Genomic DNA, 72,089 nt, shown 5'->3' on the forward strand with positions numbered 1-72,089 from the left:
TCAGAGAAAATGGCTTGATTCTGAGATTGCTTTTCACAACATCAACCTCTTCAGTTCTGTCAAAATCTTCGAAGGTTTTGATAAGCTACCAGCCTACATTCTGATTCAACTCATGTACGTTGTAGAGTTACTTATTCTACTCATTTGGTGTAAGCCTTAAGGTATGAATCATGATCCGACAGACCTGCTACTTAGAGGCAGAGCATAGCATCATATGAGTAAATTATTCTCAAATTTTAGGCATTATGGGCATAAATAGTTATAGAGGTTGATTCTCTGAAGTTTATTTAACAAAATGGAGGGCGATGGCATATTGGATCATATTCACCAAGCAAGTTATAATCCAGTAGTCCTGCTGTTTTAAACATAATATCATTTGTGTAATTTATTCTCAAAGATGTTACTAAATGGTATAGCAGCTGTACAAGTTGATTGTCTGAAGTTCATTAAACAAAATGGAGGGCAACGGAAACCATTTAGGGCAGGAGATTATTGGAAATTCTGAAACCAGTTAGAACCTGGCACTGGGCAGTTGGATTTCATAAAGTTTGACTGAATATCAAGTAATTCGCATATTGTCCAGACAGATTGATTGACTTGAGTCAGATTAAGCTTCATACTCTGGTCAGGACTCAGAATGAAAGTATTTGATCCTAAACCAAGCCAACCATGGACATGTCACATGACAGTTTTAGGAATTTTTTGTCCAAGGTAAGCGGCTTAATGCTGTAAAGCATACACAGATTTATCATTTAGCTGACATCTATTTAGTATTGCTATCCTAGATTCCTACGTAAGCGTCGCTTATAAAAAAATGCACACGTTATTTTTGTATGTCGTCTTGACCCTGAACCAGAAAATGAAATCGCTGATGAACTACAAAGACTCCCATCCCAAGCTCTGGAAAAAAATTCTGGACAGCCAAACACAGCTAAACCTACCATTGCAAATTTGCAACAATGGAAATTGATGAGACCACTGGCACAAGGAACAATGCACAGATAGAAGACATGAGGGCTCCAACAGAGAATTTTGACATAGCTCAAAAAAATATAGAGGCAGAAGTTCTAGCTATGGATAGAATAACAGAGGAAGTAACTGCTGGAATGATCAGAAGCACAACGGTTGAAACTCCAGAGGAAAACAACACAGATGTTTACCAACAGTCTGTCTCATACCACAATCTGGAAGAACATCTTGCAGCATCAGCAGCAGTTTCAGAGCATTGTGAAATAAAAGAAATTGCAGATGCCCTTCTCACAAGCGAGAATACCTGGACTATGTATGAAACAGTACCGATAGAACAAAAGCATGAAAAAATAGATAAGTCTAGCATCCAATGAAACAACAGAGCCATAAGTTCTATGCATGGATGCAAGAAAAAAGAGCATAGAAATTGGGGAACTCAACAGCTGTAATGCCCAACCCTTAGAAAAGTCAGAAAACATAGAAGCTGATAACAGACAACCAGATCCATTTCAGGAATCAAGCAGCTTTGAGTATAGGAACAACAATGGCAAACATTTTTCTAAGAAGGAACAATGAAGGGGCACCAGCCCAGAGCAACGAATCTGATGCAAGCAATATTGTGGCTCACTACCTCAGAAAAGATGATTGAGGGAATCTCTTAAATCTCGTGACTTTGTTTTTCAACGCAAGAGAAAAATTTAGATGCATTTGTCAGGCACAAACTGAATTAGTTTTCAAGGAAGAGTATGCAGTTTCAGACTGAGGACTCAGGAGCATACCAAATCTGATGATACTTCGGCCCTCGGGTGCTGCGTGCAAACTGGTGCCGCGGTGCGTGCAGCGTCGATGGTCTGGACTCTGCGTGCAGCACTGCAGCGTCGTGCCACTGCTCAAGACTCAAAGCCGCAACTTCAAACGTCTGCAAACTCACAACTGCAAACTCACGACTAACGACTCAGTCTCACTACAAACAAACGCTCAGCAATCAAGTTTCTGTTGGGATCACGATTGCCGTTACACCAAAACACGCAGGTGTTAGTAAACGGACGCATCGTCAGAGTTAACGGATCCTCGAGAGGCGGTTAATCCATGTCACGAAACACACGGGGAGTGCTGCATTATCCAATGCCCAACAATCTCCCCCCCAGCGCGAGCCAGGTGTGATTCGAACTCGAGATCTTTGGCTCTAATACCACTTGTTGGGATCACGATTGTCGTTACACCAAAACCCGCAGGTGTTAGTAAACGGACGCATCGCCAGAGTTAACGGATCCTCAAGAGGCGGTTAGTCCATGTCACGAAACACACGGGGAGTGCTGCATTATCCAATGCCCAACAGTTTCAACCCGACAGTGTGTGCCAAAACCATAGCCCGCGATTGTTTATAAAGAATTATTTGGCGGGAACTTGGAAGAACTGCTACAAAGCGGTATGCGGCCCACTGCTTTTCTTCGAAAACCGTCCAGGAAAACCGTCCAGAAAACCATCGAACCTCAAAAATTCTTTCAAGTACGCGATTCGGTTCGTTCAGGTTCAATCCGGTTCGATCAGGTTCGACAGGTTCGATGAGGTTCGAATTCGGCTTGAAGTTCGGCTTTCAGATTCGCCGAACCTGAACGAACCTCAATTTTTTTTACAGGTTTGGCGAATTTCGAACCTGAAGCTTCAGGTTCGCCGAACCCTGTGACTTAGGCTACTTGTGACCAACGTGGCCCCACATTAAACCCCATCCTCATCAAAGAACAGCTATGTGTTGATGTATCTGTCCTAGATTCTATGAATGATTTGCATGAAAACAAGGAGCATGATAATAATTTTCACCATTGTGAGGATGCCAGTCATGATTTCCTACATGACAAAGTGATAAACAGAGGAAATGAAGAATTTTTTAATATTTCCACCGATGATACAACCCAAATGCAGTTCTAGACAGGTAGAAACCATGTTTCTACCCCAAAAGATCAACCATATGAAAAGGATGATGAAGATCACGCTTCCCTTGCTGATAATTTAAATCCTGAAAACACTTTTGAGGTCACAGAAATATAGTTCAATCACACTAATCCTATTTTCATAGATACTAAAATTAAGGGAGCTGTAGACTTTCATGGTAATATACTTGGCACCTCAACATTTCATTGTGAGTTTGAGGAGTAATGTAACCCCCACGTTGCACTTTGATGTTAATCATGATCGTGTAAGAAATAAATGGAAGTAATCATGATTTGCTACAGTTTGAGGTCAATAAACTCAAAAGGTTTTTCAAAGCCAACAAAGTAATAATGTGACCATTATTATTATCTGAGTGAAGAAACAATTAATATTATAGTTCAATCCTCAAAGATCATATATCATGGAATCCAACAGTCCTGCTATTTTTTATGCCTACAATCTGAATTTGTTCCTCAAGCCTGATGGGATAGGGAAGTCTCTTCCTTTTACTGTCAATACTCATCTGGAAGAAAATGTTATTGACATATGTGATGGATATTCCTTGGTAGACGAACAAAGGGTATGTTATAAACACACAATTATTGAAGCTTTCAGTCATACAGATCCATTTCCACCTCTAGATGGCTCTATTGTTGACAATAATAAAGTTGGACAGCCCAAAATATTGATGAAACCTGTAATGAAACCCTCGATGACATATACAACTACAGTGCCGAGAATGAAAACAATGTCAAGAAAATAATTGATGAAGAATACAGGCTTGACCAAATAAAAAATTTCTCTCTGGACCACATCAAATGCAAAGATGTTCTCTTCTTCATGAACATGTGGACAATCATTCATGCACTAGATTTTTAAAAGGAAATGTAGACAACGAACCTCTAACAAATCCACATGAAGTCAACGCTGAGGGACAATTTTGGGGCCTGGAAAAGGTGCACCCTGGAATGATCGATGATATAGGTCAAAATGATCTTGAAACCAGCAAGAGGACATTTTCTCAACCTAGTCATAAACAAGATCTGGCTGCTCTGACCACTCAGCTTATGGGGTTTAGGGTTTTATGGTGATACAAGCACCATTATGAAGTGTTGTGTCTTTGTATCAATTTCTGGGCATTATATTTCATAAACAGACTCTAAGACGTTACTTATAGTGGATCACTATAAAACAATCAGTTTCCATCTTTCTAATTCCCCTCACTGTGTGTTCAATTTTTGAATGAGAAAGGACCATTTGTGGGTATTATTGGTCTTGTGGATCAAATGTGCATGACCTTGAAGGCTCTAATTTTTCAATGGCAATAGGATGAAGTTAAATTGACAAAAATGGACCTTAAACAAAAGTTTTGTACTATTACTTGGGTCAAACTTATCGGTCCATTCATCACTGCAATTACACAATATTAGAAACATCCAAACACCTCAAGTCTCTAGACAAAGAATCTGGTGTAAACTCATTGACTCCAGACAACAACAATACTAGAGGCGGGCATCAGAAATACTATTAACATCCAATGGGAAAATACGTTTTATACACGAAATCAAATGCAGTCAAAGTATTTTCTAATGTTAGAACCCTGGAAAATTATGGAAGACATACTCGTTCATTTTGATTAGAGGTCAAAATACTGATTATAATATAGTGCAAAGCAATTCCAAAAATCTCTTAATTGGAGACAGAATACACTTTCTATTAATATGTATCCAAAGGTAAACAACTACATTCATACATGAAAGAAGGAATTCTCTTAAATATTCAATACTTCCTAACAACTATAACCCATTCCAAAAATTAAAAAATGCCATTTCATCTAAGGATACTAAAAAGAAAATGGAAGAAATAAGTGAGTGAACTGACAAAAAAAAATAAAACAGGTTCCCAATAAGATATTCTCAAAGGGAATCTATGCAAGTTCATTCATATTCTCAAAGTAGACAATGACATGAAAACTTTCTAGTTTGTAACTGAGGAATACCAGAGCACAATGAAGATGCCAAAGAAATATATTTTTAGCTTGCAAGTTATCCAGTTTAAAGTGCATGATGCTAATCAATACCAAATACAGAAGTGCAGGCTGTGGTAATCGTGTCAAGATTCCTGCAGCAAGAGCAGCAATCAAACCAGTCGTATATCTTGAAAGTGCATGCCAAAAATACCTGCAGCCCCTCATAACAGGCAATTTTGTATCATTGCCAAGATCCCTGTTCTTTCGGTAATCAGAACAGAGCACTAAAGCGAGGAGCATCCCTGGAATTTCCTGCATTGTGATTCAATATAAAGTTTAAAGAATGAGTAGGTGGATGTGAATAAGCTGCTCACTATTTATGAGTCCTCACTTTTAACAAACCATGACATCCATAGAAATATTGTTCATAAGAACATTTGTGTAAAAAATAAACTAAATAAAGCGTTCAAACAAAATGGTATCTTCCCACTAAAAATGCACCAACTACAACAACAATCTGTTGATGGTTCAAACAAATTAAAGAACATGTTAAATAGTTAATACTGACAGAGTTAATGACAGGTTAAGAGAAAAGACTTCATTCTGGAGCAACAATGAGGTAAAGTAACTCTCTTTATTGGAGATCTTATTCACTGTAATACTAAAATAGTAAACAGTTATATCAATTGATCAATTCACTGTAATACTAAAATAGTAAACAGTTATATCATGGCCAAATATGACATGTAAGGTTCCTGAACAAAAACTGTCTGATAAACAAAGCTGGAATACAGTATTATACTGGAATATACTTGATGAAACATCTAAAATCTAAAACCACCTGACTGTTACATCTTTATAAATTATTCCAAAAAAAATTATAGACAAGAACATAAACAAATAATTGTTTTGAAAATGGCGGAAAACGAAGAGGAAAAGAAACCCTAGCGGAGCTCTGATGGTCATCAATAATGGAATTACTATGGCACTGCTGCCAGGCACCTGACGGTAAGGGTTAACCTCCACGGCTCGCCAGAATCCGTTCAACCTTACCTCCTTCCCACGGGCTCTCTAGCGTTTTCTGTTCCTATAGTCCTCCCACCTTCCTCGTAGTCCATAACCACCATTGACCGTTTTCCTATCGGTTGCAATGGACCTGGACGAGGTGGACTATACGAAGGACCCCAATCCCCATGAGGTCATTTGGTCTCGCCATCACACTATGTCGGGCTCTGGTCCTTTTGCTGCATCTCTACGACCTCTGTCAGCTCCTAGCTCTGCACTGGACAAACTTGGGTCATCTGTGCCCCATCCTCTGCCCTCTATAAACATCGAAGACGCCTCCGGCTTGGACTACCCACCGCTTTCCTCGGCTACCTTGAATCTCCTCGGTACCTGCCTGCAACCATCACCCACTTTCAATGCGCCACTGCCCCGTCTACCCTACATCTCCACCCCGCCCTACAACCCTTCCTCCTCTGGCATCCCCCCTCCTAGGACTGCTACCTACCTTGTCCCTGCATTATCCGGTAGCACCCTTAATCTTGGTGGCCCATCTCCCAGCACCCCTATCTGTTTTGGATGCTTCAGCTCCCCGGTCCCAAACCCTAAATCAACCCCATCCACCCCACAAACGGTTAACCAAGGCATACGGGGACATCTTTGGGACTATCCGACGGCTCGAAGATCTGACAAGCTAAAGAAAGGAAGGTGCCTAAAAGCTGTCGACAGGGACATCAACCTATCCTTGGGCGAAGACCTCTCGATGGGGGAAGTTGTTGATACAGCGAAGAAGGTCTTGGTGGGCCGAGTTTGGGGGCGAAACTATACTGTGGAGAGACTTCATCTCTAGACCTCAGATATTTTGGGTTCTTTACTCAAAGAATTACCCACCATTCGGGTGCTTGTGCGAGGATGGTTTGCCCTTCATTTCCACAGGGAAGAGTACATGGACCGGATACTCTCTAGATTCTGGCATATCGAATTAGCCCATGTTCTGCTGAAAAGATGGGATCCCTTATTGGATCCTGAGAGGGAACGAATGGGAGCTAGGCCAATTTGGGTTCAATTACTAGGCCTTCCAATGCAATATTGGACTCCAGTCGTTTTTAAGCGCATAGGCAACGCACTAAGTACCTATTTGGAACATGATCAGTCCTATGAAACGTCAGGGAATATGACTATGGCTCGCATCCTGGTTCATTTGGATACCATAGAAGGCCTGGAGGAAAAGATTACCCTACATTGGAGGCATTTCTCTCGCTGACAAAATCTTGATTACGAAGGCGTTCCATTCAAGTGTAGACGATGCCATAAGGTTGGACATCTTTTCAAAGAATTCCCACTGCTCATGCCTACTACTCTGGCTGCTACAAAGGGAACCAAACATCACCAGACAGAAGACCCAATTGTGGATGAGCAGCCCACAGGTCCGGATAGTCCAAAGGATGTGGCTAGGGTCACTGCTCATCCATCCAGTGCTTCCTAGATGCCGCCAATCTCCCCTCCTATGACTAGATCCTGATCTGCTGGGGAGGCTGCTCCTACATCGGGTACAGTTTCTTCTCCCTTATCCTCTGCACTGAATTTTAATCAATATTTTTTCTCATTGGCATCATCTGCATCTTCACCTTGTTTGGTTACCTCTCCCATTACCTATGCACGTGATCACCCATTGCCTATCTTTTCCACCACCCCCCCCGGCTGTCCTTGGACAGGAGCTCCAACAAAATCCTATTTCCCCTTCTGCTTCGGGTTCACATTCCTACAACCTCTGTTCCCGCCATCGGGAAATCCCTGGCTCGCTTGGATTGGGTATCACACCCTCTAATGTTGAGCATAAACCCACCCGGCGATTGACTCACTGGTGAGGTAAACAAGTGTTTTGTTGTCCACCAGGGTTCCATTCTCACTTTGATCTGAAGGGATTAGATTGGGTGTATGTCCTGAGCAATTTTGGCAGAATAAATACCCGTCAAGTTCACACCTTACGCCAATGAAACTCTGCTCCATGGTGCATGTACTGAGCAATTTTGGCAGAATAAATACCCCTCAGAGTTCACAGAATAAATACCCCTCAGATTTCACACCTTACGCCAATAAATACCCCTCAAAATTCACACCTTACGCCAATGGAAGTTTGCTCCATGGTGCAGCCACTCGAGGCACATTTTTTGAAGCATTACCCCAAAATGCTTTCCTAGATAGGTTTAGATGTGAATCCATGCTTGTCCAAGAGGAATGTGGACACTGCACTTGACCTAGGAATCTGTTTCTCACATATTACCCACATGAAAACATTCCCAAATATGCTTTTGTATCAGGGTTAAGAGCTCGTCTAAAGCCTTCAGGCAGGCTCACTTATCTCTTGCATTTGGGATAACCAATTTTACACAATAAACTTTATTTTGTTAAAATTTCAAATTAATACCACTAATTTTTGCTACCCTAAAGTTGCCATTCAGCCTTAAATTTCTTTTTAAACCTAGTTGGCTCTTGTAACTCCAAACTGATTTTTCTTAAATCCATGAAGCCTATAAACATGTGGCATGAATAGTTCAACAACGTGTGAGAAGTTGTCAGTAGCACCCTAGAAATAACAAAGATGGAGATTTTCCCTCCAGCCTGAGGCAAACTTCTAAAGACAATGTTAATGGATTCTCACCTTTTATTCAGAATGGGCAAGGCATACTTTAGTCCTGGACTTCTCACAGTCTCTGTTTTATTCCTCTAATAAGTCTCAAATGAAGCAACAAATATTTTTCACCTCTTATTAGAGTCCATTCTAAAAGAAATTACTCTTGTTGTTATATGTCTTAAAGAAGCCAGTGTGACCAGCAGCATGTGAGAAATGCCATTCTACTAAGACCTTTGCTTTGATTTGGAACTAGGTACAAGGTATACAGGGTATGTCGATAAGTGTAACTCATGTAGGAACTTCTTACACATGTAAGGTGTGAATGTGTGAGAAGTGGTTCAAGACAACTTTTGGTGACCACCTAGTAAAACTGTGAAATAATACCATCTTGTAATTTCACTTAGTAAATAAAAGTGAAAGATCAATTTCACTAGATCTCCTAACTCTTCAAAATCTAAATGAAATATTCTAGATATTTTTTTAGTATTAGTGATTTGTATTTGATCTAATCTTAGCTGTACACATAATTGTTGAGAAAAGGTGGTTGCTCAGATTAAAGAGATTAGTTGCTAAGATAGGGGAGATTAATTTTCTCAATTAGAGTCTGAAAGCATAAATAGAACAAGATGAGAGAAGTTGTATGCAAACATTTTTGGACATCAAAAAGACAAGAGATCAGAGAAAGATCAGCTGAGCAGATTCAAAGCACAGGAGAGTAGCCAAGGTCAGATCAGAATCCATATTGAACAGTGTTGTACAACAATTCAGTAAAGTGTGGGTTTGAGTATCCAGCAAGGAGATAGAGCAGATCTGAGTGTCCAGGAAGCTAAAAACCTCAGTTTTGACGTGTCCTTGTAGGTTTTGATCATTAATGATAAGCTGATTTGAAGGACAGAATTATGTGTGTACTTGAAAGGCTATTGAGTCCACTGTTTAGGTTTTCCAGTTATATGTGTGACTGTTGTATGTTTAGAATTTTATTCAGTTATTAAAGTAATTCAAGACCTGAGTTATTTGAGAAAGAAACACAGGACAGTTGTCCTCTTGAATAATAAAAATTTTACATGGTATAAGAGGATCATCTCTAATTGAGATCCTCAAGGGTTTACAACAATAGATCAACTACCAGAATCAAAGACTAACAGTTAGAGGGTTTCATTATTGTTGCTTGAAGGACTAACCACTCTTGCGGGTATGTTTTTGTTGTTTTATTTTCATATTTGAAAAGTTTGTAAAATAGATCTCAGAGATGGCAGCATCAAGTCTCAGATTTGAGGAAAAATTAGATGGTGCCTCCAGATAGGTGTCATCAAAAGCCAAGGTAACATTGTTTTTGAAAGAAAACGATCTCTAAGATATTGTCAAGGATGTTATAATTCAGTCTACAGATCTGCATGAATTGGCATCACATAAAAATAAGGAAGTGAAGGCCCAAATTACTTCAGGAAAGGGTCCAAATCCTGCCTCAGGAAAAAATGATGAACTCTGCCTCAGGAAGGTCAAACTGCATATACGATTGAAGATGTTTTCATGACCGATTGTTGCAAATGCTGGTGTGGAAGGTGCAGTGGTTGTTGGGAAATTACTAAGCAATATAATCTTGACTTTAGCTACGATGCTGACTAAGGTGAAGACATTGATAAGGTGAAGGCAGGGATTATTGATCCCCTGAAAGTGATCAGAGCTGTTTTAGTTGACGCTGCAAGTGTGCCTTCATTGTTAACCACAACAGAGTGCATCATTGTTGTGATTCTGAAGGATAAGAGGGAATCCCAGGTATGAGAGACGGTATGGGTGGCATGGACTACTAAAGAGCATATCTAGACCGGTGTGCCTTCTGCGTGGTGTCCTGTTCCGAAAGTAGGGTTAAAGTTCAGGTTGTCTGGTGTCCTAGTTTTGAAGGTTAAACTTCGGGTCAATTAGTTTGACCCTTGTTATTGTCTCGAGCATTACATTTCCCATTACTGGGAGCAATTGCTTGTTTATTCAATCTAACTTAAAGGAAAATTTGTCGACTGCAATGCCCTGCAGTTCTACCACCTATCTTTTCTGCAGGGAAAAAGCGTAACCCTTCTCAAGGAGAGACCGGAGAAATGTTTTCCGTTTTCACATACTGGAGATGATAATTTATTCAAAGAGCTAATTTTTGAGATGAAGAAAAAAATACCTGTTGTAGGCAAAAACCATGGAAGATCGGGGCTTGCAAAATCCATGGAAGATCGGGCCTCGCAGAAGCAATTGCTGTAACTGCATAGCTTGTAAACATGTTTTATGGTGTGGAAGGGTTATTGCCAGAAGCACCACACCTGGGTTATTGCCAGAAGCACCACACCTGTTAATGCTCCACGACACTCCCCGAACGGTTTATCTGTGTGCTGAAAAGTGTCCCAAAATGCTTCTAACACCAAATTGTTCGAAGCGCTTGAAATTTGAAAATTTTGAAAATTTCCCACCAAATTGTTTGAAAAGTTCCCCATCGATTTTTTATTTATGTAATAATTACAAAATTTTAATGTGTTAATTAGGATATAGTGATTTAATATTTATTAATTATTTTATTTTGTTTAATTTAATGTGTTAATCAAAATTTATTGATTCGATATATATTAATTATATATATTTAAAAAAAATTATCTTAATAATATAAATATATTTTTAGTAAAATATATAAATTAAAAAATTGCGAAGTATTTTTAAAATTGTTAAATTTTTTGAGGGAATGAAAGCACTAGCCCAACATTAAGAGCTTTTATGGGACTTTGTTGGAGGGAATCATTTATGCTAATAATTATCATTGGATTCAGCATAAGTTGGAAGATGAATCAAGCGGTTTGAGAATAGAAATGCACCAATCTAGACCTGTTTTAAACCCTTAAACATCCACCATAATTGAGGCAATGTTGAAAGGATTAACAGCTGGTTGAATTTAGAAAAAGCATTTTCAAGGCTTGAGGTGTAAGTTGGATGGATTAACGACATATGATTACTTGATTGAGTTACTATGCAGCCCTCAAATTGATGCCAACCTCTATTAGTTCCAGGCTAGGAGTGGCTAGAGAGTGCTCAACCACAAAGACCAAGCCTGAATAATCCTTAAAATTTAAAGAGTTGGGACCAGGCTTGTGGCCTTTCTGACTTGGTGGTAGAAGGAGCCTCCTCTCCCTTAGTTCCCTCTTTCATCTCTGCAACGAGGGAGATTAAAGCCTCATTTGAATGCCATAGTCGCTTAGACGGAATCCCTCTTGTAGCATCCTGCCTTTCTACATAAGCCTCGAAAGCACAACTGGAATTCTTGTACGTTCATGGAGTTTGGTAGCAAGCGTGACTATCAAGTTAGCTACTAACATCGTGATACAGGAAGTCCCTTGCGAGAGAGGTTTTACAAATATTATGAAAAGGGGTGGTTATGAATTTGAAGATCCATGCTTTACTAGTTTTTTCCACGGGAAGTGAGGGACAGATTCATGCCTACCCTCTTCATCATGGCGAAACATTTTGACAAACATACCCCAAATGCCCCAAGCGTTGCCCCACTTAGCTCATTCAGGTGTTTCTTCAAACACTTTGCGAGCAACCAAAGAACTTGCAGGTTTGGGAAGTAACTGGGCAGATTGGACAACTACATTGTAGTAGCTCCCATACCCCAAGCGACCAACTCAATCCAAGAAACAATTTTTTTACAATTAGTACATAGGGTTTTAACTCCCTAAAGATTCACTCAAGTAACATACTCTACACTACAATGTCATCAATTGTTCTAATATCAAAGTAAGGCTAATACTTTTGTAATTATAAGGTATTTGGCTTACAACACCACCTTCATCTGGGCTAAACCAGTTCTGAGAGCTTGGCGAGACCTTTGGAACCTCTACCGATGGCCAGCAAAGGATTCGATCCCTCGTCGTTCACTCGCATCCGCAAGGGAGCGCCGGAAAAAAAGCAGAGACAACAATCGACGTTTTGTTCTCAGGCCGCGGAGGTTCTCGATTGGCATGCAAACATCACCGTGCCGCATGATTTCTCCTGCAATAACAGCCATCTTCTCGTTGATCCTCAAGGCCTCCCTGACGAAGCCTCTGTTGAAATATACGATCTCTGGCAGGGAAAAGAAAATGGAAAGAACCAGAACACGCGGAGCAATGGCACAAAGGGAAGAAGAGAAGAAACCTGGGACGCGGCAGGTTTGGGATCTGTAGTTTTTCATATTGTTTTGGTCGTTGCATCCAGAGAAGGGGGACTGCATGATGCAGATCTGCCCCCTCACAGAATGGATTGGGCCAAACATTGCAAATCTGGGCCGGATCTATCTAATCTGAACAATATTCGAGAACAGACAGAACCCAGGCAGCAGATCGGAGTCAAGGTGCATAGATCGAGCAGAAGGTATGTAGCCCTCGACATGCAAATGGAAGAACGACCCATCAAGAGGTCAGATCTGGACGATTATTTACAGCCAGAGCACACGAAAATCAGCAACGACACCAGATTAGGCAGATCAGGAACGCTGCCAAAACTCAGGCCTCAGGTAAAAACAACTCGTTTTCATATTTTTATTAAAACCCCTGAGGGGGAATCCTGTTTAATGTGGGTACATGCAAAAAAGCACCATCATGCAGCTGAAACAACAAATTTGGGTATTGAATCCTGTTTAATGTGGGTACATGCAAAAAATCCCTTCTTCTCTTTTTCTCCTTTTCTTCTTCTTATGCAAGTTAGTTTTGTAACGTTGCATGGGGTGCGAAAGCACTTGAGCCCAATGGGCATCTTACGGAAATGCTTCAATGCATCTGCTAGTGTAACTTTTCATTCTTTAAATAAAAAGTTATCGATTTTTTCCTTGGAAAAAAAAAAACACCACCTTCATCTCAAAATAAAATGCCAAGCTTAGTACCCCACTATGACTAAGTACACCATATCTTCCTCTATCCACTTAGACAATACTTGAGAGGTCTTTAACTACTCCAATTACCATCATGGCTTAGTGAAAAAATCATCTTTTCCGAGGTAAAAATTGTACACTAACATAGCCAAAAAAATTCCTAGAAGTAATATTTCTTTTCCATTTTTTCCCAAAGCCATCAAAATAGATTTTTTTCTTGAAGCACCTCTTCCTAATGTCACCTTCTACCTTTCCCAACCCATTTCCAAGTAATTTAGCATCCCTAAATAAGAATAGGGGGAATTTAGGGCCATGGTTAAAATCATTTAAATCACTTGAAGCCATTTTGTAGGTTAATCCTACCCCCTCGATCACTAAACCCTAATTTAACTTATTTACCATAGTTCAAAGGTTTTAGACAATTATTTCCCATTATTTTATGTTGGCTCTATGATACACTCAAGGTTAATGGAATGTTTCCAAACATGGCCTATTATAGTCTAATCTTGAGGCACATATAATAATTCCCATTAAGTAATGCACAAAATGTCAAATATTTTAGCGGGGATCACATTCATATGATATTATTGGTGCCAATTTAAACCATTAGAACTAACATCATTCAAATGAATAAAAACATGCATATATCACCCAAATATAGTACAAATACAAACACATCAGTAGAATAGTATTTCATTATACTAATAACATGCATGGTATTACATAACTCTAATGTAGAGTGAACACCAAAAATTGATAAAAAATGTAACCCCTCTTACAAATTATCCCTAATATTGAATCTATTTAAGTACCTTACAAACCTTGTATATATAGGAAACTAGAGTAGTTGCAAAAGATTCAAAGTTATAATAGAGAATCAACCAACCATAAGCCACTTAACAAAAAAAGAGAGTACAAAAGAGTTTATTTCTTTAGAGAGATACACAAATTATCCATAAAAGTAGGTGCAAAGAATATATGAGATGACTCATTAGCCTTGTGTACTTAGCCTTATATAAATCCACATATTCAACCTTCTACATGTTTACTTCTACAAATTCATATTTTTTCAAGTTTTGTTGAGCTTCTCTCTGTGCCAAAACTTAGTAAAAGATGATACACAAAAATGCCTCGGTCATGCCTTCCAACTCATCCTTGAGTTGGGTTCTATGCTTCATATATGTCCTCCTCTTATGACCAATATTTGAATCGCGCGGCACATATCAAACTTTCACCTAGTAAGTATGGCTTGTACCTATGATAACTCCCCTTATCTAAATATTGGATTATGATGATCACAAGTAGGTAACTTTCTTTATGAAGCCTTTACATGTGTAACTTTATTATGGTAGGACTAGCATACATAGGTAGATCTCTAATATCCCTGTGGTTTTTTATTACAATTGCACATGATGATAACTAGAATAACCATGGGGAAATATATACACGTGCAACATAGCTACTTTAGGCAATCATAACCCTCATCTTAGCCGCATTACTAGATACTCTTCCCAAAATATGTTTGATATCTCCTCCCAATTGTAGTTTTCAACTAAAAGGATCTATCAAAGCTTATCTCAGTTTCACGTTGGCCTTCTCAATTCTAAATGTACAACTACCTTAAAAATGGTGATGTTGAAAAATTGGACCAAAATTATAGGAAAGACTAGTGGCCAAATCCTTCACTTACTTTACCTTCATTGTCCATACCTAACTAATGAGAGCACAAGAACACATACTTCTCTAGAAGCACCTATAATAATTTTGTGGGTTTAGCTAAATACCCTTTGGTTAGCGTTTACACATCAATCTAGATACTAAAATGATGTGCCTACAATCATAATCCACTAGGTGTATTTTCTCTTAAAAAACTATGCAAATATAGATGTCCCCTTTATGGCCAAGTTCCACCAAAATGGTTCCTCCTTGGTCTGGTTGCGTGAAGATGAGTGCAAACCAACTTCTTGTCATGGTAATAATCACCAGCAACTGGTCCAATAAATGTCCACAAATTTCCACAGTCCAATGCTTCAATCGCCCAAGGGTATAATTTCGAGCACGAACCCTTCCAACAAGCACAATACTCTCAGTAAATGCATCTTGGGCCATACTGATACCTTCTTCGAATACCAACAAACACCCCTTCTCATGCACCTTGGTGCATTTTGTTTTTTTCTTCCCCCCGTTCTCTATGCGTGGTCTATCGGGTGTTGTTCGTCCTCTGCTGACTCATACTCATCCAAATCTGATGCTCTAATATCCTCAATACCAGGTTCCTGACGAGTGATGCCATCAAAACGTCCTAAAGTGCGAGCCGCAGGAGCAGGTTGCTAGCCTTGGAGGTCTGCTCTTGATGAGCATGGTACATTATTCCCAGTATTTAGGACGCCATATGTATCAGTCCCATGAACGCTCGTGCCCCCAACTGCCACATAAGACGCCCCTTGTACATTTGTTGCGAGACCCTGTTGTTCGAGTTCCCAGTACTGTAACTCCGATGGTGATGGGATATTCAAGATCGGTTGAGCCTCGTCCTCCTGTAGTTGAAGAAAGTTTGGATTTATCGTTGAGCCCGGGTGGGAAAACCCTAGGGCATTTAGGGAAACCTTCACATCATCCATCTCTGAGGTAAATGTGTTGACCTGGACTTCTGGTTCATGGTGTATCATCGGTGAAACCCCAGTTTGGTGTTGATGTGGCCCCTCAACCCAAATTTGGGAAGCCTCCATATAATGAGAAGAATAATCCACAAGTTCCTTGTCGATACAAAATGATGTTCACATGTACCCTGTTATACTATCCCTATGTGATGTTGTGCATGACACCCTCTAAGAGACATTGGCCCAACTGAACAAAAGGTTCACCTCCACCGTTCGATCCCCTTACTAGTTGACCGAGAAAACCCACAAGACCATAAGCTGCCAAACCGCTGCAGATAAATATAAACCAGGTGCACTGACTCTTGTTGGCTAGTGTTGTGACCATTCCCTCACGCTGTTATCGCTCCCAAGTGCAGGTGAAAACCCATCTTCACACCAGAAAAAACCCTAGGATTAGACTGCCATGGAAATTCCTCTTGGATTCTTCCATATGATCTTCTCTAGACAAATCCTTATTTCCATTTGATTTCTGTTCTATCTGCAATTTCTTATATAATATTGGAGCATCTCCATAGATTAATTAACCTTACTAAACCAAACATTTTATTAAAAATAATCATTAATCTTATAACGTTACAACTTCACTACACTTTTTAACCACACACAACTTATTTTTATGTCACCATAATTCACCTTTAATGTAACAGGATTACATTAAAAAATCAACCAAAATCCCTTCCAAAAAATTTTCCTGCACAGAAACAAACAAGCGTCATATGATTAATAATTCTTTACCATGAGCAATACCTCCTTATTAAGCCCAAGAAAACACTTTCACATTTCATTTAATGGGATTTAATTCCAATTGAAAAACACAAAATCATTTCATTTAAGTTCCATTCAAGGTTTCACGGCATTTCTGCGTTTCAAATATCAAAATTCGTTCATTTCCCTCCCGTTTTTTCAAATATCAAACTTTGTTCATTTCCCTCGCGTTCCAGGGTTTTTCAAATATCGAAATTCGTTCATTTCCCTCGCGTTCCAGGGTTTTTCAAATATCAAAATTTGTTCATTTCTCTCGCCTTCCAGGGAGGAAGGTCGCTTGCTTGCTTGACCTAATAATATTTTTCTTAACAGTGCTTTTGCCTCTGTTGATCTCGGCGTTTTCGTCCTGGATGGCAAGCGGTTGCCTTCTGACCGCCATTTCTGTTGGTTGGTGAATGATAATCAGTATGTGCGAGCGCTAAAGACTGCAGTAGTAAGAATTGAAAGATTTTGCTGCGAAATACTCGGCTGTTGACCTCTTCTTCTGCGATCTTTGCCTTCAACACCTCCATGTCTTTACCACTAAACTGAACCCTCTCGATTCCTTCTCGAGCCCAAGCGTTGGCCTTCTGCTTTTCCTCCTCCGTTAGTTCACATCTCGGATTAGAACCTATTTTCGCATTCTTCCCCCGCGCCTTCTTCTGTTTAACCGCAGAGGATGGAGCCTTACATGATTCGACCCCATTCGTAATATCACCGAGAGCAGTTCGAGGTGCAACCCCTGCGCGCCCATTCTTATAATTATAAAACCGTAATCTTTGTTTTTTACAAAAAAAGGCTATACCTTACTTCCAGTTTCGTGGATCTGTGAATATCTGAATCCACAATATTTTTGAATTATTGAGAGGCACACTGTTCCTCAAATTCCCAATTTTATAAGGATTGTTTGCTCTTGGATATGGATGTGGATTTGTATAGAGATTTCTGAAATGTGGGCTCTTTATGATTGATAACAGGAAAACAATGGATGCTCTGAGAAAGCAGGCAAACAAGTTGATAGAACAGGTTGCGAAACAGCAGCAGGTATTGCATTGTAGTCATTTTAATTTTATGTTTACTATTTTACATATATGCAAAAACCTCAGCCCTGCCAAGTAAGTTCATGCAGGTTCTCTACTTTACAATCTATTTTTGCTTGCTTGACCTAATAATATTTTTCTTATAACTATAAAACCTTAATCTTTGTTTTTTACAAAAAAGGCTATACCTTATTTCCAGTTTCGTGGATCTGTGAATATCTGAATCCACAATATTTTTGAATTATTGAGAGGCACACTGTTCCTCAAATTCCCAATTTTATAAGGATTGTTTGCTCTTGGATATGGATGTGGATTTGTATAGAGATTTCTGAAATGTGGGCTCTTTATGATTGATAACAGGAAAACAATGATGCTCTGAGAAAGCAGGCAAACAAGTTGATGGAACAGGTTGCGAAACAGCACCAGGTATTGCATTGTAGTCATTTTAATTTTATGTTTACTATTTTACATATATGCAAAAACCTCAGCCCTGCCGAGTAAGTTCATGCAGGTTCTCTACTTTACAATCTATTTTTGCTTGCTTGACCTAATAATATTTTTTTTATAATTATAAAACCTTAATCTTTGTTTTTTACAAAAAAAGGCTATACCTTACTTCCAGTTTCGTGGATCTGTGAATATCTGAATCCGCAATATTTTTGAATTATTGAGAGGCACACTGTTCCTCAAATTCCCAATTTTATAAGGATTGTTTGCTCTTGGATATGGATGTGGATTTGTATAGAGATTTCTGAAATGTGGGCTCTTTATGATTGATAACAGGAAAACAATGGATGCTCTGAGAAAGCAGGCAAACAAGTTGATAGAACAGGTTGCGAAACAGCAGCAGGTATTGCATTGTAGTCATTTTAATTTTATGTTTTTCAAATTTGAACTAGGAAGGAAGCAGCAATGGATGCATATGACACTGTTCCTTCATACTAGCGGGAATTTAATCCTTTTGTAATTATAAGGCTCGTAGGTAATGGAGCTGGGGCTCCCAGATAATCACATTGTGATTGTGTGAGGGATTTAGATTAGTTTTGGGTTCTTGCCAATACATCAACGTGTTGCATTTGCCTTTAAACCATACCCACTTCACTTTGTATGTTAAAACTTGAGATTGAGTTATGACCATAGAGTTCCTTCCTGGTCTGCCTATTATGGATATGGATCATGATCATTTGGTAGTTGGCAGCTGCTCTATGATCAGTGCAAAGTACATCGTGTTGTGGGGTAATGTGGCCTCTAGATTGGCAGCCTGCTAAGACTTGCAGGGAAGACCACCAATTATGTGTAACTAGCACTAGTAGTTGTGACACATCCATTGATTGCTGATGTAGACAGCTCTTTTTACAGTGAGCCTTGATCAGAGGTGATGCCAGCGTAACTTCCATACAATGGGATGATAGCAATGTTCAATGTCTCTCCTCAAAGAAATGTGGGATTTGAGGATAATAATTGAAGCAAAGGAACTTTATGTATCCTCTTTAGTTTACTATAAAAACTACACTAAATAACCAAGAAAGGCACTGTGGCTAGCTCAAGTGCATGGAGAGCTATTCGTATTAGAGTCTATGCCATCCAGGGGATGTATGATTCAGTGTAATTTGCACCAATGATCTCTATTTAGTATTTGCCAGTCATTTTATTGACTACTGGACTGACAGGTCTCTTTACCTGATGAAATTGAAGTTATATTGAGTTTTGGAGCCATCGAGTTAAAAATGGGCATTCTGCCCCTTGTCTTTCACCAAGACTTTCCCTTGTATTATGAACATCACTGACTAAGAACCTGCCAGTTTCAATATTTCTTTGCCCGTTAGCTATATTCAAATTCCAGAGGACATCTATCTTGAATAGGCAGAGTCTACCTCGTTGATGACTGTCGGGTGACTATGCTTATCTTCCTTTACATCGTGTCTACTGGGTGACATGAGAATGGCCTCCTTTCGAATATTGCAATTAATTTTTTCGTTAATATTTTCTTTTTTCTTTAAATATTTTGAGTATAACTTGCAAGATGCTAGAGCAAGATTGTTTAGGTTACTCCAATAAAAAAAATTCTGATACTATAAATCCTCAGCTATGGTCTGTAAGTTGATTTGTCAGTGGCCATATGATTGTTTCTCTCTCTCTAATACCCAGCTATGTAGTGCACACTGCACTCTCAGTGGGAAGTTGCCATACATAATTTATTGTTTTCATTAGTTAAACTTTTCGACATGAAACTTTTCTTTTTCCATGGAAAAAATCTTAATTTCTATTCAGTACAAAGAATGGAAATACATTCTTTATATGCTCTTGGCACGAGTACATAATGAGATGAAATATAAGGCCTTTCAGTTTTAATATTTGAAAAACAAAAGCCTTAACTAAACACAACATATGAGTCAATTGGGTAGTTATTGGGTAGTTATGGTAAATTTGACTTGGTCAAGTCATTTTTTGAGCTTTGAGTTTATGAGAACCCATGGTATTGTCTATGGTGGTTACGCCGTAAGGCGTTCCCTCTGATTACGCCGTAAGGCGTTCCCTCTGAGAGAGACATCCCTGAAATGTGACGTGTGCGATTGTGAGCCATTGATTTTGTGTGTTAGATGATTGGAGTGTTTTGGACCGTTCGTTTAATCTGTTTTATTTATAAAAAAAATAGTATTTTCCCAATAATAAGCCATGAAAAGCCAGACCTCGCCTGCTCGCGATGAGACTCTTCTGCTGCCTTCGCATGCTGGCAAAGAGACTATGCGATGAGACTCTTCTGCTGCCTTCGCATGCTGGCAAAGACACTCTGCGATGAGACTCTTCTGCTGCCTTCGCATGCTGGCAGAGATTCGGCTTTCTTTCTTTTTTCAAAAGAGGGGTTAACTTTTAAAAAATCGAACAGTGATAATCTGGGTTCCAATGCCAATAGGAGACTGTATACCTGGTATAAACTGGGGAACTGAACTTTAATTGCTTCTTGAGTATGCCTTAGGATTGCTCCCATTTTTCGTGATTTCCGTAAAATAAAAACCAAGAAGGAAGGTCTGCAATTGAAATCTTGAGATTGGTTTGTGGGTGACATGGCAGCTTCCGTTACACTGCAATGGTTCCCCTTTTTAATATTGATGTTATTTATCAAAACTTGCAATTTCTTTAATGCATCTGTTATAAAATGACTCCTACATGATTCGTTTTCTGTAGAAGTTTAGTTGCATAGCTTTGGAGGACTATTGGAAGAACTGGTTAAAAGTACATTACATAATGTAAATAAAGTTGTCACGCGCAGTGATTGAGAGATTCTGAACTCGGAGGAAAGTTTGTGGCAGTTGCACTGTTGGATTATGCAACACATTTTGTTATGGGCTGTGTTGGATCCAAGACTAAGACTGTTAAGCAATCACCTGCAAACGAAGACCCTCTTGTTCTTGCTGCAGAAACAGCATGTGAGTATAATTATTTTAGGTCTTGTGTTTCTGATTTTATTTTTCTGGTTGTAAAATGTACGGGATATTTTTACCTATTTTTCCAAACGTTGCTGATTTTTAAGATCATTTATCTTTTGGAAATTGGACTATGTAGACACACATTCATGCACACAAACATACACATGTATGTATGCCCATACAGTCAATAATGTCCTGATTGTGTAAATCTTCCCTGCTCTAGATGCGTATGTGATTTTGGTACAATTTTTTACTCTAAATAGCGTAGATTTTATTCAAACTTCTGACTGTGGCAAAAAATGGAATGTATAACACAGTCGAACCCATCATTGGTTCCAAGGGACTTCGAAAACAAGTCAGTGCCCACTTCGTCTCCCTTGCCATCGGCCATCAGACTCAGGAGCCTTTCATATTATTAGCTCCATTGCTAGATCTTCCTATCTCACTCATTCTTTCGTGAAAGACAATTATTTTGTATTGTGCCATGGCCTTTTATATATGTGTCACGACAGCATTACAACTTATTTATTTATTTCTTTATGTTATTTTTAGCATTTTCTGGATCTGCACTTGCACTCCCACATTGGATTCATACTGATTGTACTCTTCGGTTGGAAATATTGAGAAGGGTGTGAATCAGTATTTCTTATTCTTTTCACAATTGATTAGTTTATTACTTAATCATTAAGAGCATTAACAGAAAAACAAAATCACATCAATGATCAGTGCACTAAATATGTCGTCCAAACAAGCTTTGCATTATGTATGTTTACATGCACAATTTACCAGTCAAGCTGGAAGGAAGTAAAATACTCCCCAAAGAAGATAATGCTTCCCAATTTTTGAAGGTATTTGCAGACCTAGATCGAAGGAGTCTTTAGTCCCCCTTACAATCAACAAGTCAACCAATCACTGCTGCTCCACAACTGTTGCCCATTACCGCAGTCACTGCTGCTACCGCTGCCCACTGTTGCAACCACTGCTGCTCAACGCGTCCCTCTAATGCTACTGCTGCACACTGCTCTGCTGGTGTCATTCACTGCTGCCTCGTCCCTCTAATGCTACTGCTGCAAACTGCTCTGCTGGGGTCATTCACTGCTGCCTCTGTTGCTGCTGTCCAAGTCAAACACATCACAAGAATAATACTGTTGGAACAAGAATAGTACTGTTGTCACAAGAATAATACTGGTGTAACAGGAACTCTGTATGAACTGTCAAATGGTCTGCCACACATCCCTGTTTATATACTGCCACTATCACTGTCACCATCACGTCTAGAATACTGCTGTCAATGCCAAGGTTACCATCATCAAGCAAGGTCACTATCTGCATTGAAGGCTCTGTCATCATTATGTATCAGGCATAGAATTTCATGAAAGATCATTGTCTCATGATCTACAAACTAATATAAGTGTCAATATTGTAAATTCAAGTGCAAGCCTCAAATTCACTGATATCACTGTTATCAACAGTTCTGTATAGTCACTAACAAGCTTACTGCTCCCTCATCAAGTGCTGGGCTTTCTTTGTCAACAAAGAACTGTTATAAAAACAGTCATCAAGCCATTGTCACAAGGTCACTATATCAAGTCCCCTTACATCAGCGCTTAGAAGTTATTGCCACAAGGTTACTGCTACAGGAAGTAGTTCAGACTTCAGTCCTCATACTTCAGAATTCTCTCTTCAAGGATCTGTCTCTTTTCAGATGTTTGATGAGCAGACATACACGTTGCATTACACAAAAGGCACTACACACTGTGGAACTTTGCTTCTATAGTATTAAGGTCACAGGGTTACTTTATGATATATGACAAAAGCCAAATCAAAGATGATTGCTATGATTACTAACAACCTAAATAATGTGAACCCTAGGCCATACTCATAAATGTAGTGAATAAACAAGGGTACGAGCTGTTCTTAACAGGAACCCTGTACAACTGTTGTGGCTGCTTCAGTGGATATGTGTCTTCCGTAAACCAGAGTAGGACCAATTCAAAGCATACCAAAAATTGATGCCAAGATATAAAGACAGAGAAATTCATAACATCAAAAATACTTTAGCTACCTTCAGCAGTTTGGATCTCTGCCTTATCTCTGTGTAGATCTAGGTCTGGACTCTGGACTAATGACACCTTTAGAACATACGCTACAAATTTAAGGCACACAAGTATACCAACAAACTCAGAGTTTCAGATATTGTTCCAGAGAATTACCAACTTGAACTAATTTGAACTTCACCTTGTATCAATCTCCAGATTTTCAAATATTCCACAGATGAATCGAATTTTCCATAGGGATTTATCATTAGCCACAGGTGATCAATATACAATCCTTGATGAATAATGTCAAGGCTGAACTTATTTGATGTCCAATGTTATGTAAACTTCACTGAGTTTGCTTAAATCTTTTGCTGAGGATGCAGGCTCACATATAATTGAGTATTTTATTTTTGGATCACTGCAACAAATCTTCAGATTGTGCTATTTCAGGGTATTTTCACCGAACTACAGAGTTAAATGTGCTCAAATAGAAATCAAGGCTGTTAGCAAATCCACAGCAGTGACACACACTTCCAAAATTAAATGTCACCAATCATTGTATAACTACAAGGAAGAAACACGTTGTAGTTATACATGCGCTCTAAATAAGTTGCAATCGGTGAAATCATACATGCCCACTGTTCCTGGAAACCCCATACATAGGAGCCCTCTCTATAGGATGTGCTCAGGCTGAGAGTAGAGAGCCAAAAAGATTATATTTTAGAGCGAATATCTTGATCTCAATACGCTGCACCAGATTGCAGAAGAATTCTAGCAAAACGTGGCATAAATTAGAAATTGGTGATTTAACTGAGGCCAAATTTTTAGTAGGATAGGGCCGAGTAGTTTCATTGTAGACAAAACTCATGGTGTAAATATTCTCCAACGCTACCTGCAGATATCAAACTGTACCCCAACAAAACCATGTAGAAATCATTCACAACCCAACGAACCCCTTACCAAAAACAAAAACATAAAATCCTTCTCGAATTACTTCAAGGCTGCAGGACTATTACAGTCCTCCTCCACGGGTCTGAGAGGATCAAATGACTTGATTCACTGGGTAGAGATGCTATCCTTTTATAGGGACCGAGTGCGTTCTTGAATACTTGACGGGCTACTTCACAAAATGTAGCCGACATGACTCGAGGAGGGAAAGTATTTTTGAGTTGAATTAATTGGAGAGAATTACCAACAAACTCAGTATACCAAGTATACCAACAACTCAGAGTTTCAGATATTGTTCCAGAGAATTACCAACTTGAACTAATTTGAACTTCACCTTGTATCAATCTCCAGATTTTCAAATATTCCACAGATGAATCGAATTTTCCATAGGGATTTATCATTAGCCACAGGTGATCAATATATAATCCTTGATGAATAATGTCAAGGCTGAACTTATTTGATGTCCAATGTTATGTAAACTTCACTGAGTTTGCTTAAATCTTTTGCTGAGGATGCAGGCTCACATATAATTGAGTATTTTATTTTTGGATCACTGCAACAAATCTTCAGATTGTGCTATTTCAGGGTATTTTCACCGAACTACAGAGTTAAATGTGCTCAAAAGAAATCAAGGCTGTTAGCAAATCCACAGCAGTGACACACACTTCCAAAATTAAATGTCACCAATCATTGTATAACTACAAGGAAGAAACACGTTGTAGTTATACATGCGCTCTAAATAAGTTGCAATCGGTGAAATCATACATGCCCACTGTTCCTGGAAACCCCATACATAGGAGCCCTCTCTATAGGATGTGCTCAGGCTGAGAGTAGAGAGCCAAAAAGATTATATTTTAGAGCGAATATCTTGATCTCAATACGCTGCACCAGATTGCAGAAGAATTCTAGCAAAACGTGGCATAAATTAGAAATTGGTGATTTAACTGAGGCCAAATTTTTAGTAGGATAGGGCCGAGTAGTTTCATTGTAGACAAAACTCATGGTGTAAATATTCTCCAACGCTACCTGCAGATATCAAACTGTACCCCAACAAAACCATGTAGAAATCATTCACAACCCAACGAACCCCTTACCAAAAACAAAAACATAAAATCCTTCTCGAATTACTTCAAGGCTGCAGGACTATTACAGTCCTCCTCCACGGGTCTGAGAGGATCAAATGACTTGATTCACTGGGTAGAGATGCTATCCTTTTATAGGGACCGAGTGCGTTCTTGAATACTTGACGGGCTACTTCACAAAATGTAGCCGACATGACTCGAGGAGGGAAAGTATTTTTGAGTTAAATTAATTGGAGAGAATTACCAACAAACTCAGTATACCAAGTATACCAACAAACTCAGAGTTTCAGATATTGTTCCAGAGAATTACCAACTTGAACTAATTTGAACTTCACCTTGTATCAATCTCCAGATTTTCAAATATTCCACAGATGAATCGAATTTTCCATAGGGATTTATCATTAGCCACAGGTGATCAATATATAATCCTTGATGAATAATGTCAAGGCTGAACTTATTTGATGTCCAATGTTATGTAAACTTCACTGAGTTTTCTTAAATCTTTTGCTGAGGATGCAGGCTCACATATAATTGAGTATTTTATTTTTGGATCACTGCAACAAATCTTCAGATTGTGCTATTTCAGGGTATTTTCACCGAACTACAGAGTTAAATGTGCTCAAAAAGAAATCAAGGCTGTTAGCAAATCCACAGCAGTGACACACACTTCCAAAATTAAATGTCACCAATCATTGTATAACTACAAGGAAGAAACACGTTGTAGTTATACATGCGCTCTAAATAAGTTGCAATCGGTGAAATCATACATGCCCACTGTTCCTGGAAACCCCATACATAGGAGCCCTCTCTATAGGATGTGCTCAGGCTGAGAGTAGAGAGCCAAAAAGATTATATTTTAGAGCGAATATCTTGATCTCAATACGCTGCACCAGATTGCAGAAATTGGTGATTTAACTGAGGCCAAATTTTTAGTAGGATAGGGCCGAGTAGTTTCATTGTAGACAAAACTCATGGTGTAAATATTCTCCAACGCTACCTGCAGATATCAAACTGTACCCCAACAAAACCATGTAGAAATCATTCACAACCCAACGAACCCCTTACCGAAAACAAAAACATAAAATCCTTCTCGAATTACTTCAAGGCTGCAGGACTATTACAGTCCTCCTCCACGGGTCTGAGAGGATCAAATGACTTGATTCACTGGGTAGAGATGCTATCCTTTTAGAGGGACCGAGTGCGTTCTTGAATACTTGACGGGCTACTTCACAAAATGTAGCCGACATGACTCGAGGAGGGAAAGTATTTTTGAGTTAAATTAATTGGAGAGAAAAATATTTTATTTAACACTCAATGTTGGAGCCATAATATTTGAGGTCGACTTCAAATTTGGACCATATATTCTAAATAAATTTGATAATTAATCTTACCCTTCTAACATTTCAAATTGGGACCATTAATTAATTTGATTATTAATTTTATCATCTTTGCCACATTGTTCAACCAATGATATGATGCCACCTCAGCATCATGGGGTTTTGAGCCATAGACTAGGTCTTCAACTTTGACTAAGCATTCCTCTCAAACCATGAAGGCCCACAGGATGCTCCACATACCATTGGAATCAACATGACGAGGAGAATTTGATGACGAGAGTATCCAAGACAAACTATTTGATCTGCATCATCAAAAACTTCAACAATTGCGGGGTGTGTCCATCGTCCAGGGAACCAAACCCTAGGCTAGGGTTTCACCACTACATCCTCTGCATCCACTCATCCATCTATGCAGTGTGTCGAGGACATCAATGACGACATCCTGCACCTGCTTCTTGAACCTCATCTTGCTCTTGCTGCATTTGTTGCTTGACATCAATGACAACATACTTAACTTCTTCTTTAGTCCTATTGACCTAATTTTGTGGTCATTTGTTAGACAATAATAAAATTATCTTATCTTATCTTAATACCAAATATCTTTATGCGGGGATGATGTTTTTCTCCTATCGATTGAAGGTAAACAATGCAATTCCATGACTTTAACCAAACTAGAAATCTAGTTGGCATGATAAGATTGACCCAGGTAGATGTTTCTCGGATATACAATTTGGTCTTATTGTTAAGGTGTGTAGTGGTGTTTAAGTGTGATGGAGTGCTTGAAGGTTTGCAATAGATTGCATTGTGATTCAATCTTAAGTCTCCACTCTTTTGGAATTATCTCTTGAAAGTTTGTAACTAGTGTGAACATCTCTAAAATAACAAATTTGAATGTGTCATTACATTAAGAACATTTAGTGCATCTTTCTTTGCTAGTGTACTTTTTTTTTTATCTTTTGTGTTTTTGTGGAATGCCTATATTCGTGCATGGCTTGGTGTCTTTTTGCTAATATAATATGTAGGCTATGGTCCACTCGACCATCCCCCCCCCCCCCCCCCCCCTCCAAAAAAAAAACCCATGTACCTTGCATTCCAGGGTCTTGTGGAACCTTCGGAAATGTCCCAAACTGTTGGGGACTTTATTGGGGACTTGGGGATTCGCTGGTCATCCTCAAGATGTTTTGGGAAGATTTTAGGGATGTTCCAGATAGATTTTAGGGATGTTTTTGCCAGATTTGAGGGATTTTTTGGGTAGATTTCAGGGATAACCCAAGCTTATATCTTCAATTTTGACAATCATGGACATTTATGATTGAACACTATGATCATTTTTCCAATCCATTATATTTTAGGGACATTCCAGATAGATTTTAGGGATGTTACTTGTTGATTTGAATTGAGGAATTCCAACCGTGTAAGGAATAATTTATTGACTTTCGAGATACACATAGTCTTGTATTACATCACGATTGATGCGGGGAGAGGTCATCCTGTCGGAGAGCAATGACGTTCATGGGAGCAATTTTAATATCAATACCAGAACTGTGTATGCAATAATCTTATCTTGGCGTCTTGTTTGTCAAGTTTTGCAATTGCGTGTGTGGACAACTATCACAATTTGCAAGTTGCAACTAAGGTGCATTGAATATGCTTCGATGTACTTTTATGGTCATTATCATTAATAAAACAAAACAATTACATGAAATATCGTTGACATCCATGTGGGATAATTTAAAATATAATTGAAAGTGCTAAATGGTGTTCTTAAAAGTTGTTTATTAATGATATCAATAAAAAAAATAGTGAACAAGTACATGACATATCGTTGACATCCATGTGGGATAATTTAAAATATAATTGAAAGTGAAAAATGGTGTTTTTAGAAGTTGTTTATTTCGATTTCTGTTTAATTAATAATATTTCATCTATATTAAATGTTTTATAACTATTAATAATTAAAAAATAAAATAACAATTATTATAATTTCCAAACTTGTGAGAAACACCATTCAGTTACTTTTTATTACACTTAATATCTCATAGTACCCACTCATACATAACTTACTCTATATAATTTGGCACATTATTGCATACGTTTTTTTTTGTTAGTTTACTACATTTTTTTAAAATAATTATTTTAAATATTAAATTACAACCTACTATAAATTGAAATTTAAGAAAAATGATCTTAGCATGCATTATTCGAACAAAATATTGCAGCTTGAAGACTCTTGTATGTGATATGTCTCATCCCTATTCAAAGTTGTAAAGTGTGTTTTTTGATGATCTCCTTGTTACTAGTGGTAATGCTTCAAAGGACCAGGGCAATCCTTTGATAGATAAGAAGATGGGGCAAATGAATGGAGAAAAAATGATGGGAATTGAATAAAATCAAGTGGTCAACTGAAGAAGAATGGGGTAAGATGGGGCAAATGAATGGAGAAAAAAAGATGGGAATTGAATAAAATCAAGTGGTCAACTGAAGAAGAATGGGGTTCATCTAAGGATGGGAATGCTCTTTTTGATGGCAGGTCACATCCATTGCAACAATTTGGATATAACGAACACCCACTCTAGGATTTCGTGTTTCTTGGCTCCGTGATGAAAATAATGAAGAGAAAATACATGTTAATTTGTTACTTGTGTTATTTGATGCAAGTTTTGTAATGAATGACTGAAAAATACACGGTGAGAGAAAAATTCATATTACGCTAATTAAGGAATGTTTTTCACTTGTTGAACTTGTAGTATTGAATTTAACACACTGACACTTTACAACAATGAACTAACAATCTTCATGATGAAAATAGTAATGTGGAAAATTTATTTACATAATGAAAAAGGCAATATGGGATATTCCGATCACGTTCCAAGGCATTTTTTAAAATGTGGATTTGAGAAAAGGTTGTTGTGGAAGGTGTTGTTTGTATATGGGAAAGATTTATCTACATAATGAAAAAGGAAATATGGGATATTCCAATCATGTTCCAAGCCATTTTTTAAAATGTGGATGTGAGAAAAGGTTGTTGTGGAAGGTGTTGTTTGTATATGGGAAATTTCCTGATCATGGTATGTAATCCTAATGTTGATAGATATGTCTACTTTAAAATGTGGATGTGAGAAAAGGTTGTTGTGGAAGGTGTTGTTTCTATATGAGAAATTTCCTGATCATTGTGTGTAATTCTAATGTTCATAGATATGTCTACTAAGTGGTTCCAGTTAATGGGACATTGATGTGAGCATTCAATATATTTTTATTCTTTATCAAAGTATTTTTTTTTTTTTTTGTATTTGCATAATTCAATTTATGCCTTACAGCGTCCCCTTTGCAACATTTGGTGCAAATGCTAGTTTAATTCCTTTTGAGTAGATAAAAAGTTAAAATGGATCTAGATTGGTATTAATGATAGACAATTTTACAAATTGTTTAAATTAAATGATTTTTAATTGAATAAATTATATATAAGAGAGCCTTCTAAGTCATATAAGGTTGAGTTTTTTAATTGAATTGTGTATAAATGTTAATATCTTTAAAGTTTTGAAATTTCAGTAGTGATTTTAGTAAACTTTTTAAAAAATAATTAAATTTTAATATTTAATAAAAATAATGAAATTAATATTAGTTAGACAAAATTATCATTAGATCTAAAAAAATTAGATTTAAAATTTAATATAAATGTTATATTTAATTATAAATTATTTAACAAGTATAATTTATCAATATATTTTAAATTAAAAGAAATATAAAGTTGAATTATAAATGATTTAATAACTTTTTATATTAATACAATGTGAATTTTAGCTATTTAAATCATTGCCTAAATCATTTATCAATTATTGAGAGAGGTCAAATCTTTTGAAGTGAAAACCTCTTTTTTAGTGCAAAACTTGAAGAAATGTTTGCATGCCAAAAAATTTGATCCCTCTCAGCATTTAATAAATTCAGAATTAAGATGGATCTAAATTGGTTTTAATTAGTGTACCATGTCATTGCTACTCAACAAGTATTGAATCTTATTTATAAATTAACATAACATTTATTCTTAGGCTTACCAATCTAGTTCCAAAATGACATTGGTATGTTTACAACATTTGATTGAGTGATTACACTTGACTCAATTATAAGGTAATATTCAACTATGAAAGACATAATTCCACTAGGAGGGTAGCTACCATTTGGTTCACTTTCCGTATACTTCATGATAATTGTTCTTTTTGTGCAAGGTGTTGGTTCTCATTATTACCTTGATTATAAACAACATAGATAATAAATCATAAGACTAGTTCAACATATACCATTCATGAAATTTAGGGTTAGCATTGAATATAGTAGTAATATGTAAGCATACCCTTGTATGCTCCTCATAGTACAATGGTATTTCCCTTAGTAAATTTTGTGATTATGTTGGAGTCCTCAACAATAACTACATCCCTTTGCATAGTGTCCTTGAGGAACCTAACTCCTTGATACATTGTTAGTGCTTTTGCTTGTTATTAGTTGCTTGTCCCTATCTCTAGGGAAATTTTAATTTATAGGGACCTCTTCCACTTAGCAAAACACAACGCAAGGTCTTGATCTCCATTGAATCCATTCCCTCTAGTTCCATAGTGTTGGCATAAAGAATTTTAGCTACTGGTTGTTCTTTGGGTATCCCTAAAATTCGTATACCTTGGCTCATTGTAGTGATGAATCAGACAAGTGTATAATGTGATTTCAAGGACACCTTATCTCATTTGCAGTGAACATTTCTACCAACTCCATGCATAGGACCCTCTTTTCAATATGTTTTCAAGTCTATGTTTTGAATTTTTTTTAATTAGAAATGTAAAATTAGAAATTTAATTAATTATATGTTTTAATTTTATTTTATTTTTAAATTAAAAATATAAAATCATAAATTAAAATGGGTCAAATTACATTATAATGCACTTAATATTTATAATATGAATAGCCCTTTCCAAATTTATACTTTCCATCATATATTAAATATTATCCATTAAAATGAAAATAAATATTTACAAATTTTAATAATAACAAAGAATTTGGTATGTTTATATTTTTTTATTAGTGATTTTAAAATTATAAAGAATTTGGTATGTTAATATTTTTTTATTAGTGATTTTAAAATTATAAGCTACAATTTTTGAAATTATATTACATTTTTCATGTATTATTGTATATAATATTTATAAAATTAAATAAAATAACCATATATTTAATAAATTTTTTATTATTATCAATTTTATGGTTTGAAAATTTTCCAAAATAAAATATAAAATTATGATTTTAAGTGGTTCAAATTTCATTGTAATTCACTTGATATTTATAATATTTATGGGCTTTTCCAAGTTTATGTTTTCTACTTTATATTAAATATTATTGATTAAGATAAAAATAAATATCTACAAATTTAAATAATTGCATGGAGAGACTTTAGTCCAACATGAATGATTACATGGGAGACTTTAGCCAAAAGTGAATGAGATGTTCTAAGGTTATGTAATGTTGTTTAAACTTGTTAATTTAGTCAAATTACATAAATATAAAATAAAATAAAATAAAAGAAGAATTATAATTATTAATAATTAAACCATTTTAGATTCATTTTAACTCTAGATTTAGATAGCCTACAAAGGGATCAAATTTCTCAAGGTGCAAGCTTTTCTTTTAAATCCATCTCAACTCTAGATTTAGTCAGCATAGAGGGAATTTTTTTCCTGATGATAATGTTAGAGTTTGTTCTATTTGCATAGTTTGGGAAATCTTACAAAGACCCAGGATTTCACATGAGTGAGAGACAATTTACTTGATCTGGTTTATAAACATGTATATGCATCTCCTAGATGGGAAGGAGCATGTGGAGGGATATGGAGGTGAGCATGAGATTGTTTTGTGTGAGAAATCCATCACAACTTGTTAGGTTTCTCACTCTACAATGTTTTTATGTGCTTGAGTTTGTGCTAAAAGGAAATATAACACATGTTAGATTTTCTTTGACATTCAAATGTTGTTAATCTAGCACACCTTAGCCTTATTTAGTCCTAAAATGTTGTTGTGTTCTTGTGTTTGTGCTAGAAGGAAATATAGCACGTGTTAGATTTCTTTCAAATTTAAGTATGCTTGTGTTTGTGTTAGAAAATTTAACACAAGCTAGATTTCTTATACTCTACAATGTTGTTGGCAACGTGCATGTATTTGTGGTAGACATAAATCTAGTACTTGCTAGATTTCTCACTCTACAATGTTTCTATGTGCTCGAGTTTGCGCTAAAAAGAAATCTAACACATGTTAGATTTTATTTTACATTGTAATGTTGTTAATCTAGCACACATTAGACCTATTTAGTCCTACAATGTTCTTATGTTCTTGTGTTTGTGCTCGAAGAAAATATAGCATGTGTTAGATTTATTTCAAATTTAAATGTGCTTGTGTTTGGGTTGGAAGAAAATTTAACACACGCTAGATATCTTATACTCTACAATGTTGTTGGCAACGTGTTTGTATTTGTGGTAGACATAAATCTAGCACTTACTAGATTTCTCACTCTACAATGTTTTTGCGTGATCGAGTTTGCGCTAAAAGGAAATCTAACACATTGGATTTTCTTTTACATTGCAATGTTGTTAATATAGCACACATTAGACTTATTTAGTCCTAAAATGTTGTTATGTTCTTGTGTTTGTGCTAGAAGGAAATATAACGTGTTAAATTTCTTTCAAATTTAAATTTGCTTGAGTTTGTGTTGGGAGAAAATTTAACACAAGCTAGATTTCTTATACTCTACAATGTTGTTGTTGGCAATGTGCTTGTATTTGTGGTAGACAAAAATCTAGCACTTGCTAGATTTCTCAATCTACAATGTTTCTATGTGCTTGACTTTGCACTAAAAGGAAATCTAACACATGTTAGATTTTCTTTTACATTGCAATCTTGTTAAACTAGCACACATTAGACTTATTTAGTCCTAAAATGTTGGTATGTTCTTGTGTTTGTGTTAGAAGGAAATATAGTATGTGTTAGATTTTTATCAAATTTAAATGTGCTTGTTTTTGTGTTGGAAGAAAATTTAACACAAGTTAGATTTCTTATACTCTACAATGTTGTTGTTGGCAACGTGTTGTATTTGTGGTAGACATAAATCTAGCACTTGCTAGAATTCTCAATCTACAATGTTTCTATGTGCTTGACTTTGAGCTAAAAGGAAATCTAACATGTGTTAGATTTTCTTTTACATTGCAGTGTTGTTAATCTAGCACACATTAGACTTATTTAGTCCTACAATGTTGTTATGTTGTTGTGTTTGTGCTAGAAGGAAATATAGCATGTGTTAGATTTTTTTCAAATTAAAATGTGCTTGTGTTTGTGTTGGAAGAAAATTTAACACAATTTAGAATTCTTATAATGTACAATGTTGTTGTTGGCAACGTGCTTGTATTGGTGGTAGACATAAATCTAGCAGTTGCTAGATTTCTCATTCTTAAATGTTTCTATGTGCTTGAGTTTGCGCTAAAAGGAAATCTAACACATGTTATATTTTTTTTTACATTGCAATGTTGTTAATCTAGCACACATTAGACTTAATGAGTCCTAAAATGTTATGTTCTTGTGTTTGTGCTAGAAGGAAATATAACATGTGTTATATTTCTTTCAAATTTAATTTTGCTTGTGTTTGTGTTGGAATAAAATTTAACACAACCAGATTTCTTATACTCTACAATGTTGTTGTTGGCAAGGTGCTTGTATTTGTAGTAGACATAAATCTAGCACTTGTTAGATTTCTCACTCTACAATGTTTCTATGTGCTTGAGTTTGCACTAAAAGTAAATCTAACACATGTTAGATTTTCTTTTACATTGCAATGTTGTTAATCTAGCACACATTAGACTTATTTAGTCCTAAAATGTTGTTATATTCTTGTGTTTGTGTTAGAAGGAAATATAGCATGTGTTAGATTTCTTTCAAATTTAAATGTGCTTGTGTTTGTGTTGGTAGAAAATTTAACACAAGCTAGATTTCTTATACTCTACAATGTTTTTGTTGGCAACGTGTTTGTATTTGTGGTAGACATAAATCTAACACTTGCTAGATTTCTCACTCTAAAAATGTTTCTATGTGCTCGAGTTTGCACTAAAAGGAAATCTAACACATGTTAGATTTTATTTTAAATTGCAATGTTGTTAATCTAGCACACATTAAACTTATTTAGTCCTACAATGTTGTTATGTTCTTGTGTTTGTGTTAGAAGAAAATTTAACACAATCTAGAATTCTTATACTCTACAATGTTGTTGTTGGCAATGTGCTTGTATTTGTGGTAGACATAAATCTAGCACTTGATAGACTTCTCACTCTACAATGTTTCTATGTGCTCAAGTTTGCGCTAAAAGAAAATCTAACACATGTTAGATTTTATTTTACATTGCAATGTTGTGAATGCTAACATGTTTTTGTTTAGGTTAAAAGGAAATCTAGCTTGTGTTAGATTTTTTGTTGTTGTGTAATGTTGTCATTTGAAATATTTATATGTTTGTGTTATAAGTAAATGTAACACAGACTAAATTTTTCTCACCCTACAATGTTATGTGATTATGTTTCCATTAGAAGGAAATATAGTTTGCATTATATTTTGTTCATCTTGTAATGTTGTTATTTGCAACGTTCTTGTGTTTTTTATAGGAGGAAATCTTTGTACACTATTCCATTCTTAGACCACATATTCCATATGAAGGGCCTTCTAATCATTCCAGGGTTTAACATTTTTTATATTGTAACAATAGTCTATGTAGGCATGGACTAAAACCTCATTGTCTCTAAAAGGCAAGGTCAAATGTCCGAGGAAATATTATTATTGCAATGTTTTTATTGACATTATGTTTATGTTTTTGCTAGAAGGAAATTTAGCATCCACTAGATTTGCTTTACAATACAATGTTGTTGTTGGCAATCTTCTTGTATGCGATAGAATATAGTCTAGCATGGGTTACATTTCCTTTGCCTTGCAATATTTTTAATGACAATGTGTTTGTGTTTGTGGTAGAAGGAAATCTAGCTTGTGCTATATTTATTTTGTTTTGAAATGTTTTTCTTGGAAATATGAATGTGTTCGTACTAAAAATAATTCTAGCACATGCTAGATTTCTTTCACCTTACAATGTTTTTTTTTAACAATATCCATGCGTTTGTAATAGAAATAAATCTAGGATGCGAATATTTCTTTTGCTTTGCAAGATTCTTGTTGGCAATATGCTTTTGTTCGTGTTAGAAGTAGTTATATCAAATTTATATTTCTTTCACCTTGCAAAGTTGCTATGTGTTTGTCTTTGTGCTAGACGAATATCTAGAAGAAAATCTAATGATCGCCATAGTTAATGTTCTTTCATTGTGTTTTGCTTTTATTTTTTCGAAAGCAAACTAAGAATATACATGACTATAAGAGATAAATTTTGTGTATATATGATGTTGTTGTAGTCTCTACAATTGTTTTTATTTATTCACAATGTAATGTCTTTTGGAAATTTTCTTATGCTCGTGCTAGAAGGAAACCTAGTAGATATTTGCTTTATATTCACGATTAAAAGAACATAATAAATTATTTGGGGGTGCCCTTTTTCTAACCTTGATTAGCTACTCTTCGAGCCCTTCAGGGATTAACCATGGAAGAAATTGCTTCAACAACATATAATTTATTGGATGGAACCATTTGGTTTTTTATTCCAATTAATCATCATCAAATGCCATAAAATTAAAATATTATTGTTCTAAATTGAAAACCAACAAAACAATATTGGATGCAATGGTTACATATTGTCAAAGTCATGATCAAAACTTGAATGAGATGACTCTTACCACATTCAACATTCTTGAGCATTATGAAATTAATGATATCATATTTACCAATTTCTGCAACACGGTGGAGGGGTCTACTTATGTCAAAGGAACACGTAATACAAAGATAGAGTCCCTTTCTCAGCAAGCATGTGGAGTTCTTGACAAAATGATAAATGCATCAACAAGTGTTCAACAAGTTGATAACAATTTTGAATTTGGTTGTCATTTTGGGGGCCCTCATCTTTTGTCAACATTTTTGCACTCTTTTCCATGTCAGTTGCAACCAATTTTACATACTGACCTTGTTGTTTTGGATACACTTGCTTTGAAAAAAGAACAATTCCACAAGGGATTTTACATTGTATTTTTTCGATTTCTTATCGAAAAAATGAGTTGAATGACTTTACTACAATTCTCTTAGTAAAACTTTGGTTTTGTAATGATGTACGTCAGTCTTTGAGAATTTCCATAAAGAACTCCAAGTTCAACTATAAAATGATTAGTGGCATTTATGAATATAAGTCACAAAACAATTATAGTTATGATATAGTTCTTATTATACATTTCTATAATTCAGAATTAAAATTTTTGGAGGCTATAAAATACTCTCACACATTTGAAGACACATTTGATAAAAATGAGAGAGATTATGATTTCTGGATGGATTTAGTGGAAAAACACCAACAATGTAGTGATGCAAAAGTGGTTATTTCTCTTTATGCGGAGAAAAATTTAATCAAGGCTTGTTGTACATATGGAAGAAGAATTTCAAGTGTTGTGCAAACATGGCCACAAAGAACAATCATGTTAAATAATTACAAATCTTTTCAACTATCAAATCCGGTATCCATTTCCCGGATGCGGGTGGAGATCGGGCGGGATAGCCAGGTGTCGGCGGTGGCAAGTCACGTGGGCGGTCGTATGCCCGGACATGCCACGACGCACCCTGCAGCAGAAGCCATAAATACGATGGGAGACTCCGCATACTCGGCTTCAATGCTGGGTTTATGGCTGGTTCGATGCGCATTCATTATGCAGCTTGGTTCGAGGCATATGGCACTCGTTATTTACGCTCCCCCGGTCGCCTGGACTCATACCTGCAAACATTCCACGCAGAGGTTAGTGGAGGAGATTCTGAGCACAAATTCTCTGAGGGATTCTGGTTCGAAGGTTGACCTGACGATGCCGCGGGAGAGGCCAAGGATGGGTAGTCGCAGGGGAGGTTCTCGGGGCCGCTCTGCCACCCAGCGCCCTGTCAATTCGCCCTCCTCCTCTGCAGAAATTGCATATGAGCACATTAGAAGCTCAAACAGACCTGTAGTTCGCGGAGCTATGCGTGGATGGGGAGAAATTCCGGAATGTGGGCATCTGGAGCACCCAGCTGTTCGTTATCGAATTCCTTGTACGCTGGAAAACAATACTCTGATAGTTTCAGTTATGGTGGAACACTGCAATAACCACAGAGGTCCTCAGGACAATCTGGGCGCGCCGGTGGTCGATATGCAGGTCCCTGCAGTCGATATGCGAGAGCCTCCCTCAACTCGCGCTCCCCCAGCCACTCAAATGGATGAAGCAGGCCCTAGCGTTCCGGTTCAGAGAGCGTTGAGCGCGGAAATGAGGGTCTCACAAAAGCTTAAAGGTCAGGTGAAGGATGGGGAGGTCTTGCAGAAGCTTAAAGGTCTGGCGAAGGAGGAGCCCCAGACGACCGATGAGGATTAGCTCTGCTGTCATCACGCTCAATGCTGCCAGGAAAGCAACTCTTTTTGCTCCATGTCGATTTACTGTGCTCTTTGTATTTCAGTCTATGTGTCGTCCATATCGGACTTTGTATCCACTATGTCAGTCCACCGTGTCAGTTTATCGGTTTGTCAATCCACTGTGTCAGCTCACATATCCACTGTGGCGGCTTCTAAGTCTACTGTGTTGAATCATTTTTGTAATGATGCTACTTTGAAGGTTTTTCATGAAGACAATCCCGCTGAAAATGCAGGGCCACAGCCCTGGTGTAACTGTGATGTAAATTTTGATTTTTGTAATATAAATTAGCATAGATTTACGGAGAAAAAAAAAATTCCGGTATCCATTAACTTCTTGGAAAATTCGGGTACTACAATTCATTTTTTTTTCTTATAATACTTTGGATACTATTTTTTTCATATTTCTTAATTGTTAAAGTGTTTACTAAAATGACTAACGACAGAGATTCTAAAATAGAGAATGATGAAAGTGGGAAGAAAAAAATTAATCAACATAGTGCTTATGTTGTTGAGAAAAGTATGGAGATGGAAATAGGAGGAGGAGGAGAGGAAGAAGTTATCATACCAGGTGCATAATTTGTTTGGTTTTTTCTCTTGATAATTTTTCAATTTATTTAATTTCCATGTTCATAACATTTTTGGATGACTATTATAGGGAATTATGAGATGAATGAAATTAATCAAGACAATGACCATGGAACGATGGAGATAGAAATGGGTATTAATCATTGTAACTCTATCTTTTTTTATTTTATTATTATTCTAAATTATTGTGATTCATATCATTTCATATGTTGATTATAGTTGGAAATAAAGAGAATGCATATAATGACCCTGGTATTGTCCCACAAAACTACAATCAAGACCAAAATATTATTATGGATGATTATTTATGGTTCTTTTTTTGTATAGTTGTTTAATGCATTTTGTTCATTGTCACAATTTATAACATTTTTTTATGTTTATTATAGTGACAAGCAAACAAAACCAAGACATTGATCAAGTGAAAGTTAAACAAAACTTTAATCAAGAAAAAAATATAACATCAAGTACTTATAATTTGTCCACTTGTTTTCCTTGTTATTTAATGATTCTATTCATTTTCACCAATTCAAAATATTTTATATGTTTAATTTGGAAACAAATAAAGGTAACTAGGATGATGATGAGGTGCAACGCTACAAATATGAAGATAATGTCATATCAGATACTTATAACTTGTCTTATTATTTATCTTATTATTATTCAAACTCAAATGCTTGTAACTACCATAACTTTGTATATTTTTTTTTTATAGGAACAAATAAAAAGGATAAAATTAACAATCAAAGTAATGTTAAAGGTGTGTGTGTGTGTTTCCTTTTAAAGGTTGCATTACTAATGTTTTTCTTGGTATTGGTATTTGATTGAAGGTTTAATAAGAAGTACAATTGGTATTTGATTGAAGGTTTAATATGTTTACTCCAAGTCTTATCAAGATGATAAAAGAAATTATTGTTTCATCTATAAATAGTGCAAAAACCACTCAAGGTAAGTGTATCATTTCAACAATTTTTTTAGTAATTTTTGTAACATGAATAAAGTGGTTTGACTATATTATTTTCCATTGTGTTGCAGGCAAAATAACTGAAAAGAAACTAGTTATTTTTGAACTAAAGGACATGAAGCAACAAACAAAGGGCATATTGAGAAAATGGGAGCTGATGTTGATTACACAATAGAGCAAAAATTATTTTGGATTCATCCACATGCAAAATCATTTTTTGAAATGTGTTTCAAAAATGAATCTCTTAACATTGCAATTTGGATGACAACTTTGAAACAAAGCACAACAAGATTTTTAAAAAAGTTGGTTTCAGAAACATTACGAGATAAACTTGTGTTTAAGTGGATTGCTTTAGACTGTAAGCCACAAAAGGGACATAAGGTCATTGACAATCCAATGAAAGTTATACACACTAAATCATTGAAAAAAGTGTGGGAAATGCATATCCAATATGATGCAACCAATACTATTATAGTTGTTTGTTTAATTGAGAGAGTGAAAGAGAATCCAAAAGAAAATGTGATTCTTGCCCCTCCATTCATTGGAGCAAATCAAGGGAATAATTGGTTGATCAATGAGCTATGGAGAATATTGCGTAAACTCAACAAGGCTATGGATGTGCGAGCTACTTTGAAGGATGTTCAATTACATTTAGAAGTACCTTAAGATTACAAATGTTTATATCATGCTATTATATGTATGACATCATGAATTATTACTTTTATTTCACAACGCTAATAAAAGAATTGTTGATTTGGTTTTTCATTACTAAAAATAAAATATTTTGATTTTTATTTTTATTTTTGGTGAGATGAATAGTCATTTAATGTTTTCATATCAAATTTCCCATGCTATATATATATATATATATATATATATATATATATATATATATATATATATATATATATATATATATATATATATATATATATATATATATATATATATATATATATATATATATATATATATATTACAATGGATTACATTGTATGTAAAATTAATAGATAACAGGTCTATTTGTTTTAATTAGATCATTACAATTATTTGCTTTAAATGTGGTTTAAGTTATCGTTATACCTCTTAGAAATTAGTAATGTGAAGGATGACCCATTGCATTCTTATAACCCTTTTTATTCCATATAAGTTGAAAAATTATATTAAGTTGTATGTAGCACCAACAATAAACATACAATTTGTACTAAAAGAAGCACCAAAAAAAACTAAGGTAGAAACTCTATAAATTTACATATAATTAATTAGGTTTGAAATTTAAAAATTGTATTATATTGTATGTGAAAATTAATATATAATTAGTTTGTTTACTTGTACTAGACCTTTGTAATTATATTTTTCAATTGCAATTAAATAAATCGTTACAAGTCTTAAAATCAATGATTTAAATGGTGGGTCAATGCATCCTTATAAGACTTTTATTCCATACAAATTAAATAAAGGTATTAGGCTCTATGTATAAAGTAAACATATTATTTGTTTGTTCATTTTAATGGGGCAATTCTATTTGTATTTTGTGATACTTTGAACTCATTGTAGAATTATGTTTGCATACAAATGGAAATAGTTCATAATAAATATTAACATCATTTTTAAAATGATAAGTTTTTATGTCCTTAAGCAATGAAGTGTTGAAGTGGAGATATATTAATATCATACATGTGGTTACAGTGCAGATGCATATGGGAATTACTACAAGTCAAAAGATGTTGTTGATATTTGAAATGGAAGAGTATTCTTCCAATCATACATCAAAGATGAACAAAATTTTCATATTCAAAGAGAACCAGATTGGCAGTTTGGTGATAAGTCCTATTTTTTAAGGCCTTTTCAGTAAAAGGTATTAAAATATTGCTTAAGAAATTATGATGTCGAAATATGGACATTAAATGTCACTGACAAGTACATTCGAAAAGTACTTGAAAAATCAAATATTGATACAGAGGACTTTAAATTTGCATGGGACAGGGCTCATTGTCATTTGCAAACAAAATTGGAAGTAGGGAGAGCAAGACAATTTTATGAGAAAAAGTTGATTGATGTGTGGTCCCAATATGGAGATAATTATGAAGAATCAAATGTATTGCTAATAGATACATAAAAGTATACTTGTCAATTCATCAGATATCGATCAAACCACATCTTGATAAAATCATATACAGGAAAAGAGTAAGATACATGGCTTATGCAAGTTTTATTCCCCTTTCTTAAGACTTCATCTTATCAAACAAAAACATGAGTACATTCGAATGTTCAATAGAACATGTACTTCATTGTAGTTCATGGAGATAATTTCTTTTATAAATTTGTTGAAAAGTACATTCCAATTTTTCAATACATTTTGGACATAGTTTTTGTTGAATCAATTTGTATGATTTTATAATTTTTGAAATATATGGAAATTGTCAGTTATATTAATATGTATATTTCTTATTATTTATAAATGTTTTTGCAATGACTTTGTTGTATCGATTTTTTTCTAAGATGTGTGTGCACGCACTCGTGTGTTCTTAAATGAATTGTTTGCCATTCAAATTATCTTACATGAACCATTGAGGCATGCTATTTTTAATGACTTATGTTTACTTATATGTATCAATAATCATATATAAATGTGAAATATAAGTTTTGAAATAGAACTCCTTGCAAACAAAGGTGCTATTCTTACTAAAGAAATTATAATAATTTACTTGATAAATGTTATGTGCATTATTCACTATTCACAATGCATTATTCATTATTAAGGCTAATGATAAATGTGTCATAGGTAAATGATTCAATTTTTTTGAAGCATAAGATATGTGATTTCTCAATCGATAGTTTTCATAAATTTATATGCTAAAATCAATTAATGGTTGTAACTGCAATCATATCATATTGAAAATCAACAAGGCACAAAGTCAGTTATTCATTGTTTACATATAAAATGCACTAATATGAATGCATAAACGTGATATGTAATTTTTTAGATAAAAGTATATTGTAAATAATTTTGCATTTCTTAAAAAAACATATATATGATGATAATGATTGATAAGTGGATTATTAAGGTTTGATTACATACTATCATGGATGAATTATGTCATTGAACTTTTTGAATCATAAGGCATCTAATTTCATTATTTAAAGTCGTTTTTTTGTAAATGTGTATTTTAAATAAACTGAAATCATATCACTTGAGCTATAATTATATTATTGACTTGTACTTAGTTATGTCCATTAATATGAGTGTATAGATGTGATTTATAATAGCCATATACTATGATGTATTTTTTCGAAAATAAGTCTTTTAATTTCTTGATAATAAGTATTAAGTGGATTATTTAAGCTAACGGGTGATGACTCATAAGTGAATACTACTCGTTAAATTGTAGGGCATTCAATTTTTAACCCATATTTTTTTCATATATTCTTGAATCAACTATTTGTATATGCAATCATCTCATCTCATTTAATTTAATAAGGAACCCATTTATTGACTTTTATTTGTCTATCACATAATCTATTAAGATTGTATTAATCTCATATTGTATTGTTTTGAAACAAAACTCTATGAAAAACAAAATTCTCTTCTTAATAAAACATGGAATAATTAATTAACAATGTGTTAAGTGGACCATCTAGACTCATTAAAGAGATGGGTAAAAAATGATTGTATTTAAACTTTTTGCACCATAAGACATTGATTTTCCAATCCATATTAGCATTTTGTCATTTTCAATTTCTAAATAGTTTATTTGTGGTTTAAATAATTTCATAGAATCCAATAGGACTTGAAGAATTCTATTTGGCTATATGCATTGATAGAAGTTCATAAATGTGATGCAATTTTTAAATGTAACTCTTAATGTAAGTAAATATATATATATATTTTACAAAACAAATTATAATTAATTGATAATGATTTTTAGGTGGTCTATATAAATCCATTATCGACTTTTATTTTCATATTATGAAGTTTAATCTAAGTGTGTAAATGTGGCACTTAAAAATAAAATAAAACTCCATGTAATATGAAATGCTTTTCCTAACAACACATGGAATAATTAATTGGTAATGAATGTTAAGTAGATTGTTAACATTATTTCAAAGTACGGGTCATAAATAAGTGTACTTAAACTTTATGCAACATATGGCATTTGATTTTGGTAAATTTCAATTCTTAAATAAATTATTTGTAATTGAAATAATCTCATAGAAACCAACAAGACAAGTATGTATTAAATTATATTTAGAATGTGTATAAATGGAATTTATTTTTGAAATAAAAATCTCAATGTAAGTGAAAAATATATTTTTTACAAAATTAATAATTTATGAGTTCTAACTGGTTTATTCTATTTTGAATTGACAACTTTTTCTAACTATGCATTATTAAACCATCATTCAATCAACAAATCCCCCATAGGTTGGGGGAAAGGGGGTTAGAGTTGCCAGACATAAAATTTAAACATTGAGGAATCTAACATGTTATCCATAACTATAATATCTGTATTGGATGTTTGACATACTAATATGATTTAGCTTAAATCAATTTCTTCTAAGAGTTTGATTTCACACTCCTATTGTGTATTGATACTATTGTACATAACAACCCCATGTTTGACCTATTCATGATCTCTAATTGGTTTGAAATTACTTGCAAATCATTTTAATGTTGAATCAAGTTAATATGGCGATTTACAAAAGAATGAATGTTTTTGAAGGCCTTGTAATAAAATACTTCCAAATTTATTGAAATATGTGTTTTAAGCTCAGAGCATAAAGAAATTAAATGAAAGAAATGGAAAACATTTATACTATTCTCATTGATTCTCAAGGGGTACTCTTGAGGACTCCGAGGTGTTAAAAACTCAGATGAAGAGAATATATTTATTAATAAGAAATTACATGAATGCAACAAACAAATTTTCTATCACAAGAATTTGTAAAACAGAGTTTCAATATTGCAGTGATAAATCAGAGTTCCCAACACTCACATTTGCTTCTAGCTAAAGAATTTATATAGAGTTTACATTCTAAATTCATTGATATTATTATGGCTAAGAATATGAACTAAAAGGAAACCTCATTTCCATGAATTTATTGAAGCACAACCATTCCAACCTCTGTTTGCTTGACTAGGCATTAATTCACACACTGGTGCCTTGTTATCTCATGCAATCTAGAAAATAAGGATTCAAAGTACCCAAAAAATATTTAAAATGATAATGAAATTGAGGAAACTTGTTTTGAAGATCCTAATTGGGCTTGTTTTGAAAAAAACTCATGTTTTGTTTTTTTCAAAAATTGTTTTCATTCACTAAGAAAATGTGGTTGAAGTTGACTGGTCAAAACGGTTGCATTTTTCCTTTGATTTCTTGCTTGAGGTCCACACGTGCGAGATGAGTGGAATTTGACCAATAAAAATCCATATTGGAAACTTTAGAAATAATTTCCATGTGCTAGATTTACTTATAGAGTGGTGCTACAGCCTCAACCATGGAGATAGCTACATAAACTTGACTGAACTACAGAAACTTGAATTAACCAAAGTGTCATTAGTAAAACCAAATATAATCCTAATTAATTCTTTAAAATCAAAGAAAATTTATGAAAATTAACCACTTTGAGTGTGGGAAATATTTATGAGGTGTTTATGACATCTTGTGGGAAATGGGGCAACCAACATACGAAAAGAAATGGCACAAATGGTTAAAACGGTGACTGTAAATAATGGTGAAATGATAAAAAATCAGCAGCCCAAAATCTCCCTCATGCTAAGATATTTGCATGTCCTCATGAAAATGAAAGAAAATAACAAAATTTTATCAACATGTTTGTTCCAGAATGTATCTTTGGGAATGGCTTAGCTTTCTTGCGCCATTTCTTAGTAAACATGAATAGTTGTCTAGTATGCTTTGTCACTTAAATTTTTCATGTATTCTTCCACTAGCTAACGCATTGACTCAACTATTAGAGTGACAAGAGTGCTTCTTTGTTGTGTTGAATGGTGGATATCATTTCTAAACCATTTTGCTACATTCTCCATCTTATAGTTTCTCTAGGCCACTAATCGACAAACATCAGCCTATGATCTCACTTCAGAATTTGGGGGCTGTTAGAAAATGTCAAATTTTGCAACTTAACACAGTTTAACTTGTTCAATGAACAAGCATAAAAAAACAATAGCATTATGGACCTCTAACTTAGACGTCTTGTTCTTGTAACATTGTTTCTCATATAACATTTGTATGCAAAAATGACAGTATTATTGATATGAATGGATTGATGGAGTGGCTTTATGAAGTAAAAAAAAGGATCAAAACAAAGTCAAACATGTGAAAAAAACAAATGAATTCTTCACCCTCGCAACATGCTCATCATTTGAAAAACAGGATATCTGAGATATAATAAGTTTTAATGGGTTATGATTGATTTGGAAATGTTCCAAATGGATCTTAGAACACTCTCTAATTTTTCATGAACTCTTTAAAAATCATGCCAAATATTAAAAAGTCTTATAAATATCAAGCTATCAGAAGGAATCCTCAGAGAGTCGCAATGGCGATCAGCACGGATCAACGAGGGCCTTCGATCTAGTGCGCAGAGCGGCAGACCATGGTAATGTGCGCTGACACCAAGCAGCAAATGCAGGGGTAATTTTAAGCATAAGAGGTATTTTCTGATATGCGGTTAGCGACAAGTTGCTAATCACATATCACAGGGAAAACCTCTTACTGAAGAGAAGCCCCGAGCACCCGGACCTGAAATAACTATAAAATGCGGAAAATATTGTTTCGGTTCTATCAGAGCTGGATTCCACAAAAGTAGCGGAATATCAAAGGGGCTTTGAGTGTTAAGTGGTTTCAACCAAGTTTCGCTCGATGCCATACACCGAGTGCCACACGTCCCGGGGAAGAGATAGAGAGAACCACTCACATCAGATGGGTAAACATAATGTTACTTAGCCGCCTGATGTGAACGATGACTGTCGTATCTGGGGCCCCCAGATCAATGTCGGAGACGCATTCCGATGGATGATCGGATTTGACATGGTTATGAAGTGAGTCACATAGGATTTGAAGTCCGATATGGACGATGCATTGGCAGAAGTTCATGTTTCAAAGGCATTCTTGGAGTTAACGGAAAAAAATGGTCGTTTCAAATATGTCCAAGAGAACTGACACTCATCCGTTATGAAATAGGTGGCCACCTCCCTATGAGGTGTTATGCAATGACTGATTACGCAGAATAGAGGGATTCAAACAGAAAGAGGTAGGGGAACCAAAAAGCCGGGAAGTGGAAATGAACAATTAAGAAGTAGATTGGCTTAAAAGCCACAAACTGACAGAGAGGGAAGCAAGTTAAGAGCAATAGGTTGAAAGCATAGAGAAGAAGTCGAGTTGACCTACAGAAGCAAAAGGAGCATTGAGCTAGAGTTAGGGCAAAGACAGAGAGAGTCAGAGGGTCTATGTTCTCTAGAGAAGACTTGACAAGTTCAAGTGAACTCCTCTATATATTCCCATCATGTATGAGTCTCATATTGGGCTCATACTGCTGTGACCAATAGAGGTCAAGAGTTCAATGAGGAGAGTCTATGTACTCTAGAGACTTGGGGAATCCAAGTATAGTCTAATTGATTTGTATCTGCTGAGTGAGACTCAAATTGAGCTCACTGTTGTAAACGCTTTGCTTTGAAAACATAATAGAGAGGCCACTATTGAAGGTTGGACTGGGAGACATAGCTCAGGAGTATTGGGTGAACTCCTTAATAATCTCGTTGTGTTTATATGTTTGCCTATTATGTTTCCTTTAACTGCTTCATTGCCTGTGTATTTCACAATCTTATCGATCTGTTGCATAAAATAACATAGGCACATCCATGCACATGAGTCTGTAATACCTTATTGTTTATCTTAGATCAATTACAGATCAAGTGGTATCAGATCTTTAGGTTGCTAAGGTTAGACAAGCTTGTGATGGATTTTTTTGTCGAATGCTAACTAGGAAAAATATTAAATTAGGAGAAGGAGAGTTCATTGAAGCTAACCCAGAAATTGGAAGAGTCTATCCTAGGAGGGAAATGGAAGAAGAAATTCCCTTGCAATCAGACTCCACGTTCATGGACAGTTTCATGACCATGGGAGCCATGGTAGAAGAGATGTATAGAGAATTTAAGAAAGGATGAGGTGAATATTCTTCAACCTCCAAACAAGATAGAGAAGTAGAAGAACCTCTTCTAGTTGCCCACTCAAAAGGCAAAAGAAAAGAGGAAAAGCCCTCTCCACCATCTCCCTCATCATCACCTTCATCATCATCTTCTTCACATAAAGAAAGCCCTGGAAATAAAAAGAAGAAACCTTCTTTAATTAAATTAGATGTGAAGTTGTGTTTGCCAGTTTATGATAGAGAATTGAATTCAAAAAATCTAGATAACTGGATTAGACATATGGATGTATGTTGCAGAGTGCAGAACATCGATTCAGAAAGGAGAAAGATTTAGCTGGCTAGCCTACACCTCAGAGGCACTGCCCTGGTATGGCGGGAACGCAGGACACAAGCTGATTTCAAGAAGCATGGTAAAATTCTTTCTACTTGGAATGAATTTGATTCTGCAATTAAAAAAAAATTCTATCCACTAGGTTATATGTAGCAAGCTATGATGAGTTGGCAAACTCTTCGCAAATTGAAACGACAAAGTGTACAAAGTTACACCCAAGAATTTAGAAAAAGAGCTTTAATTCTAGGAATTTCTTTAGACTCACTTGAAACTTTTCTGAAGTATATAGGTGGTCTACATAGTTATTTGAGACATACCATTATCATGTTTAATCCCACCAGCATGGATGAGGTATCTATTCGGGCTACACATCTAGAGGCTAGAGGCAAGAATGTGAACCCAGAAGTTGGGGGATCATCAAAACCCACTGCAAATAAGAACAGGGAAAATAGAAATTAGAAATGGAAAGAGAGGAAGGAAAATGTTGTACAAAAGACCAAACCTTCATGCACTCACTACAAGAAGGATGGGCATCATGATGAACACTGCTGGATTCTGCATCCGGAGCTGAAAGCCAAGAAGTACGATGGAAAAAATAAGAAGACTACTGCAACTATTCAGAAGGATTTGGGGTTAGACTCAGGGAATGAAACAAAAATCATAGCCACAGGTATAAAAGTTAAAAATTCTGAAGAATCTACTAGTAGTTCTACACAATCTACTGATAATGAAGAAAATGAGAGGAAAAGACATGAGATTTTTTATATTAGAGTTATTTCCAAGCATAAAAAGATTGATACTTTGTTTGATAGTGGCTCACAAGTAAACTTAATATCTGAGGCAATTGTAAAGAAACTAGGATTACTAACCACACCTCACAGGAAGCCATATCCATTGGGTTGGCTATGTGATAAAGCAAAGTTACAAGTGACTAGACAATGTAACTTAGGTTTTCTTTTAGATTAGTATTTGTAGATGAGGTTGAGTTAGATAATGTTCCCTTGGATATATGTGGAATTGTTTTAGGAAGTCCTTACTTGTATGATAGAAAAGCCATTTTCTATAGATTTGAAAACAAGTATCAACTCGTTAAAGATGGAATTGAATATATTGTAAGAGCTCATAAACTCAAGAATAATTATACTCTCATAAACATAGGGCAGATGAAAAGAATTCTAAATTCATGCAAAGAATTTTTACTGATGGTTGTAAAGGAAAAGAAACCTGATAAAACCAATGTATTTGAAGGTTGTAATGCTAAACAACAAGCTGATTTAGAAAAAATTGTTTCAGGATATGATATATTATTTCAAGAGCCTAAAGGTCAGCCACCCAAAAAGGAAATAGTACATGATATTAATTTGTAGCAAGATGCTCCATTGCCTACCATCAGAATTTATAGGTTGTCTGCTTTAGAGAATGCAGAAATAAAGAATCAGGTATAGGAGCTACTCGAGAAAGGTTTCATAAGACCTAGCACATCGCCATGTGGGTCTCCAATTGTCTTGGTGAGAAAGAAAGATGGCTCATGGAGAATGTGGATTGATTACCGAGCACTGAATAAGATAATGATCAAAAACCGTTATCCCCATCCTCGCATAGATGATCTATTAGATCAGTTGAAAGAAGTTATTTACTTCTCCAAGTTGGACTTGCATAGTGGCTAACATCAGGCCTGAGTCGCAGAGCAAGATGCATGGAAGACTGCTTTCAAGACAAAGCAGGGATTGTATGAGTGGTTGGTTATGCCTTTTGGCTTAATTAATGCTCCTGCTACTTTCATGAGAATAATGAATGATGTACTCAGGCATTTTATTGATGATTTTGTCATTGTATATCTAGATGACATTCTTGTGTTTAGTAAAACATGGGAAGAACATTTGAAGCATGTAAAGCAGACTCTAAATGTTTTGAAAAGATAAAATTTTTCTGTTAAGCTATCAAAATGTGAATTTGGCAAAACATCTTTGAATTATTTGGGTCATATTGTAGGGGGTGGTGAATTGAAGATAGATCCCTCTTAGGTTACAGTCATTGTAAACTATCCTAAACCCAAATTTGCTACAGAAGTTAGAAGCTTCCTAGGAGCAGCACAGTATTGGAGAAAGTTTATTGCTAAATTTTCATTGATTGTAGCTCCCTTACATGCTTTAACAAGATTGAACAAGGTCTTTTAGTGGGGAGGAAAATAGCAGAAAGCCTTCAACACCTTAAAAGAAAAGATTAGTACAGCACTAGTACTAGCACTGCCCGATCCTCAAAGACCCTTTGAGATTGAAACATATGCCAGTGACTATGCCATGGGAGCAGTGTTGATGCAACATGGTAAACCCATATGTTATCATTCTGAGACATTTAATTTTGCAGTATTTAATTATCCGACATATGATAAAGAATTGTATGCATTAGTACAGTGTGAAAAAGTGGAAACATTATCTAATAGGCAAAGAGACAGTTATACATACTGATCATCAATCACTTCAATATTTACACTCACAAACTAAGTTGCAGCAATCAAGACACTATAGGTGGATGGGTTTTCTACAACAGTTTCATCTTGTCATCAAATATAAAAAGGGCACATACAATAAAGTCATAGATATGTTGTCCAGACCAATCATAAATACATCTACTATACTTAAGCATAATTCAATATTGCATGAAAGCTACATTGAATAGTATGCTCAAGATATAGATTTTAAATATGTATATGAAACTTTAAGTGATGGAAAAAAAGTAGAAGAATTGGATTATCATGTTAAGGACCAACTCTTGTACCATTTGAGAAAGTTATGCATCCCTCAAATCGAAAGAGTAAAGATAATTCGAGAAGCACACACTTCTCTAATATCAGGTCACTTTGGTGTAAGTAAAATAGTTGCACAACTGCAAAGATTTTGTTATTGGCCAAAAATGAATAAGACAATTTCTAGATATATAAGAGGGTGTACCATGTGTGCTAAAAGCAAGCCGAGCAATAGAAAACTAGGTTTGTACACTCCACTACCAATTCCTTCTCATCCTTGGGAAAGTATTTCCATGGACTTTGTTGGGGGATTGCCTAAATCTAGAAAAGGTCATGACTATTTATATGTTCTCGTGGATAGGTTCAGCAAAATGTGTATTTTAATACCCTATAACAAACAAATTACAACTGAATAAATAGTAAAGATGTTCTTTTAACATGTATGGGTTAATTTTGGATTACCCACCTCCATTGTATCTGATCGAAATTCCCGATTTGTTGGGAAATTTTGGTCTAGTTTGTGGGACACCAGATTGAAGAAGAGCAAAGCCTTTCATCCACAAATAGATGGCCAAATAGAGGTGGTCAATAGGATAGTGATACAGTTGATCAGAGGCTATTGCAGCAAGCATCCCAAGCTTTGGGATGAACACTTGTCTTATGTGCAACATGCTTACAACTGGGCTAAACATTCTTCTACACAGAGATCTCCTTTTGAGACCTGTTTTGGTTTCATACCAAGGTCTCCCTTGGAATTTTTCTTTGGTAAAGACATAGTAGTTGATGGACAGAGTGATGTGGACAAGCAACCAAGGTCATTGAAGAAATCCAAGAGATTCACCAGGCAGTACAGGAACAACTAGAAAAGAGCCAAGCCAAGTACAAGGAAAGGCATGATAAGCTTCGAACTGAGCATAGTTTCCAAGTTGGTCATCAAGTTTGGCTATATATCAGCAAAGACAGAATGCAAGGTGAAGATAAGAAGTTGAAGCCGATAAGGTATGGACCTTTCAAGATACTTGAGAAAATCGGTGAGAATGATTTTCGCCTTGACTTCCCAACTCACATGCACATTTATTCAGTAGTTAATGCAGAAAGCTTGAGACTATTTGAACCTTCATTCATTGAAGATCTTGAAGAGCAGAGTCAATTGCCTTCTATTGATGATTTGTTGCCTGAATATCTCAATGAATTGCAAGAAGATACAGTTTTGGACAGGAAGGTGACAACTACATGCAGAGGGGATGTTGAGTACCTCAGGATTGGGCTCAAAGGTTCAAAACTGTGAGGAATCTATATCCTCACTTGATTGATGCTTAAAAAACAACTTTTGGTGGTCCAAAAGCTTTTTCCGTGGGAAGGCATGTTCCAAATGGATCCAAGAACACTCTCTAATTTTTCATGAACGCTTTAAAAATCATTCCAAAGAACAAAAAGTCTTATAAAGATCAAGCTATCGGAAGGAATCCTCAGAAAATTGCAATGGCAATCAGCACAGATTAATGAGGGTCGTCAATCTAGCACGCAACGTGGCGAACCATGGTAACACGCGCTGACACCAACCAACAAATGTAGGGGTAATTTTAAGTAGTGGAGGTAGTTTCTGATATGTGGTTAGCGACATGTTGCTAATCGTATATCGCAGGGAAAACCTCTTTGTGAAAAGAATCCCCGAGCACCAGACCCGAAATAACTATAAAATGTGGAAAATATTGTTTCGGTTTCATCGGATTGGGATTCCACAAAAACGACAAAATATCAGAGGGGCTTTGAGCAGTAAGCGGTTTCAACCGAGCTCTGCTCGATTCCATACACCGAGTGCCATGTGTCCTGGGGAAGGGAGAGAGAACCACTCAGATCGGACGGGTAAACATCACATTACTTAGCCACCTGATATGAACGATGACCGTCGAATCTGGGGCCCCTAGATCAACGAAGGAGACGCGTTTCGATGGATGACCTGATTTGACAAGGTTATGAAGCAAAGTCACATAGGATTTGAAGTCCGATATGGATAATGCATTGGCAGAAGGTCATGTTTCGTAGGCATTCTTGGAGTTAATGGAAAAAAGGTCATTTCAAATATGTCCAAGAGAACTGACACTCATCAGTTATGAAATAGGTGGCCACCTCCCTGTGAGGCATTATACTGTGATTGATTACATAGAACAGAGGGATTCAAATGGACATAGGTAGGGGAACTGGAAAGCCAGGAAGCAGAAACGAACATTAAGGAAGTATATTGGCTTAAAATCCACGAACTGACAAAGAGGGAAGCAAGTTAAGAGCAGGAAGCAGTAGGCAGTAAGCTGAAATTAGAGAGAAGAAGTCAAGCTGACCTACAGAAGTGAAGGTAGCATCGAGCTAAAGTTAGGACAAAGACAGAGAGAGTCAGAGGGTCTGTGTACTCCAAAGAAGTCTTGAGAGGTTCAAGCGAACTCCTTTGTATATGCCTGTTATGTATGAGCCTCAGACTGGGCTCATACTATTGTGACCAATAAAGGTCAAGAGTTCAGTGAGGAGAGTCTGTGTACTCCAGAGACTTGGGGAATCCAAGTAAAGTCCTACTGATCTGTATCTGCTAAGTGAGACTGAAATTTAGCTCAATGTTGTAAAAAATCTGCTTTGAAAACATAGTAGAGAGGCCACCACTGAAGGTTGGACCAGGAGATGTAGCCCATGAGTATTGGGTGAAATCCTTATTAAACTTGTTGTATTTATAGTTTTTCCTATTATTTTTTCTTTAACTACTTCATTTCCTGTGTATTTCACAATCTTATTAGTCCGTTGCATAAAATAACATAGGCACATCCATGCACATGAGTCTGTAATACCTTATTGTTTTTCTTAGATCAATTACAGATCAGGAAAGGCCATACAACATAAGTGAGATATCTTTTCAATGTCCATATGTTTTATGTTTTGTAGTTTACTTCAAAGAAACAAATCAAATGTTACATTTCTTTTGAAAAGATATTTACAAAACAGGTATTTGACATAAGTGGCCTTGATGTTGTTGATCATCATGTTGTTGAAGCCTTTTTATACTTCATATATGATGTTGGAATTAATGTTCAAGTGTATAAATGTGTCTCTTGCTAAGAACCTCAAACCATTCCAATACTTCATTCTCAAAGGTAAATGCAATATGTATTATAACTAAATTATTAAAGCTCAAGAAATGATCCACTAACCCTCATTTGAAAATTAGAAGATAATTAATGCAGCACATCATTAAAATACCCATTCAACATCTAATTATGTCACACCCCTAGTCTTGAAAGTAATTAAATCTTGGTCCTAAAGACTTCTTGCTCGATTGCCTTCAATTGCTAGAAAGAGTATCTTGATGGCAAAATCTCTTCTAACTTTTGATCTGACAACCTGCCTTAATGCCTCATTAACAGAATTTGGATTCAAAAAAATAATTTCCAAGCATCTTACAGGCATCTTACAAAACCATAGGAATAGATTGTATTATGGTTTCATATTCTTGATTTTACTAGCCTTATTGATTCCATAATAAACTTTTCGCGAGAAAAACTTTCCAAGTTGCTTCTTGAAATTGTCTTCATTTACCATGTTTTGAATTCATCTATTGCAACCTTGTATCCTTAGTGTATATTTTTGTCACAAAGATTTCTTTTTGAACAAAGGAAAATTTAATCAAAATGAGTAAAATTGAAAGGGATGGTTGACGGTATGAGTGGTCTGCAAAATGAAAGATATGGTGGAACAATTCAAGGATGTTATACTTATAGTGGTTTCTCATCATAATTTTATAAACTTTCAATAAATTGTAAAGCTTCATAAGTGATTTTACCTCAAGTTTACCTCTTGGAATTGGTGGAGAAAAGAACATGATTTGAACACTTATTTGATGTTGATTTGACTCAGGTACCCTACTATTGCATGATGCGTTGAACATCACTTCGACCTTGTACCACAGAATTTGTCCCCTTCTTGTAGCAGAATTGTTTTTCTAATTTCTCTTAGATGATAAATCAAATTCTCCCTTTTTACCGCCACCCGCCTTCAGAATCCCATTTTGATGAAGAACATTCGTTGTTGTACAAAAATACTAAATTCTGTATTGATGCACGCATAATGGTGAGAACTAGAAATATTCATTGAAAACCCCATTGAAATGTCCTAGAAAATTGCTCTTTTTTTTCCCACGTCTTACTCAATTTATCATACTTTAATAAAACCTAATATCTCAAAAAATATATTTCTACTCCAATCTCTTGAAATATTTGTGCCAAAACTACCTTGGAACAAGCTGCTACAACCAAAAAATAGGTTGCTACAACAATAGCTGCAAAAACTGAAACTTTCCATAGCTGTTGCAGAAATTGTTAATTTTCATGGCTATTTCTATTCTTCTTCTGAAATTTGTTTTCTCTAAGTCTGAACCAAAGATTTTGATTGTGCGTTGCATGTTGAAGTATAAATCATGAAACATGATGTATGTTTGACTGAAATAGAACCAATTTTATTAATTTGCTTGAAAAGGAAATGAATGAAGAAGAGTTGTAGTGGTGCCATCATGTTGTTTTTGAATGACAAAAAAATGAACATGCTACTACAAGAAAGTAATAAAATATAATATTGCAAGTTGTTGTTGATTCCATAAAACCATATAGTCTTCATCAAAACCAAAATTCATGGTACAATTCTTACCATGCGAAAGAATGTATCGAAGTGGACCATGGAAAGAAATCATTGGATTAACAATCAATAATGAAAATTGTTAACCAATGCGAGACAAATCACTGATAATGTAAATGAGTGTCAAGGTATCTTAATGCATCTTGATAGGGATGAATGAATGTGTCCAATTCAAGTCACTTACCAAATCTAGAAATCAAGAGACATTTTGTGTTCCCATTGTTGTCAACGATGAGGCTTGCCATTGATGTATGAAAGTTCCAAGGCACTTGAAATAATCTCTGATATTGATCCCAGATAATGTGTTGAGGTCAACGGGACAAGATATATTGGAAGATGGGCCTTAAGGAATCCCACATCAACCAACTCGAGCATAGAACCAAAAGTGGTTTAAAGGACCATAATAAAATATTGATACCGTCATAAAATTGCAAAACTTATTGTGAATGTTTCTCGCGAGTTATTTGGTTTTCAAGAAAAGCTCATGTCTAATTTCATCATTAAGTTAGTTTTCACAATAGGACTTATTTTTCTCTTTACTTTTTTTAATTTCTTGTATATGACCTACTCTACTTGAAAAATCAATCTCGTTCAAGTATATGAATACTTCCAATGGAACCATGTGTGTAATAAGATGATAGATAAACTCATATGCATGTTTGAAATATATGCTTTGATATGTGCCAATATATGAGAGACCAACTGAATTTATTGAGATGTTGTCAAAAGATACTAAAGAATGGAGTATTGGGATCTAATGACTATCTTGAACCAAGATTCAATGTAGTCTTGTTTTCCTTGTCTTCTATCTATCATTCCATGTAAGTCTTTAGAGATGTGATCCCCATTCATAGAATATGGTGATAGGCATGTAAGAAACTTTTCAATCCTAGGTTCCAAATACTTCACTTCTTCAACGGGAATCCATGATTCTTAGACCTTATCTGAATCTTCTTCTTTTGGTTGTTGTTCTTCAATGATAGTTGGAGAATCATTTTGCAATACCTCAACATTATAAGTGGATTGAGGTGTTTTATCATTTGGGATCTGAAATGGTTGTGAAGGTACTAGAGTGGGAATGGATCTTTGGGGTGCTTATGTGGGTGGTAATTGGAAAGGTTGAACTGAGGTCAACTAAGGGCAAAACTGAGGTTGTGGCGGAGGTGAATGGCATTGATAACATTGATATTGGTATTGAGGATAGTGAGGAAAATATTGATAGTATGGTTGATTTCCTCTGTAAGGCCCTTGCCAACCTTTCTTCCAAGATTGGTTTTGAGGTTTGGATTGAGATGGCAAAGGTTTCTAATGTTGGTTTTGAGATTGGGATTGAGACGTCTAAGTCTTAAAAGGTAAGGGTGTTTTCCAATTACTTTGAGATTGTTGTGCATAACCATGAAATTGAGAATTAAGATCTTGCATCATACCAGGTTGATGAGGCTGGCATGGTGTTGTTGGAGCTACATAACATGATTGTTATAGTGTTTGATTTTCTCCTTGGTAAATTGCCTTTAACCCTGGTAATGATGGGGAATCTTTAGTAGTATGTGATCCTACACAGATTTCACAAATTTTAATGCTATCAACTGGAAATTCATGCAAACCAGGTTGCTTTCTATATTTAGGGAAAAATATAAATGAAGTAGCATTATCAACCTTTTTCCTGTTTTTCATTCTTAGCATATCGATTTTTTCATTTAAATTACCAAGAATGTCTAGAAAATTGTTAAGTTCAGTTTGACTTACCAATCCTGATGTTGACATACTCACTCTTGTCATAACTGTATCTTGAGGGGATCTTCCATACTTTGCTTTTCCTCTTGATCTTTTCTTGCACAATTCACAAATATCTTGAAATGAAAATTGAGAGACATCCCCTTTGCCCATTATGTTAAGAATATCAATCCATTCATCCCTTATAACTTTTAATAAGAGTGTTTTTAATGTGTCTAGTCCTAAATCATGCAATTTAGGTATTTTGACATTATAAGTAAATATATCCACTAAATCTTAAGGCTTTCATCCTCTTTTTGGTTCATATTAAAGACTTCATTTTCTAAGGTGATGGTGTACGCAATAATCTTTATATTTTTTCAAAAATACTCTTTTCATATCATCCCATGTCATTATAGAATTTGTTCCTAAATCCATCAACCATCTAAGAGCTTTATCCTTCAATGTTGCTGGAAACAAATTTGAGTGTGTAATGACTAGCCATAAGATATACAAAGTATTTCAAATTCGAAAAGAAATATTTCTGACTCTTTTGATCTCATACCTTTGAAGTCAAGAAGTATGGATGGAGGGATGTTCTTCATCTGAAAGTGGATATCAGTTTCTTGAATGGGAAATCCAAAAGGATCTTCCTCATTGTCATCATCACCATCCATTTCATCAATCTATTTTTTTTCACCTCTTCTTCTACTTGAAAAATTACGAATTCATGATGTGGAAGACGATGTGTCTCTTACTACACCATGTGATTTAGTGGGGGTGGTATGTGATTGAAGTATTTTTTATTTTTTTTTAATGAATCTACCTCTAGGTTGTACTAAAATGAGATTAATATTTTTCAACTAAATGGACACAACTAATAATGAGATGTAATTGAAAGCTAACACCTATGTATACTTCCCCATGAATGACACCAAAATGTTGGGTAATTTAATTAAATCTTAAATTACTTGCATTTATATGTCAATACGGGCATGTGAGCTTGTGAAGTACACCACACCGTATGTGTTAGGCGATTAGATTTCAATATTTATGCATAACTTAAATGAATTGGAAACTTCAAAAGGAAATTAGATTATTTAATATAAACTATGAAAGTGCTAAGTTATTTTAAAGATAATTAATGTTAATCTAGAAAAACATAAAGATTATTGATCTAAGAAAACATGAGATTTTACTCTATGAAAGCAAGCATATTTTGCTCTAAAACTTAAAAATTTTAATCTATGGAATCATGAACATTTTAATCTAAGAAATCATAAGCATTTAATTTATGGAAATCATGAGTATGTAATCTATGAGAAGCATAAAAAATTAAACTATGTAAAGAATGAAATAATTGTTGAAATCAAAATAATTTATGAATCAAATTGAGCATGTGAAGTAAACTATTCTAGTGTAAATGAATTACTACTTTAATCTGAATGAAATGGCAATTATTGAGAAATTAAGTGAAAGGAACTATTCTGAAAAATCAATCACTAAGTATAAAACAAATCATGCATAAGAATAACCTAATAAATATTCTATTTCAAGCTAATTTAAGAAAGTAAATATTTTTGTACTTTTCTGTTATTTTCGAGTGCTTAATCTATAAGAAAATAGAGGAAAATAAGTAAAAAAAGTGAAATGAATTCAATCTAAAGGGAAAAAAACATTGAAATAAAACAATGTTTTTATCTTAAGCACAAAGAATAAAGAAATTAAATGAAACAAATAGAAAACATCTATACCATTCTCACAAATCTCCAGGGGGCACTCCTGAGGAGTGGGAGGTGTTGAAATCTCAGATCAAGAGAAGATATTTTCTAATCAACAATTACATGAATGAAATGAACATATTTTCTATTGTTGGAATTTGTAAAATAGAGTTTCAATATTGCAGTGATAAATTAAACTTCCCAACATTGTCATTTGCTTCTAGCTAAAACATTTATATAGAGTTTACATTGTAAGTTCATTGAGATTCTTATGGCTAAGAACAAAAATGAAAGGACACCTCATTGCCACAAATTTACTAAAGCATGGTCCATTCCAAACTCTATTTTCTTGACTAGGCATTAATTGACACATTGGTGCATTGTTTGTTGACGCAATTTGGAAAACAGGGCTCTAAAGAACTTGAAAAATCTCTCAACTGGTAACAAATTTGAGGAAAATTCTCATGATGAACCTAATTGGGCTCATGCTAAAAAACACCCTTGTTTTTGTTTTTCAAAATTCATTTTCATTCGCTCAAAAAATGTGTTTGAATTTGACTGGTCAAAACAACTCTATTTTTCCTTTGATTTCTTACTGGAGATCAACACGTGCGAGCAAGGTGGAATTTTACCAGGACAAAACCATATTAAAACCTTCAAAAATAATGTACATGTGCTTTATTTACCTATAGATTGGTGCTACTACCTCAACCATGGAGATAACTATGGAAACATGACTGAACTGGAGAAACTTGAACTAGCCAAAACTTCATTAATAAAACCAACCATAATCTTAAATAATTCATTAAAAACAAAGAAAATGAATGAAAATTAAGCACTTTTAGTGTTGAAAATATTTGTGAGGTGTTTACAAGATCTTGTGGAAAATGGGGTAAGGAACAAGTGAAAAAAGATGGCACAAATGGTTAAAAGGGTGACTGTAAATAATGGTGAAATGATGACAAATCAGTGGCCTGAGAGTTTTTCAAGAACTCCTTCTTCTCTTCTCAACTTAGACCTTGTAATAATTCAAGAAAACACTTGAAAAAATTGTCAAACCTTCCAAACAAACATGCTCTGAAGCCAAACTGATTTGAAATTAAAAACTAAAGTTTTATTGTAAAATTTTGCAAGCTAATTTATGTCTTGTAGAAAATGCATCGAAATTACAAAAGAAATTAAATTTAGTAAACTTTGTTAAGTATTGTAGATTTAAATAGTGAAAAATAGACAACATGCAACATCACAAAACCAGAATTTGATGATGGAGTTCACCCCTCTTGCACTACGTCTCTGGTTCCAACTTCTAATGTTGTCCCTTTATATTATATGCTCATATTTGAAGTTACATCAACATATAATACTCAAATTCGAAAAATAACATTTTCATCATGTGAAGAACACCCAAAACCGCTTGTATATGCTCTTCTTAGGGTAAAAAAGGATGAAAAATGCTCAAGTTAGTCCTCCTTCATTTTTGTGCTAATTGTTCTGCAAATTTGACCCTCTGTGAAAAATGGCAACAAATTCTACATTTGGAAGATATGTGAGGTGAAAAATTCACATGGGTTCGACAATAATTTCTTCGAAAAAGGTGCAAAATGTCGAATGGTTAAGCGCGCCAATAGGGTGATGCCCCTATTCCTCTGCCGCTGGGTCATATGAAAATTAATGTGACTGGAGGGTAGGCACAGATAGGGTGCCACATGGCTTCCCCTCCCAAAACTCTTGCCAAGATTTTTATGGTTTCAATATAACCCTAGTCTAGGTCCACATGATCTACCCCTCACGCCTTCACTGATGGTTATAATAATAACATCGGTCCTTAGGTCGGGGTATGGGTTAGGGGGCTTACGCCTCACCCTCTTCGCTTGAACCTTGTTCACATTCATTGCATAGAACTCGAGGCTAGGTCAGTTAAGCAAACCTATTGGCCCGACCCCCTTAAACTACCAATTAAACCACATTAAATATAATTGGCCCATAATGTCTAACAGGAAGTGATAGTGTGGTGTATTGGTAAGGCATTCGATTGTGTTGCTAGAGGTCACAGGGTCGAAACTCGTTAATGTTGATCAGTACATAGACAAATTTTGCAAGAAATTCGAAGGCCACGTGGCACCTTCCAACTTGCTCCACACCAAACTTGTCAACCAATAAAAGCAGGCCAACTACCCCTGTCTGATCATGCCATGTGTCACATCTTGATTGGATCGCCTAACAACCGTACTGCATAGTCACCTGCTTACATCAACACCATGTCATCATATGGTATGCCAGTTAGCTACCTAGTCAACCCTAGAAGTTGACTTTTTAACCATTTGTCAAAAACTTCAGAACACGATAATTGAGGCAATTCAAGGGTCATTGGAATCAAAATGATGAGATCTACAATTTGGCCCTGGCTTTAGGAGAATTTGAGCACTTTCACTTTTGAGCATATTTCTGATACCCAACATCGCCATTATTACTCTCCTCTTCCACCATTAAAATTAGATCTCCATTGATCTTCATTTCATTTTCACACTTATCCTTCCCAAGATACCAATCTAACATTGACTGTAGAAAATTTATGGAGGTGTGAGGAGAGAATTCAAAATAATTCCACTCCATTAAAACATCATGTTGGGAGCCCACAACTCCAGAGATTATTGTCACTAGTATGTCCATGATCCCGACCATTTCAATTTGGGAAATAGAGTTAATCTCCCAGAGATACCACTCACAATGTTGAATCCTCCAGGTGGACTCTTATTAAACAACATCCCCAATTTGTCCTGCATGCAAGGACTTAATACCCAAGAATGAGATTTCATGTTGCCGTCATATTTGATGGCTCTTTGAACCATGCTTAAATTCATTTGATCATGGGACAAGAATGAGACCCTTATCCATTCCATTTAATTCAAGGGCTGCAACTCCCATTTCTGATCCCCGATTAGACATACCATCATCCGCTCTATTTAAGTGTTTCAGGATATGAAAGAGGGATATTTCTTAAACAAAAATGAATAGTATAATTATTCTTTTCACCATAGGGGGTAATGTAGGATTGTTGGACAATTGGGACTTTATAATCATTGTAATGACTATCATGGAATCCCCGAAGATTTTTATTTTTCTACTGCCCTTATTCTTGGTGATGTCCAATCCTTTCCACATCACTAGGAATTCAACCTTATTATTTGTGGTTGTGCTTAAACTCCCTGCATATCCAATCTCTAAATATTTTTCGGGGCAATATATCACCCCTCCTGCTCTTACCGCGCCTAAAATAATTTACTTGTTGTTAAATAAATATATGTAAAGAATAAATTTCCAAATTAAGTATAGAAATTTACTCTTAGTAAAAAAAATAAAAACTTCTAATAATTCAACTGATAATAATAATAATTTAATTTTAAGATTATGGCAAAAAGAAATAATTGAATTATAAAAAACTATTACTAATAATATATAATAATTATTATATTATTTTATTTGTAGAAAGTGATAAGTCATTAATAACTTATGAAATTTAACTAATAAAAAAACTATTTAAAATGTAAATGTTAAAATTAAAAATATTTTTTTTATCTTTTATACTTACTTTATGAAAAATTTAATCGATAAAATTGTAAAATGATAATCTTTCAAATCCTTAAAAAAAATTGCTTAGCCACCATTTCATTCAATTCCTTTGGTATCATTCTATGTAACTCTTAACATTAGTTTCTTAATTCGATTGGTTATATATATATATATATTAAATGAATTTTTTTCCAACATATTTTTTCATTAATTTTAATCAAAATCTAAAAACTTGAGTTTAAGTTGTTTAATCTTCTCGGAGTGGTTAATTCACTTATAAATTTAAAAATGCATTCTCAATAACAAAAATTACTTTATTTTTTCAAATTATTTTACCAAATTCTAGTGAAAAAATATTTTATCTATACATTTGAATATATATATATCCCTTTTAAATTTTTTATTAATTCATTTCATTTTTATAGATTTTAATAAAATTTTATTTCATTTCATTTTAGAATTGCATTATATTTCTTTAAGATTTCCAATTAACAAATATTTATTATTTTTTAATTTATAATTTAATTTAAATAAATATTTATTTATTTATAATTTTAGTTTATTTTTTGGTTATATTATATTAATTTTTACTTTCAAATTAAAAAATATTTCATTATTCTTTTGTTTTGTTTAACTGTATTTATTACTAAACTTCATTTTTCTTTTACATCTTAATATCTTTTTATTTGTGGTTATATCGTCCGGATCCATCGCATTTTGTTATTTTATGCATCGACGTTTCGAACCATCCTCTGTGGTTCATCATGATCCATCGCATTTTGTTATTTTATGCATTGACGTTTCGAACCATCGAACCATCCTCTATGGTTCATCATCAAATCTAAATCCTGATGATGAACCATAGAGGATGGTTCGAAACGTCGATGCATAAAATAACAAAATGCGATGAATCCGGAAAATATAACCACACATAATGCAGATCGCAGAAGTCTCAAATCCATTATCTTTTTATTTAATAATTATTCCAATTTTCCTTATTATCTATGTAAAAGATACCTAAAAATGATATAATAATAAAGATTTTTAATTCACAGTTTAACTTAAATTCGTGTATTTTATATTCTTTTATTATATTTTAATTTCCTTAATTGTAAATTTTAATTTAAATCATAGTCTATAAGTTAAATAGACTATACCTTAATTTAATATATATTTTAAATTCTTTTTATAGCAAAATTTTTAAATTTATTTATTTTATATTTTAACTTTAATCATATTATATTTTTTTATTTATAAATTATATATTTTAACATTTTTATTATTATTTTAATTCAATAACTTTATTTACTACCAAACACCTCTCATTTTCTTTAATATATTGTTATTCAATTATATCCATATTTGGATCCCTTCTTTTATCAGTGGCTATATTTTTATTTAAAATTGATCTCATCTTTGTTTTAAGAATTATCCTCCCAATCTCAATCATTTGGTATTATTCCTTTTTCATTGATTATATTTTGATTTAAAAATTTTGGGGATGTTGTATTTTTTTTTTCTTCCTGAAAGAATATTAATTATTCATATATTTTAAAAATATTATTTTAAAAAATTTGACTAATATATTTATAAATATATTGTATAATTATTTAATTATATAAATTATATAATGGAAATAATTAATATTTTAATTATGAAAATTATTATTATTATAATATATATATATATATATATATATATATATATATATATATATATATATATATAACAACTTCAAAAAGTGAAGGTTCATCTAAAATGTTAATCATTTCATATAAATAAACCATTCTCACCAGAAAATTGAATGGAAAAACATAAATCTAATCTCAAAAAATCTACACGCTAAAATTCATAACCTTTTGTAGAGATAAGAATTTTCAAGAAGTCGCGTGCCAAAATATTAAAGAAAGTTGTGGACCTCAAATTTCACGATTCCTCCTTTTGATTTCACTTTACTTGATTCTACCATTATTGCCATTGACTTAATTAAAATTAAATTCTATTAAAAACTAGCAGTGCCAGTGTATAAGTGACCTTGCATGTTTATCTCTCAATTTTTTTAACAACTGCATCTAAAATTTATTCACTTATTGAGTTTTATTTGTTGAATATTCTTGAACTTAATTCTTTTCCCTACTTGCTTCCACTTCCTTATCCTTATCTTTTACACTAGCCCCTCTAATTCTAATTCCTTTTTCCATGCTAGGGATTTCCCTCTTGCTCTCAACCCTTATATAATTCATAAGTATGGAACCATTAATTATTATAACCCCTACTTTTCTCATTGGTCTCATGCTAGTCCCTTTCTCTCACTACCATTGGTCTAATACATGTCCCACTTCCTCGTTCTACCCCATTTGTAACCTTATCTCCCCTTAAGTTCCCTAAAACTCATCCCTGTCTAGGTTAGACTCTTTGGATCCATCTTTCCTGCTTCTGAATCCTCAAACCCTACCATCACCCAAACCTAGTCATGCCTCTTCTTGCCCCCCAGGTTCCATTATCTCCCATAATGCTTCCTATTGTTGCTCACATTACACTTAGTCCTTACATACCCCTCTACTTTCATCCATCCAAAGCCTATTATTGATCCAACAAAGCCCCCTCCTCTCCTAAATTGGATCCCTGAGACAAACCCCTTATGCGAATTCAACCTCTTCCCATTATCTAGTCAATTATAAGCTTAATGCTCCTACAATTCTTCTCAACCCACTACCAACTAAAATACACCTGAATGGAACAAACTAATTCCTGGGATTGTTAGCCCTCTTCCTATCTAAAATTATTCTCTTCCTAAGATGAATTTTGTTTATCAGCAATAGGTTCTATCCCATCACCATCCCTCTAAGCAATTTATCCCGTCTAGCCCTCCTTGAGCCACACCCCCATAGCTCACTTCTCATTCAAACAACTTCCAATGGATTGCTTTAAATCCCATGCCTATTAACCTTAAATCCTCACTTGCTAAGTGAATTTCAAATTATGTCTTATCCCATCTTCCTCCCTCTAAGAACACCATGAAATCCCATGCCATCGAAAGCACCACCTCACCCCATACCTCCCAAAACTCCATTAACTTTTCTACAATAAAATGTACACCAAACCCTACTTGTTCATTAATCCCCCTCAAAACATTTTTAGTTCACCCACAATGACTTAGTTTACTCCCTCCATCATTTGAATTTCCCGCATACTCCCACCTTACAAACCATATTGGTTCCTCTCTGATCTGATTTAGAATATTAGTTTGCAGTGCTAATATCTTCCTCGAATTATTAACAAAATTATTTCATTGTGCTTAAGGATTCATCAATTTTTACAAGTGAAATGAAGACTTTTTATGTTAATTTATGAGTAATTTAAAATAAACCAGAAACTAAACAACAGCACAAACATGTACAGAACATCATCAAAAACACATTACAACAAGAACATGATAAAGGATTTCACCCCTCCTGGGCTACGTCTCATTGTTCAAGCTTCTAATGGCTTGGGTCTCTTTTTTATGCTCAAAAGTGTAAAAAATTGTGTTTCCAATGCTCAAATTCTTTTGAAACCTACTCCAATCAGTTTATAATATCCAAAAATGGCTATATAGCCTATTTTTGCACCAAATTTGGTGAAAAACTAAAGAAGTTATGACTTTCCCTTCTTTTCTCTTTATTCGCTCCAGAAATTGCTCCACTTTCGACAAGAACCCATAATTTCACTCCAAAAATCTGCTAATCGAGGGAGAATTTTTCAGCATAGCAGGCCATAATCTATCGGCACCGACTGTCTGTGGGCTTATGGTCTTGTGAATATGGTGGGAGATGTGTGATTGCAATTTGGTGGACCCAATGAGAGTATTAACAAGAATTGATAAACATCTCGCATCTGGGGACTTATCGCATTTCACAATTTTGTGGATAACCGGGGTTTTATATATGCGAAACTTTGCACTTTTGTGATTTAGGATTGTGATATCACATCAAAACCTAGTACATGCTGAGGGTCGATTTTGTAATGCCGACCCTTCACCAATCTGTGATTGCAATCCATTGCATCGCGCCTCTGGCCGTTTCTTGAAAACCTTCCTGCTTGCCTTATCGCATCGGACCCTTTCTTGCTTGCGGGCTGATTTCTAATGCCGACCTGCCTATGATTATGATTTACGAGATGCGGGGTCAATGGCAGCTTGCACTTGGTGCCTCCTCATTTGCTGAAGGACCTTGCCACATCATCCAATTTTGTTATGTGAGAAAGTCAAAACTGAACATTGACTTTCACTACCTTCTGCATACGAGATCAGTTTTGAGTGTCATTCACACTGTTGGAATTAGAATGATGAGCTATTCAATCTGAAGTTAAGTTTAATGTGATTTGACACTTTGATTTTTGAGCCTAATTTTGACCACCTTTGTTAGGAAACCAGCGCACAGAAGGATAGAAAAGATAAATCAATGCCTTAGAATTCGCCTCTTCGAACGGGCAACCTCCCTTACATTACACAAATGAACAATTCATGGATGATACAAATGACTAAATCTCCCTTCTATATATAGGAGTCTAAGGTCTCACAATATAATGAAACTGACATAACAGTAATAACATAAGGGCACAAAAATAACAATAGTGGGTTTCTATGGGGCATACTAAGAACAATATGGGGACAATATGAGCACAATAATAATAATAAGGGATACAATGATAATAGTAATGGTGGAATCACTAGTATTATAGGGGCCTAACATTCCCCTCTCCTTCTGAAAATCATTGTCCTCAACGGTTGAGTAGTACTGGATGCTTCTGTATAAAATTCTCATCCTCCCATGTAGAATCTTCAGCGGATAAGTTCTGCCACTTGATGAGATACTATGAAATTGATCGATTTCGTAGCTGTCGAGTTCTTGTTTCTGTGACTGCTTCTGGTTCCAATATGGTTTTTCCTTCCTCGTCAAGTTCTGGCAAGATTGTTTGAACTGGGATCTTGTCACCCATAACCTTCTTTAAACATGAAACATGTAAAACTAGGTGCACTCGGGAAGCTGGAGGAAGCTCCAATTTGTATGCCATAGTACTAATCTTTTGCAACACCTTGTACGGACCATAATACTTTGGTGATACTTTATTATCCTTCTTAGCTTGCTTAAGGGACATTTGTTTATATTGTTGTAGCCATAGGAATACCTAATTCTGCCCCAACGTGAGGTTATCCTTTAAGATTTGGAGAACCTGTTGTTGATGCTCGATGTGATGTTCCACTACTTGAACCTTAGAATTTTCTCTTAAATATGATGTGATGGATTGTAGATGATATCCATAAAGTTCCATAAATGGGGTCATTTTTGCTGCAGTATGGAAGGAAGTGTTATACCACCATTCAGCCAGAGGCAACCATTTGACCCATTGTATCTATTTATCAGATACAAATCAACGAAGATATCCTTCCAACATTTGTTTACTATCTCAGTTTTCCCATCAGATTGAGGATGATAAGATGATCTATGAGCTAACTGAGTACTAAGACAAGAAAATAATTTTGTCCAAAAATTTCCAGTGAAAATGGGATCTTTTTCGCTTACAATAATCTTTGGGTTTCCATGTAGCTTTTGAATTATTTCCATAAATGCAGTATAAACTGTACTGGCTTTAAATGGATGTGATAATGCACAAAAGTGTGCATACTTGGGAAGCCTGTCAACTACCACCATGATGACACTATTTCCTTCGGACTTGGGTGAACCTGTGATAAAATCCATTGAAACCTCCTCCCAACATTGGCTTAGAATGGATAAAGGATGTAATAGACCTGAGGTCTTGATTATTTCAACTTTATTTTGTTGGAAAACCAAACATTCTGCCACAAACTTTTGAATATCCGATTTAAGGCCATCCCAAAAAAAATTCTTCTTAACCGTGTGGTAAGTTTTTAAAAATCCTAAGTGCCCTCCTAGGGGATAAGTGTGCAATTCCATAAGAATCTTTTGTTTCAGTTGGGAATTCTTACATAGGTATAAGCAATCATTGTACCATAACAAATCATTTTTCCAACTAAATGTATCAGGTGTACTAGGATATTTTTGTAACTTTCGAATGAGTGCCCACACTTCTTCATCATTCTTCCATTCCTACCTTGCTTCCTTTATCCAATCTAGTTGGATAATAGAAATGGTGCACAATAGTGCTTCCACATCCTTATCCTTTGTTGAGAGTGCATCTGCCACAACATTTTACTTCCATTTTTGTAGATGATTTCAAAGTCATAACCCAACATCTTTGTGACCCATTTTTGTTGCTCTTTAGAGGATAATTTTTGTTCTAAAAAGTATTTAAGACTATCATGTTCTATTTTTACCTTGAACTGTCTTCCCATTAGGTAGGGTCACCATCTATTAAGTGCATGTAGTATTGCCAACGTTTCCTTGTCATAAATAGCTTTATGTAAATTCTTTCCCTTGATTGGGCGACTTTTGAAAATAATGGTTCTTTCGTCTTGCATTAAAACAACACCAATTCCATTACCTGAAGTATCGCATTCCACAAAAAAGGATTTTGTGAAGTTCAGCATAACTAAGAACAGCGCTTGGCACATTACCTCTTTAAGATGTTTGAAGGCCATTGTTGCTTCTGGAGTCCATGAAAATGCATCTTTCTTCAATAATGTTGTTAGAGGTGCTGCTATTCTCCTATAATTCTTAACAAACTTGCGATAATACCCTATCAACCCGTGAAATCCTCACAGATGCTTTATGGATGTGGGGATTTTCCATTCCTTAATGGCTTTAATTTTGCTAGGGTCTACCTTAACACCTTCGTGAGATACAATATGACCCAGATATACCACCTCTTGTACTCCAAAGAAACATTTGGATCTTTTTGCATATAATTGTTTCTCCTCCAATAGTTTGAGCACCCTGTCAACATGTTCAACATGATCCTTCCAAGACTTGTTGTAGATTAGTATATCATTAAAAAACACCAATGCAAATTTTCTAAGGAAGGGTTTGAAAATGGAATTCATCAAACCTTGAAATGTAGAAGGTACATTGGTAAGGCCAAAATGCATGACCAAAAATTCATAATGACCCTCATGAGTTCTAAATGTTTTTTTTGGAATGTCTTCAGCCTTCATTCTGATTTTATGATCTCCTAAATGAAGATCCAACTTGGTGAAGTAAATTGATCCATGCAATTCATCTAATAATTCATCAATGACAGGAATGGGAAATTTATCTTTAATAGTGAGCTTGTTGAGCTCCCTATAATCCAGACACGTATGACATGATCCATTCTTCTTGTGCACCAATACTACTGGAGTAGAAATAACTTTGACTAGGTTGAATTACACCAGCCCCTAGCATTTCTACAACCACATGTTAAATTTCACTCTTTTGGGCATAGGGATATCTGTATGGCTTGATGTTTGGGGGAACACTTCCTGGAATCAAATGAATAGCATGACCATGATCACGAAAAAGGTGTGAGACCTTTGGGACTCTCAAATATCTTGAAATGATTGTCCAAGGCTTTTTGGAGATCTGGAGAAATAGATGATTTCAATGTGGGAACCTCGAGCGAACATAATTGTGAAATTACACCTCATTGTTCCTTCTTTAGAAGCTTTGTCATACCATTAGAGCTTATTATCTTTCTCAGTTTCCTTGCAATACCCATTAATTCAACTTCCTTTCCTTCGGCACAAAATTTAATGAAAAGTTCTTGAAAATTAAAAGCTATTGTACCCAAGGATTGTAGCCATTGGACTCCTAGTACAACATCAACACTACACATTGGAATGGAAAGCATTCGGCTATTCAATACATCTTCTCCCATTGATAGCTTGATATTATGGCACTTTGTAGAGCAATTTATGGTTCCTCCACTTGCAACCCTCACTTGACACTCTAGTGTTGGATATAGGAAGCAATTCAATTCCTTTTCTATCTTACAATGAATAAAATTATGGGTACTTCTTGAATTAATCAACACTATTACCTTTTTCTTCTTGATATGTCCTTCTATCTTGATAGTTTGAGGAGTGGTAATTCCAGCCAATACATTAGAAGATATGTTTGGATTCATTTCTTCTTTATTTAAGGTTTTTTCTTAGAGTATATCCTCTTCTTTTAACATTTCTTGTTTCTTTTCTTCCTCCTCTTCACAATCTATGTAGAATAATTTGTTCTCATCACACTTATGACCTTTAGTGTATTTGTTATCACAACTGTAACAAAGCCCTTTTTCTCTTTTTTATTCGAATTGTTGTGGTCTCAACCTTATAGGTTGTGGAAGGCTAGGGGAAACAACACTTCCACGTTCATAGTTGTGAGTGGTAGGCTTCCTGGTTTCCATAATTTTTCTTTCCATTTTTCTTGCTAACCTAAATGCCTTCTCGAAAGAATCAGGTTCCCAAAGGAAAACCTCATGTTGGATATTATCCTTTAAAGTCCCTATGAACACATCAATCTTATGCTCCTCTAGAATATCTTTTACCCTTATGTTTAATTTTTGGAATTCCTCAATGTTCTCCATCATTGAACCCTTTTGTTTGAGATTTATCATTTGGCTAAAAAAGATGTTGCTTTTTGTATCCTCATAATGTGTTATCATTTATTCCGTAAAAACTGCCCAAGTGACGATTTGTTTATCAGAGAAAAGTCATCGATACCATAAAAACTAATTTGGTTCCAAATATAAAGTTCAATGCGTATTTTTTTTGTGTTTTGCACATTATGCAAATAGAAAAATTCCTCCATCTGTAGTATCCATGTTCTTGGATCCTTGCCATCAAACTTCCTCATATCAATTTTTGGAACATGGTGGGTCTTCAATCCAACATTAGAGTCTATGAAATCATGATTAACATTTCTTTTGTTCTCATCATGAGTTTCCTTTACTACCCTTTCACCATTAGTGACCATTTCTTGTAGCAACTTAGTCAAATTTATCTTCAATTCTTCCATCTTATCATCCATGCCCTGCATCTTAGCATCCATGCCATTCATCTAATCTTCCACGCCATCCATATTAACTTGCATTCCATTCATATTAGCTTCCACACCATTCATCTTGATTTCATTTACCTTTAGTGAGAGTGAAATTTGTTGTACTTGGTATTGTAATTTTGATATATCATGTTGCATTTCTTCCTCTTCTTCACAATTAATGCTAGAGCTTTCAAGTTGCTTACTACACGTTTCCATTTTCTTTCTTCGGGGCATTAATTAATGCTAATAATTCTTCACTATTCCCTTTAACTTCCTTTAAACTAATTTTTCAAAACAATCTTATGCAAAAATTAAAAAACACTACACACGTTTTTTTCACTTTGTAAGAGCTCGATATTGAATCTGTTGTATCTCTGTAACTGTGGATATTGAATATCTAAAATC

The 72,089-nt window shown here is 35.0% G+C and overlaps 1 protein-coding gene across 3 annotated transcripts; it reads left to right on the plus strand.

Moving 5' to 3' along the window:
- The first annotated feature begins 17,166 nt into the window (after positions 1-17,166).
- On the plus strand, positions 17,167-40,399 carry LOC149207358 (uncharacterized). 3 transcript variants are annotated; one of them, XM_089395691.1, is made up of 6 exons: positions 17,167-17,523; positions 17,768-17,834; positions 18,191-18,256; positions 18,614-18,680; positions 21,142-21,258; positions 39,866-40,399. In XM_089395691.1, exons 2-6 carry the CDS (start codon positions 17,775-17,777, stop codon positions 39,967-39,969), a joined length of 414 nt encoding a protein of 137 aa, XP_089251817.1. In that variant the 5' UTR covers positions 17,167-17,523; positions 17,768-17,774; the 3' UTR covers positions 39,970-40,399. The 3 variants fall into 3 exon arrangements, with proteins under 3 accessions (XP_089251817.1, XP_089251818.1, XP_089251819.1); XM_089395692.1 differs by lacking the exon at positions 39,866-40,399 and adding an exon at positions 28,965-29,592; XM_089395693.1 differs by lacking the exon at positions 39,866-40,399 and adding an exon at positions 22,117-22,224.
- The last annotated feature ends 31,690 nt before the right edge of the window (positions 40,400-72,089 follow it).

The sequence above is a fragment of the Pinus tabuliformis genome, chromosome 1_2 (assembly GCF_031772625.1).
Source record: "Pinus tabuliformis cultivar Carrire ecotype Pingquan chromosome 1_2, CPIR1, whole genome shotgun sequence".
Classification (NCBI taxonomy): domain Eukaryota; kingdom Viridiplantae; phylum Streptophyta; class Pinopsida; order Pinales; family Pinaceae; genus Pinus; species Pinus tabuliformis.

What these genes read in the sequence shown, in the direction of transcription:
- LOC149207358 (XM_089395691.1), top strand. Translation starts at nt 17,775, where the DNA reads ATGGATGCTCTGAGAAAGCAGGCAAACAAGTTGATAGAACAGGTTGCG. An exon ending in AGGTTGCGAAACAGCAGCAG is followed by an intron (nt 18,681 to 21,141) that starts GTATTGCATTGT and finishes AGTTTGTGGCAG; the next exon opens with TTGCACTGTTGGATTATGCA. An exon ending in TCTTGCTGCAGAAACAGCAT is followed by an intron (nt 21,259 to 39,865) that starts GTGAGTATAATT and finishes ATTGTGTTGCAG; the next exon opens with GCAAAATAACTGAAAAGAAA.